This window comes from Coregonus lavaretus (genome assembly GCF_964263955.1).
Source record: "Coregonus lavaretus genome assembly, chromosome: 16".
Classification (NCBI taxonomy): domain Eukaryota; kingdom Metazoa; phylum Chordata; class Actinopteri; order Salmoniformes; family Salmonidae; genus Coregonus; species Coregonus lavaretus.
In genome coordinates this window covers 35,711,195-35,783,283 of record NC_140003.1, presented here as the reverse complement: position 1 = coordinate 35,783,283, position 72,089 = coordinate 35,711,195, and positions in this window count along the sequence as shown.

The following is a 72,089-nucleotide window of genomic DNA, read 5'->3' as shown; positions in this document are numbered from 1 at the left end:
TCTGTCTCTTTCTCTCTCTCTTTCTCCACAGCTCTCTCTCTCTCTCTTACTGTCAATAAAAATACATTTAAAAGTAAATCTCAAAGGAAAATGTGCAATCCCCCTTCAAAATGAAATTTTATATTTGTATCCAAAAAGTATCTGCAATAAATGAACAGGATAGATCTCACCAGATTATAGAAGCAAGGGGAATCAGGCCTGGTAGAGATTTCTTCAGACAGCTCAATATTCATGGTAACGTCAAAACCAACAAAAATCTTTGAAGGGTGAGTAAAGTACACAATAATGACTTAATCCATAGGCTACAATTTTCGTCGACCCGTGGAAATCTAATTAGCATAATACAACAATCCCCATGAAAGTTAGAGATATTTTTTGTATGGGCTGCGTCTCAATCCACCACATCCGCCGATATCACCCTGTTGCATCTGCGGTGAAAGGTGGCAGAGCTAGAACAGTGTTTGTCAGACCATGAGGCATCCCAAAAATGGGTCTTCTCACGAAAATGTCTTTAGCGTCCAAATGCTCTGGCCTTCAAACTACTATGAAATATAAGAGTCTCAAACCACTCTATTGAAAAATTAGACTCTCACGAAAATGATGGTGTTCTCCATTTTGCTCTAGGATGCCAACAAGCCTCACAAGACTCGTCTGAAGTCGATACTGTCTTTTCTGCCAACTTCTGTCTTTAGCATCCGAACTGTTTGGGCTACAAAATCAAATAGCTAAATCAAAACAAATCAAATTGTATTTGCGTCATGCGTATCACCTCACTTGTAGCAGTTTCCCTCCTCCACCCTTATCTTTGTCTCCCCCTCTCTCCCTCTCCCCCCCACTCTCTCTCTCTGTCTCTTTCCATCTCCTTCTTCCTTTCTCCCCCTCTTTCTTCTGTAATAGACACCAGTAGTTTAGGCAGTGTGTGGTTAGACAACATTAAAGCAGATACACATGGTTGATGCAAGCGTCAAAACCACCATCTGTACAGTTGAAATCGGAAGTTTACATACTGTACATCTTAGCCAAATACATTTAAACTCAGTTTTTCACAATTCCTGACATTTAATCCTAGTAAAAATTCCCTGCCTTAGGTCAGTTAGGATCACCACTTTATTTTAAGAATGTGAAATGTCAGAATAATAGTAGAGAGAATGATTTATTTCAACTTTTATTTCTTTCATCACATTCCCAGCGGGTCAGAAGTTTACATAAACTCAATTGGTATTTGGTAGGATTGCCTTTAAATTGCTTGACTTGGGTCAAACTTTTCAGGTAGCCTTCCACAAGCTTCCCACAATAAGTTGGATGAATTTTGGCCTATTCCTCCTGACAGAGCTGGTGTAACTGAGTCAGGTTTGTAGGCCTCCTTGCTCGCACACGCTTTTTCAGTTCTGCCCACAAATGTTCTATAGGATTGAGGTCAGGGCTTTGTGATGGCCACTCCAATACCTTGACTTTGTTGTCCTTAAGCCATATCGCCACAACTTTGGAAGTATGCTTGGGGTCATTGTCCATTTGGAAGACCCATTTGCGAACAAGCTTTTATTTCCTGACTGATGTCTTGAGATGTTGCTTCAATATATCCACATAATTTTCCTTCCTCATGATGCCATCTATTTTGTGAAGTGCGCCAGTCCCTCCTGCAGCAAAGCACTCCCACAGCATGATGCTGCCACCCCCGTGCTTCACGGTTGGGATGGTGTTCTTCGGCTTGCAAGCCAACCCCTTTTTCCTCCAAACATAATGATGGTCATTATGGCCAAACAGTTCTATTTTTGTTTAATCAGACCAGAGGACATTTCTCCAAAAAGTACGATCTTTGTCCCCATGTGCAGTTGCAAACCGTAGTCTGGCTTTTTTATGGTGGTTTTGGAGCAGTGGCTTCTTCCTTGCTGAGCGGCCTTTCAGGTTATGTCGATATAGGACTCGTTTTACTGTGAATATAGATACTTTTGTATCGGTTTCCTCCAGCATCTTCACAAGGTCCTTTGCTGTTGTTCTGGGATTTATTTGCACTTTTCGCACCAAAGTACGTTCATCTCTAGGAGACAGAACGCATCTCCTTCCTGAGCGGTCTGATGGCTGCGTGGTCCCATGGTGTTTATACATTCATACTATTGTTTGTACAGATGAACGTGGTACCTTCAGGCATTTGGAAATTGCTTCCAATGATGAACCAGACTTGTGGAGGTCTTCAATTTATTTTCTGAGGTCTTGGCTGATTTCTTTTAATTTTCCCATGATGTCAAGCAAAGAGCCATTGAGTTTGAAGGTAGGCCTTGAAATACATCCACAGGTACACCTCCAATTGACTCAAATTATGTCAATTAGCCTATCAGAAACTTCTAAAGCCATTACATCATTTTCTGTAATTTTCCAAGCTGTTTAAAGGCACAGTCAACTTAGTGTTTGTAAACTTCTGACCCACTGGAATTGTGATACAGTGAATTATAAGTGAAATAATCTGTCTGTAAACAATTGTTGGAAAAATTACTTGTGTCATGCACAAAGTAGATGTCCTAATCGACTTGCCAAAACTATAGTTTGTTAACAAGAAATTTGTGGAGTGGTTAAAAAACTAGTTTTAATGACTCCAACCTAAGTGTATGTAAACTTACGACTTCAACTGTACGTGATTATAGAACTATGATGCATTGGTGGAGGATTTTATTTGAATCATAGAAATTTGACATAGCTCAACTTATATAGTATAGGTCAACGCTATTTAACTGTGTGAGTGCGTGCGTGTGTACGTTTGTATGTTCGAGTGTGTTTCTGTGGTTGTGTGAGTGGTGTACTTAGTGCACACGTTTACTCTGTGTTCGACGTGCATTAAGTATGCATTTCTTGCTCCCCCTGCTTACTGGCAAAACCTCAGGGTTTTCAGGAAGTGATAAACAGTAACTTCCTCTGACCTGAACTCAAGACCTCTTGACAGATGCATATCTCAGTGTCAAAGCCAAGGCAGCACTTAAATGGAATTGATGAGTGCATGTTCCAAAACATAACCTCACACCCTTTCAGAACATTGTTTCAAAGAATCTCTCTCTCTCTCTCTCTCTCTCTCTCTCTCTCTCTCTCTCTCTCTCTCTCTCTCTCTCTCTCTCTCTCTCTCTCTCTCACACTCTCTCTCTCACTCTCTCTCTCTCACACTCTCTCTCTAAGACCACACAAACACATCCTGCATCAGTTTGACACTCCCAGCCACTCTTGTGCATGACTGTCTCACACCATCTGTATGTAGTTATGTGGTAGACACATAAACTAACAAAATAGCAAAACGTATAGTTACCAATGGATCACATGAGTATATACAGTGAGGGAAAAAAGTATTTGATCCCCTGCTGATTTTGTACGTTTGCCCACTGACAAAGACATGATCAGTCTATAATATTAATGGTAGGTTTATTTGAACAGTGAGAGACAGAATAACAACAAAAAAATCCAAAAAAATCGCATGTCAAAAATGTTATAAATTGATTTGCATTTTAATGAGGGAAATAAGTATTTGACCCCTCTCAATCAGAAAGATTTCTGGCTCCCAGGTGTCTTTTATACAGGTAACGAGCTGAGATTAGGAGCAAACTCTTAAAGGGAGTGCTCCTAATCTCAGCTTGTTACCTGTATAAAATACACCTGTCCACAGAAGCAATCAATCAATCAGATTCCAAACTCTCCACCATGGCCAAGACCAAAGAGCTCTCCAAGGATGTCAGGGACAAGATTGTAGACCTACATAAGGCTGAAATGGGTTACAAGACCATCGCCAAGCAGCTTGGTGAGAAGGTGACAACAGTTGGTGCAATTATTTGCAAATGGAAGAAACACAAAATAACTGTCAATCTCCCTCGGCCTGGGGCTCCATGCAAGATCTCACCTCGTGGAGTTGCAATGATCATGAGAACGGTGAGGAATCAGCCCAGAACTACACGGGAGGATCTTGTCAATGATCTCAAGGCAGCTGGGACCATAGTCACCAAGAAAACAATTGGTAACACACTACGCCGTGAAGGACTGAAATCCTGCAGCGCCCACAAGGTCCCCCTGCTCAAGACAGCACATATACAATGCTGTCTGAAGTTTGCCAGTGAACATCTGAATGATTCAGAGGAGAACTGGGTGAAAGTGTTGTGGTCAGATGAGACCAAAATGGAGCTCTTTGGCATCAACTCAACTGTTGGAGGAGCCGTGTTTGGAGGAGGAGGAATGCTGCCTATGACCCCAAGAACACCATCCCCACGTCAAACATGGAGGTGGAGACATTATGCTTTGGGGGTGTTTTTTTGCTAAGGGGACAGGACAACTTCACCGCATCAAAGGTTACGATGGACGGGGCCATGTACCGTCAAATCTTGGGTGAGAACCTCCTTCCCTCAGCCAGGGCATTGAAAATGGTTCGTGGATGGGTATTCCAGCATGACAATGACCCAAAACACACGGCCAAGACAACAAAGGAGTGGCTCAAGAAGAAGAACATTAAGGTCCTGGAGTGGCCTAGCCAGTCTCCAGACCTTAATCCCATAGAAAATCTGTGGAGGGAGCTGAAGGTTCGAGTTGCCAAACGTCAGCCTCGAAACCTTATTGACTTGGAGAAGATCTGCAAAGAGGAGTGGGACAAAATCCCTCCTGAGATGTATGCAAACCTGGTGGCCAACTACAAGAAACGTCAGACCTCTGTGATTGCCAACAAGGGTTTTGCCACCAAGTACTAAGTCATGTTTTGCAGAGGGGTCAAATACTTATTTCCCTCATTGAAATGCAAATCAATTTATAACATTTTTGACATGCATTTTTCTGGATTTTTTTGTTGTTATTCTGTCTCTCACTGTTCAAATAAACCTACCATTATAATTATAGACTGATCATGTCTTTGTCAGTGGGAAAATGTACAAAATCAGCAGGGGATCAAATACTTTTTTCCCTCACTGTAGGCAGACTCTTGGGTTGATAATTTAATCCCTAATGTAAAGACAAATTAACTAAACTAAGTGGTCAAAAGCATTGAAAAACACCAAGTGATTTTATTTGATTGAGTCAATGTGACTGATCTTAATGTCATGTACTACATTCCACACTGAGGTAGTTTCAGAATGTAGAATGTTCTGCATGTCAGGGGTTCAACAAGGGCTCTTCTAAGATTCTCAAAGTTCTTTGAAGAACCTTAGGGTTCTTGGCACTGAAAATTGCCTCAAAGATTCTTCCAAGAACCCCATTGGAGGTGGGGTTCATCGAGGAACCTCTTTAATTGGTGGGGGCTCTTGCAGGAGCCTAACTGCCCAACTGAAACATTTTGATTTTAATTTGAAAGGACAACAGGTGCAGACATTTAACAGAAAAATGTAAAGATCTCCTCAATTTAAGTTAAGGTTTGTCCCTTATATGATCTAAATTGATATTGTTTTATGATGATACCATCTCATATTTGTGGATACAATTCAATGGATATCAATCAACGAAGAGGTAAGAATATGTAGGCTATTAGAATATGTTGAAGGCTAGCTGTATTGTGTGCAGATGGCTGAACTGCTCACCTTTGTGTCTGTGTCTGCAGGTTTACAGAGAAGGAGGCATATTGGTATTGATATTGGTATGTTTTGCAGATCACATTTACCATCCTCCTCCCTTACCTCTTCAATGAATATCCCATAGGCCTCTACATTATGGACAAGATATGTGTATGAAAACCATTATCAAAACAGTTTGTTTAATTCACATTTATCACACAAACCAAGGTATGAATACTGTCGTGTGCATGTTTTGTTAATCATCTGTATAATTACTATTTTTGGTATTCACAGACTTCACCGTCCCTACAGCTCTGATGAATAAAACAGGAAACCTGTTCGATCACCATGCACTTGTGGTGTCCAGAAAACGTTGCTAATTATGCTGTGAAAACAAGGAAATCCGCTGACGCTGTACTTTGATTATAAAGGTTTATTTATATCAAAGGGCTCCAGCATCAATACAGATATCTACAGAATATCTGGAGAATAACCGCCCAATCTCAAATATGATTATTCTGTCCTCCTTTGTTTTAACCAAGTATTTATATCCTATGCCCTATGTAACATAATATGGGTGTTTTCCCTACAGACCAATCCCAGGAGGCCACCTAACAGACTTTCTCGGCTTTAGGATCATTAGCATCAAATAGCCCCCGCGATATGCAACTTTTCAGGGAAGTTAGGAACCAATATACACAAGCAGTTAGGAAAGCAAAGACTAACTTTTTCAAACAGAAATTTGCATCCTTTAGCACTAACTCCAAAAAGTTTTGGGACACTGTAAAGTCCATGGAAAATAAGAGCACTTCCTCCCAGCTGCCCACTGCACTGAGGCTAGGAAACACTATCACCACCGATAAATCTACAATAATCGAGAATTTCAACAAGCATTTTGCTACGGCTGGCCATGCTTTCCACCTGGCTACCACTACCCCGGCCACCAGCTCTGCACCCTCCGCTGCAACTTGCCCATGCCCCCCCCGCTTCTCCTTCACACAAATCCAGACAGCTGATGTTCTAAAAGAGCTGCAAAATCTGGACCCCTACAAATCATCTGGGCTAGACAATCTGGACCCTTTCTTTCTAAAACTCGCCGCCGAAATTGTCGCAACCCCTATTACTAGCCTGTTCAACCTCTCTTTCGTAACGTCTGAGATCCCCAGAGATTGGAAAGCTGCCGCGGTCATCCCCCTCTTCAAAGGGGGTGACACTCTAGATCCAAACTGTTACAGACCCATATCCATCCTGCCCTGCCTTTCAAAAGTTTTTGAAAGCCAAGTCAACAAACAGATCACCGACCATTTCGAATCCCACCGTACCTTCTCCGCTATGCAATCCGGTTTCCGAGCTGGTCATGGGTGCACTTCAGCCACGCTCAAGGTCCTAAACGATATTATAACCGCGATCGATAATAGACAGTACTGTGCAGCCGTTTTCATTGACCTGGCCAAGGCTTTCGACTCTAAATAGCCCTCTAAATAGCCTTGGTTTCTCAAATGACTGCCTCGCCTGGTTCACCAACTACTTCTCAGATAGAGTTCAATGTGTCAAATCGGAGGGCCTGTTGTCTGGACCTATGGCAGTCTCTATGGGGGTGCCACAGGGTTCAATTCTTGGGCCGACTCTTTTCTCTGTGTATATCAATGACGTCGCTCTTGCTGCTGGTGACTCTCAGATCCACCTCTACGCAGACGACACCATTTTGTATACATCTGGCCCTTCATTGGACGCTGTGTTAACAAACCTCCAAACGAGCTTCAATTCCATACAACACTCCTTCAGTAGCCTCCAACTGCTCTTAAACACTAGTAAAACTAAATGCATGCTCTTCAACCGAACGCTGCTTGCACCCGCCCACCCAACTAGAATCACTACTCTCGACGGGTCTGACCTAGAGTATGTGGACAACTACAAATATCTAGGTGTCTGGTTAGACTGTAAACTCTCCTTCCAGACTCACATTAAGAATCTCCAATCCAAAGTTAAATCTAGAATCGGTTTCCTATTTCGCAACAAAGCCTCCTTCACTCATGCTGCCAAACCTGCCCTCGTAAAACTGACTATCCTACCGATCCTTGACTTCGGCGATGTCATTTACAAAATAGCCTCCAACACTCTACTCAGCAAATTGGATGTAGTCTATCACAGTGCCATCCGTTTTGTCTCCAAAGCCCCATATAATACCCACCACTGTGACCTGTACGCTCTTGTTGGCTGGTCCTCACTACATATTCGTCGCCAAACCCACTGGCTCCAGGCCATCTATAAATCACTGCTAGGCAAATCCCCGCCTTATCTTAGCTCATTGGTCACCATAGCAACACCCACCCGTAGTCTGCGCTCCAGCGGGTATATCTCACTGGTCATTCCCAAAGCCAACACCTCCTTTGGCCGCAATTCCTTCCAGTTCTCTGCTGCCAATGACTGGAACAAATTGCAAAAATCTCTGAAGCTGGAGACACTTATCTCCCTCACTAACTTTAAGCATCAGTTGTCAGAGCACCTTACCGATCACTGCACCTGTACACAGCCCATCTGAAATTAGCCCGCCCAACTACCTCATCCCTATATTGTTATTTATTTTGCTCATTAGTACCCCAGTATCTCTATTTGCACATAATCTCTTGCACATCTATCATTCCAGTGGTAATACTAATTGTAATTATTTTGCACTATAGCCTATTTTATTGCCTTACCTCCATAACTTGCTAAATGTGCACACACTGTATATATATGTATTTCTGTTGTATTTTTTTAAACTTTGTTTTGTTTTACCCCATATGTAACTCTGTGTTGTTGTTTTTATCGCACTGCTTTGCTTTATCTTGGCTAGGTCGCAGTTGTAAATGAGAACTTGTTCTCAACTGGTTTACCTGGTTAAATAAAGGTGAAATAAAAAAAATAAAAAATAAATAGGGTGCCCCTATAGAACTACTCTCCAGATGCTCCCTTTAAGCTGAGGCAACATCCTCTAAAACCATTTGAAACCATTAGCAAAGTCATAAATTCCTCAGATACCACACACTGCAAAATCATTCTGGCTATGGATACGGAGAACATCAACACTAACATAAACACGCCAGAGGATATACCCATTATACTTGGGGCTCTGCTGGGAGTTTACCTCATATTTTGTTTTATTAATTCTGCTTTGCCACTAAAATTATAATAATAAACACTGACAACTAAAATATTGTGTTATTGTTGTTATTGTTATGCATATAAAAATAATAATAATAATAGGGGAGGGGGGGGGGGGGTAGTTCAAAAATGTACCCCAAAAGGTTATTCAAAAGGTTATTTGATTAACCATTAAAAGGGGTTCTTAAAAGGGGTTCTTTGAAGAACACATTTAAAGTGTTCTTCGAAGAACGTATAGGGGTTCCCCCACAGTTTCAATTTGAAGAACCTCTAAAGGATACTCCAAGAACCTTTTCTTTTTAGAGTGTAGAGTTGCAGCACTTGATGTGGTTTATTTTATGAAATGACAGTGGGAAATACAGAGAGGGTTAGATAGAAGGGGCTCAGATCATAAAATCTTGAATATAATATATTTCTATGGCTCAGACAGAGTGGCCAAGACAGGGCTGAAATCCCCGTTACCAGGGGGATGTGTGGTTTGGAGTGGGCAGCACTACCACTAGGCCAGACTCCTGCACTCTCTTGGTGCATTTCCACTGAGGATTTACCCCAGTGTTTTACCCAAAAGGCTCAGACTTTTCTGTTTCCATCTACGCGGGCCAGCACCCGTGTCTTACTGGCCCATGGCTTCGGCGGACCTGCTCTGACTTGGAGCCAAGGCAAGGGGATGGGGATCCATAATAAATACAAATACAAATCAGGCTGTTGATTCTGCTCACCACAAGACTTTAGTGTCACACTACTGATGGAAACACAATAACACTAGAGCTAACATGAACTTAAAACACTGGTGACGTACAGGTGTGGGGGTAAGTCTAGAAGGAAAAGCACCATCTGTGCAGACCAATGTCCATAGGGGGAGCAGCAGGGGGGAAGTGAGAAGTGAATGAAACAATATTTGGTTTAAATATACATATTTACAGCTGTAACAATTATAAATGTCCATTGGGGGATGGTGGTATGGTAAATGTTTGTTGGGGGGGGTGGGGGGGGGGTGGATATCCATAGGGGGAGCAGCAAGGTGGAGGGGTAGGAAGTCTGGGGGGAAGGGGGGAGACAGGTGTAGCAGACGCTGCCTAGTGGCTATTCAACAGCCTAATGGTCTGGGGGTAGAAGCTGACAGTTTTGGGGGACGGGGATCACTGATGGGGGACGGGAGATCAAATTATTTTGGACGTTTTGAATGTGAAATTCACCTTGAAATCCAACTCTGAGCACACAGTAAATCACTCAGTAATAAAATGCTGAGTGGGTATGTGTGATGTCTCTGAGTTCAACGCCTTAGATGTTTTAGACAAACTCACTACTTCTGTGTTTCTCTTTCACATGACCACTTCCTCTGTTCTGCGCCCCTCTGAGTGGTTCCTGGTTAGCTGTGACACTGATCTCTGACTCCATTTCTCTTTCTGTCAGTCATTCACGTCCAAGGTCATCATGGCAACTCTCCTGTCCTGGGACCTAGTGTCTGTGGTCATCATGCTGTTCCTTGTCTGTACAGGTAAGCTACAGTGGATTACCATAGTACAGTGTGTTTGTGTGTGTGCCTTCCTGCCTGCCTACCTAGCTACCTAGCTACCTACCTATCTACCTTCTTATGTGCTTGATTGCCAAAATCTCACACTGTCCCTTTAAAGTACAATACTTTCAACATGTTCTTTATTGTTTTCTGTCACATAGAGTCAGCAGATTACCTAAAAAAATATCAGGAAAATAAATCCGTTTCTTTGGGAGAAATTGTTACTTTGGTGTGCAACAACTCCGTGACGGATGCATCATACATCTGGAAAAAGGACACAGTTCTCATTTTCTCTCATAGTGGCATACGGAATAAAACTGAAAGAAAATTCACCTCTGACAGGATGAGTGTTGATCCACCTACAAAGCTAACTATCTTTAATGTAGAGTTAAATGACACAGGGAACTACGGCTGTCATATAAGAGATGATCAAAGTGGTGTACGGACAATGGAGTGGAATTTGACCATCACTAATAAACTCACAGGTAATGGAAGCAATTTTCTGTTTATACTGTAACGTGGAGAATAAACTGTATTCTGTAATGCTAGATATAAATATGTACATTTATGAAGTTGAATTTTGACATGAACAGAAATGTCAATTATTGTGATAATTATTGCAAACAATCGATACTGAGTGTTATAATGTTATTATTTGGTTATTATCTCCCTCTTTTTTTTTTACTATATTCTTCTAAAGCAAAGGAATATAACACTTGTTTTAGACTTGTCAACTTTCCTGAAAACCACAATTGTTTCTGTCTGTTTGTCTTAACACAGATAATGCTGAACATAGCCTACAGAGGTTATTGCTCTTCACAATTTCTTCTGCTATTAGAGGAGTGATTCTCTGCATTAACATCTACTGTATGGTCTGGCTGTGTAGGTGAGTAGCTCAAAGTAGTGTACCTAAGAGCTCAATTCAGTCATATCTGCATTGCCTAATGCACTGTGGTCTCATTTTGTATCTATAGTTGAGTAGGAGTTATATTTCAATAAAATACCTAATTCATGTTACTTTGTTTCTGCAGGAAACGAAAACAGGAACAGACAAGTCATTGTAACAGGCACAGAGAGGTGAGTAGCTTAATTCAGATGGGTTGTGTTAAATGAGGAAGACACATTTAGGTTGAATGGCTAATTGACTACTGTAGGTATCCCCTTTCCCTTTCCATACAGCACTTGATCATTACTAAACTAAGTGGCTGCACAACTTCTGTTTTTCCAACCAGCAGGACGCCTTTTCCCGTTTTCTAAAACTCCCAATGTTCTGTCCATGTGTTTCTTTGAATCACTAAACACTTTACGCAGCGTCCTGCTTTTGTTTATGTTGTCTTGAAAATGTGTTATAGAAAACGTTTTAGAAAACGGGAAACGTCCTCCTGAGGGAGGGGTGAACACGCCTTTTCTAAAAGTCTGGGCTACAAATACGGAGTTTTCATGAATTTTTGTGATATAGCCAAATTTGTGGCTGTGGTAACTAGTGGAAAACAAACTTAGGATCCGAATCACGTTCTGCCCATGTGTTATTTTACACATACTTTCTCACTTTACTCTATCAAATCAAATCAAATGTATTTATAAAGCCCTTTTTACATCAGAAGATATCACAAAGTGCTTATACAGAAACCCAGCCTAAAACCCCAAACAGCAAGCAATGCAGATGTAGAAGCACGGTGACTAGGAAAAACCTAGAAAGGCAGGAACCTTTCTACATTTTACATTTTAGTCATTTAGCAGACGCTCTTATCCAGAGCGACTTACAGTTAGTGAGTGCATACATTTAGAAATAAAATTCATACTGGTCCCCCGTGGGAAACGAACCCACAACCCTGGCGTTGCAAACGCCATGCTCTACCAACTGAGCTACATGGGACTACTTCTAGAGAGGAACCAGGCTCTGAGGGGTGGCATTCCTCTTGAGCTGTGCCGGGTGGAGATTATAAGAGCACATTGCCATTAAGGCCAGATCGTTCTTCAAGATGTTCAAATTCGACGATACCCCCAGACAGGGCCAACCAGGCAGGATATAACCCCACTCACTTTGCCAAAGTACAGCCCCCACACCACTAGAGGGATATCAACAGACCACCAATTTACTACCCTGAGACAAGGCTGAGGTCAGCCCACGAAGATCTCCTCCACCGCATGAGCCCGAGGGGGCGCAAGACCAGAAAGGAAGATCACGTCAGTGACTCAACCCACTCAAGTCGAGTATAGCTAAAAAAGCCTGGAACGACGTGACACACCCCTTCTAGAGACGGCATAGAAGAGCACTAGTAAGCCAGTGACTCAGCCCCCGTAATCGGGTCAGAGGCAGAGAATCCCAGTGGAGAGAGGGGAGCTGGTCAGGCAGAGACAAATTCTAGGAACAATAAGGAGGCCTGCAACTTGTGACCGTAGCGTATGTGTAGGTATGTACGGCAGGACCAAATCGGAGAGATAGGTAGGAGCAAGTCCATGTAATGCTTTGTAGGTTAGCAGTAAAACCTTGAAATCAGCCCTTGACAGGAAGTGTAGAGAGGCTAATGGTAATATAATCACATTTTTGGGTTCTAGTCAAGATTCTAGCAGCCATATTTAGCACTAATATAAGTTTATTTAGCAATGTATCCAGGTAGCCAGAGAGTATAGCATTAGAGTAGTCTAATATAGAAGTGACAAAAGCATGGATGAGTTTTCTGCATCCTTTTTGGACAAAGAGTTTCAGATTTTTGCAATGTTACGAAGATGGAAAAAAGCTGCCCTTAAAATGTTCTTGATATATTCGTCAAAAGAGAGATCAGAGTCCAGAGTAAGGCCGAGGGCATTCACAGTTTTATTTGAGACTGCTGAACAATTATCAAGATTAACTGTGAGATTACTTTGTTTCTTGGGACCTAGAACTAGCAATCTCTTTCAATAATGACAGGAATGGAGGAGGTCTTTATTCCAGTGAGATTGATAAAGTGAACACCACCATGTTTAGTTTTGCCCGACCTAGATCGAGGCACAGGCAGCACGGCCTGCCCGTGTTACGCCCCTGAAAAAGGGGAGAAATAATCACGAAAGTGACGCAGTTGTTTCCTCACTGAAAACTTTAGTATAATCTTTTTACAAAAATACCACATTTTACAGAACAACAGATCTACAGGAACCAGAGTTTTGTAGGGAACAAAGCTTATTCAAGTCACAACAGCATAAACTGTAATTCACTAAAACATATGCAAATGTTTCAATATAACTGTCAAACACAAAGTAGCTTTAGCTCAGTAACCCATAACTACATTTATCAACCATGTCAACAAAGTATTCGAAACACATTATACAAATAACCCCAAATATATTATTAACAGCGCACATGTTCATTCACAATTAGCATAAAATGGCAGCTACTCTCAGTACGAAGCTATTTCGCTGCAACCAAGCAGGTTTCACTCACACACGCACCTAGTACTCCCTTCAACTTAACTCTAACTTACTCAAGATGTTACTAACACATACCTTAAACTCTCTTGACATGTTAGCAAGTTATTACATTCAAATTAACTCGTTTTATATCAATAACGTACCTGAAAAAGGGGAGAAATAATCACGAAAGTGACGCAGTTGTTTCCTCACTGAAAACTTTAGTATAATGAGGAAAAAGACAGCGATTTCCCCAGAAAGTTGGGTGGAGACCAGAGCAATCGATCTCAGGCTCATAGATTAAGAGCATTTAGTAGATCACAGATTAACACTTTTACCCTTAAATTAGGCACCACAAAATAAAGTAGTCAATATAACGTTTACACATTCCTCTTACAATATTTACCCTTTTACACTTGACGGATTTTAACACATTTATGAATTGTATCAATCTCTATGAACTAGTACTGGATGCATGATCTTTTTAACCTTAGATATTTTAAGATCCTTACATACCATGAACTTACTAATACTTTTTAGTGTATAACAGGCTATGAATATGTCATTTAACCTGTCACACTCTCCCCGACAAAATAAATGTTGTCCCAACATTACAAACATTGTCTTCTTAAACAGTCTATAAGCACTGGACGTAGAAAATCCTCTTCTGTAAGCTAGTACTTGAGCAGAGGTCAAAGTTCACAGTTCAAATAGAACCAAGAAGTTATATTCACAGTCCATATCTGTTGACCAGCTGTATAAACAGTCCATAAGCAGTCTTTTCTCATATTATTGTCAACAGTCCATCAGTTTTAATGATCTATATGCATAGTCTGCTAGTTGTCTCGTGAAAGTCTGTGAAATCAGTCAGTAGTCCATGGTCAAACATGTCAACTCTGTCTGTGGCCTCAAGTTTGCTGAAGTCCATACATGTAGGGTGGCTGAAGGTAATATCGCTGTAGTGATGGCAGCCATGGAACCAGTCCTGGTGCAGGGTAGACAGGGAACAACTGTGGCTGTGGCTGGATACTGTAGCATGAAGGGATACCAAGCTGATCATAGGTGATACGTCTTGGAGGGTGTCTCTCTCTTTGTGGCAGCTGGTAAGCTGGTTCCTCAGGTTCAGCAGCAGCAGTTAATGAAGGAAAGGCACTTAGTGGACGATCATCAGGCACATTTTCAGCAGGCAAGTTAATCTCCTCAGCAGGCAGTTCTTTAACTGTTGTTTTCTCCTCCAGCTGATTTTCAACAAGAAGCTGTGCTGGTAGCGTATCAGGAACTGGCACCGCAACTGTCTGTTTCACTGGTGGGGGCCTGTTTTCCGACTCTCTCGCTGGTTCAGCATACCTCTCAGGTACTGTAGGAGATGTGGGTACCTGTAGCGGCTCATGATGAAGGTCATATTCATCCCCGCTGTCTTCATCAGAATCTAGAGGCTGTGATCCAGGCTGATGTCTCTTTTTCTTACTTTTGTCATCTTTAGTCATTTCTGGTTGTCTCTCAAAAGGTAAGTGGTCACAGGACATGAGCAGGTTTCTGTGCAGGACCCTGGAGCGTCCCCTATCCTTTTCTGGTCTCAACTCATAAATCGGCAGGTCTGAACCCATTTGTCTCACTACTGTGTGAATTTGATCTTCCCAATAGTTACGGAGTTTGCCTGGTCCTCCTCTTGGTGTCAGGTTTTTAATCAGAACTCGCTCGCCAGGGTGTAGCACTGAACTCCTAACTTTAGTGTCATAGTACTTCTTACTTCTTTCAGCAGCTTTCTGAGCATTTTCATTTGCAATGGCGTATGCTTCTTCCATTCCTCGTTTCCAGTTCTCCACGTAGTCTCGCTGGTTACCCGAACCTGCCTCTGTGCACAATCCAAAGAACATATCAACTGGAAGCCTGGGTGATCTCCCAAACAGAAGATAAAATGGTGAATAGCCAGTCACTTCGCAACGGGTGCAGTTATAGGCATAAACCAGTTTGTTTAGAGACTCCTTCCAGTTTGACTTTTGTGTCTCAGTTAGTGTCTTTAGCATTTGCAACAATGTTCTGTTCATTCGTTCCACTTGACCGTTCCCCATCGGGTGGTAGGGTGTTGTTCTGGACCCTGCCATGCCACTGAGTTTCTTTAACTGATGGAACAACTGATTTTCGAATTCTCCCCCTTGGTCATGGTGGATGCGGGAGGGGAACCCAAACTTCAGGGCAAAGTCATTGAAGATGAGATTTGCAGCAGTTTTTCCTGACTTTGATGTGGTGGCGTAGGCTTGAGTGAAACGTGTAAAATGATCAACAATCACGAGGATGTACTCATATCCCCCTTTGCATCTGTCGAGATGGAGGAAATCTATACATACCAGTTCAAATGGCTGTGTTGTCACAATGTTTGTCAGAGGAGCTCTTGTTTCATGGCCTGGCTTTTTCTGCTTGACACAGCTACAAGTTTTAGTCACATAGTGCTCGATGTCAGATTGCATATAAGGCCAGAAGAAGCGGTCACGTACTAGTGATACAGTGCGGTCAGTACCTTGGTGTCCCATGTTATTGTGCAACTCTTCCATCACTTTACCTTTGTACTGCTCTGGTAGAACTAACTGCTTGCGGGCTGTAGTGATTCTGTAAAGAATACCATCACTGTCGATTGTCAATTTGTCCCATTCTCTGAATAGGCATTTTGTCTTTGGACTGAATTCCTTTTGCTCTTTAACTGGCGGTTTGGAAACAGACAGCTTGAAATCGAGCACAGGACGGATGACCGGATCAGACTCTTGTGCCTCTCTTATCCCCTCTTTTGGGATCGAGCTGATTGTTGCTGTAGTTGTCTCACCTTCAGCTGATACTGACATAGATGCAGCTGAAATTGACCAAGGCACAAAAGGCTCTTTCTGTACCTCTACTGCTTGTATAGTGGCGGCAATGGTGTCTGGTGGAAGCTCCTCAGAACATTCTCTCATCAGTGACTCTACATCCAGTGGCATCCTCGACAAAGCATCTGCATCACCGTTCTCTCTGCCTGGCATGTACTTTATTGTAAAGTGGAAATCAGCCAATTCTGCAACCCACCTGGAAGTGGTTGCGTTCAGTTTTGCAGTAGACAGAATGTAGCTGAGCGGGTTGTTATCACTGTATACAGTGAAGGTCGGAGCATAGTACAAATAATCATGGAACTTATCAGTGATTGCCCATTTCAGAGCTAGAAATTCTAGCTTGCCAGAGTGGTAGTGATAGTTCTTCTCAGCTGCTGTTAAGGTTCGAGAGCCATAAGCAATGACCCTAAGCTTCCCATCTTGCTCTTGATAAAGAACTGCTCCCAAGCCTTGGTGTGACGCATCAGTGTGTACAACAAATGGCTGAGTGAAGTCAGGGAAACCTAAGACTGGTGGGTGAAGCAGACATTCAATCAGCTGTTCAAGTGCCTGTTGATGCTGGTCAGTCCACAGGATTGGCTTGTTTGAGGGCACCACATGACTTACTTTCTTTGTTTTTGCTTTCCGTGGGTGGTCAGGTAATTTCTCTGAATCTGCTTTCAGGAGGTCATACAGACAGCTGGCCCTCCTAGAAAAGTCTTTGATGTACTGTCTGTAGTAAGTGAGTAAACCAAGCAGTTTTCTGAGCTGGCCCACAGTCTGTGGTCTGATCTCTTTCAATGCTCTTACTGCTTCAAAATCGGCTGGGTCAACTTTGCTGCCGTCTGCAGAAACTATTCTGCCCAAATAACGGACCTGGGGTTTAAAGAGATCACACTTACTTGGCTTGAGTTTGATGCCATACTCTCTGAGACGCTGCAAAACCTTTTGCACATCATTCACATGGCTGTCGAAAGTTTTACTGAAAACTAGCGTGTCGTCCAGATAAGGAATGCAGATGTTGTCCCGGAGCCCTTCCAAACATTCCTCCATACAACGCTGAAAAGCTGCAGGAGCGTTCATGAGGCCGAATGGCATACGTATCCACTCATAGAGTCCCCATGGGGTCACAAATGCTGTCAGTGATCTGCTTTCTTCAGAGATGAACCCTTGGTGATATGCTTTTCCCTGATCTAAAAGGGAGAACCAGGAATTACCACCTAAACTGTCCATGATGTCCTGGACCCGAGGGATGGGCTGGCGGTCGGGATGTGTCTTTCTGTTCAGGTCTCTGTAATCTATACACAACCGGAGGGTCCCGTCCTTCTTCCTAACGCACACGACAGGTGAAGAATATGAAGAGTTTGACTTCCTAACCCAACCCTGGGCTATGAGGTCATGAAGGTAACCCTTCATCTCCTGATACAGTGGCCTGGGCACTGACATGTATGTGCGCTTGACTGGTTCAGAGTCCTTTAGAGAAATAGTCATTTTCAATCGTTCAATGCAGCCAATGTCATTGTCTGATCTGGAGAAGGAGTGACACTCTTCTCTAAGCATTTTCCTAACAACCTCTCTCTGTTCTTCGGTTAGGTGACTTAAACCTACTGGTGGATCCCACTGTTCAATAGCAGTACATGGGGTTTGAACACTGGTGTGATTCACTGTGGCTGGGGTGACAGCTTTTTCAAAGACTTGGGCAGGTAACACAGTCATAATGGTTTGTACTGTACCGATTATGGTGCGTCCTAGCAGGGCAATGTCGTGGTCAGTGGGGTTAGAGACATCAAGCATGACAACTGGAAAAACACCTTTCTTAACTCTGACTAGTGTGTCAAAGAACTCAAGTTCATCTGGCCACTGCGGGTTCAGGTCTGGCTGGAAAAGCATTGTCATGTCGTCTTTGAAAGGCTGGGAAGCTACACGGCACTCAATCTGAATGCTACTGTGTTTTGGTACAGCAACCTTCTCTTTCTTGGTTTTCACTGCGTATTCATCTGTCTGTTCTGCGCTAACAGCCTGTATAAAAGCCCTCACCTTATTTCTTTTGAGGCTTGGGAAAGCTTTTTTCACTGTACTGTACCGTTTAGTCTTTTCGGTCCTTGTCAGGATGTGCTCAATAACATTGAAACCTATGATGGGATGAGATAGGTGACAGCCTTTCATTACCAGCACTGGGATGATCAGTTCCTTCGTTTGGTCAGTTTCAGAGGCTAGCCGAAAAGTTGTTTCAATCCATCCCAGGTACGGCATTTCAGTCCCATTTGCTGCCGTCAATCTTAGATCATCAGGTGAGTCCAGAATTTCTGAAACATCCCTCAGCCTTGCGTTTGGGAGAGATTCCGCTTTCCATCGTTCATCAATGACCGATACCTGAGAGCCTGTGTCCCATAGAGCTTGGAGGTGGTGGCGATTCAGGTGACACTCAACAAGGCACTGTCTACCGACTAGCGAGGTGACCTTATGGGGGTGGCAACCTTGAGCTAGGGATGGTAAAGAGTGGGCATTTTCTTCTGTACAGGAAAGCTTTTCACAGGTAGAGTCAATTTTCAGGTGAGTGCATTTTTCCTTATGTTTAGTCCAATGTTGGTTTTGACATCCTTTGGAACAGTACAGTGTCTCTTTACATGATGAACATTGTTTCAGGTTCTCAAATGAATCTTCTCTGGCACAATTTGCACATTTCTGGGACTTTTTGGTAGCTACGGTTAACACTTGTCCCTCAGCGGTAACCCTTCCCCGTTTAAAGGGGCCTCTTTTGATGGTCTGACTCCCCGGATTTTACATCCAGCTTGAAAATGTTCTCCACTCCCACATCGGAAGCAGTGTGTGCAGCGTGCATCTGTTCTGGCCTGCTGGCAGACAAAACACCTCCTTGGAGCTTGAGCAGAGCGGTTGGTATACAGGTTAGGTGCATATTGATACTGCGCAGGGTCAGGTGCTTGGGGCTGACTGTAGTTGCTGTAATACTGCTGCTGGGAAACAGGTGGCTGGGGGTCCCTATCTGGCCTCCTAACTGGAAGTGGGGCATGGGCATAAGGCGATGACTGAAACATAGGCTGCTGTAATGTCTCCTTAATCTGAGCAATCTCTGCACTGAGACCTTTTAGGGAAGCTACACCTGTCTTAAGTTCAGCTAACTCTGTTAACAGTTCTGCGGGTATCTTAGCTTTGGCTTCCTTCACAGTACACTTTGCAGATGGCGTATCTTCTAACTGGACTACACTTACAGTTGTAGCAGGCTGTGGGGCATTAAAACGCTTTTTGTTTCGTCTTTCTATCTCATTAGCACAAGCAATGTTAAGCTTCTCTAGCAAAACCTCATCTGATGTTTCGCTATCAAGCAGGAGAGGCTGCATGTCTATCCTGATACTGTCACTCTGGAGACCTGTAAGGACTGTGTGTAAACACATGCGCTGGACTAGAGCAGGGTCATACTTAAGCCCTGATTCTGACTCCTGGGACGCAAATAGTACTTTCTGTCTCAAATCTAAGACGCGCATCAGGAAGCTTTGAGGGGTCTCCTTGCTATGCTGTGCTTCTGAAGCTAGCTGTTTGTAAAGCTCTGTTGCACTCTTCTCTTGGAAGTGGGAACGCAGGATGCATCTAAGTGTGGGAAGAGTTAGCTGGGGTTTACCTTCCAAGTAGCTGCGTAGCTGTGAGCCTGGAGAAATAGCCCTGATTACTGCGTCTACTATTTCTACCTCAGGATAGCCTCTGTTAAATCCATTCTCAATCTGATGGGCAAGGCTGGAAAAAGTCAGTTTATCTTTCTGGCCCGGTTCACCTATCTGACCAGAAATTTTTAACTCTTTGCGCCAGTATGAGCCGGGCTGTGCACTGGGTGAGAGCTGCATGTTCCTCTGAAGATGGGCAGGGGGTTGGGGCTGGCGCAGAGAATCACTGGCTTTGTCTGCAGTACTCTGCTCAGTTCCCACCCCTTGTTGTGGGGTTACAGTTCTCAGTCCCTCTATTATGTGATGTGTTCTGGCTGTTTCAATATCATGGTCAGTTTGCCCTGTCTTGCTATCTATGCCACTGATCATCTCTGTCATTTTGTCTTTAAGTAGCAATAATTCCGACATGCCGCCATCTTCAAACTCTGCAACTTCCTCTCTTTCAAGGAACATCATAATGTGAGTCATCAATGATATGCAGGATTTGTCTTGAACAACTCTTCTCTGTTCGCCTGATATGTCAAGGAAATCACATTCGTCTAGTAACTTGTCTTTAGTCAGGGTATGCAATTCTCCTACTACCTCTTCCTGTAGTTCTTCCAAGGCGGTTGTCATGTTGACAGGACAGGAGGAACCTTTACTGTGCAGGAGTTGACTCTGAATTAGATGGTCCTTACTGTCTCTGATGGTCTCTCAACGGCCTCAGTTGACACGTACTTAACCACCAACTTCCAGCTTCCCTCGAACAGCAACACTTTCCTCACTGCAGTCTGCCTGGGTGAGGACAGGGGTGGGAACTGAGCAGAGTACTGCAGACAAAGCCAGTGATTCTCTGCGCCAGCCCCAACCCCCTGCCCATCTTCAGAGGAGCATGCAGCTCTCACCCAGTGCACAGCCCGGCTCATACTGGCGCAAAGAGTTAAACATTTCTGGTCAGATAGGTGAACCGGGCCAGAAAGATAAACTGACTTTTTCCAGCCTTGCCCATCAGATTGAGAATGGATTTAACAGAGGCTATCCTGAGGTAGAAATAGTAGACGCAGTAATCAGGGCTATTTCTCCAGGCTCACAGCTACGCAGCTACTTGGAAGGTAAACCCCAGCTAACTCTTCCCACACTTAGATGCATCCTGCGTCTCAACCTTTAAGTCTTTACTGAAGACTTATCTCTTCAGTAGGTCATATGATTGAGTGTAGTCTGGCCCAGGAGTGTGAAGGTGAACGGAAAGGCTCTGGAGCAACGAACAGCCCTTGCTGTCTCTGCCAGGCCGGTTCCCCTCTCTCCACTGGGGTTCTCTGCCTCTAACCCTGTTACAGGGGCTGAGTCACTGGCTTGCTGGTGCTCTTTCATGCCGTCCCTAGGAGGGGTGCGTCACTTGAGTGGGTTGAGTTACTGACGTGATCTTCCTGTCTGGGTTGGCGCCCCCCCTTGGTTTGTGCTGTGGTGGAGACCTCTGTGGGCTATACTCGGCCTTGTCTCAGGATTGTAAGTTGGTGGTTGAGGATATCCCTCTAGTGGTGCGGGGGCTGTGCTTTGGCAGAGTGGGTGGGGTTATATCCTTCCTGTTTGGCCCTGTCCGGGGGTTTCTTCGGATGGGGCCACAGTGTCTCCGGACCGCTCCTGTCTCAGCCTCCAGTATTTATGCTGCAGTAGTTTATGTGTCGGGGGGCTGGGGTTAGTTGGTTATACCTGGAGTACTTCTCCTGTCTTATCCAGTGTCCTGTGTGAATTTAAGTATGCTCTCTCTAATTCTCTCGTTCTCTCTTTCTCTCTGAGAACCTGAGCCCTAGGACCATACGTCGGGACTACCGGCCGTGGTGACTCCTTGCTGTCCCCAGTCCGCCTGGCCTTGCTGCTATTCCAGTTTCAACTGTTCTGCCTGCGGTTATGGAACCCCTACCTGTCCCAGACCTGCTGTTTTCAACTCTTAATGATCGGCTATGAAAAGCCAACTGAGATTTATTCCTGATTATTATTTGACCATGCTTGTCACTTATGAACATTTTTGAACATCTTGGCATGGTTCTGTTATAACCTCCACCCGGCACAGCCAGAAGAGGACTGGCCACCCCTCATAGCCTGGTTCCTCTCTAGGTTTCTTCTAGGTTTTGGCCTTTCTAGGGAGTTTTTCCTAGCCACCGTGCTTCTACACCTGCATTACTAGCTGTTTGGGGTTTTAGGCTGGGTTTCTGTACAGCACTTCGAGATATTAGCTGATGTACGAAGGGCTATATAAAATAAAATTGATTGATTGATTGATTGTTATGTAGGGATTTAGCTGGCTCAGAATTCAGCGACCAGGATGTGGAAGCCGGACATCTGAGCAGCAATCTCAGCGGAGCCTCCAAAATGTTACGCCCCTGAAAAAGGGGAGAAATAATCACGAAAGTGACGCAGTTGTTTCCTCACTGAAAACTTTAGTATAATCTTTTTACAAAAATACCACATTTTACAGAACAACAGATCTACAGGAACCAGAGTTTTGTAGGGAACAAAGCTTATTCAAGTCACAACAGCATAAACTGTAATTCACTAAAACATATACAAATGTTTCAATATAACTGTCAAACACAAAGTAGCTTTAGCTCAGTAACCCATAACTACATTTATCAACCATGTCAACAAAGTATTCGAAACACATTATACAAATAACCCCAAATATATTATTAATAGCGCACATGTTCATTCACAATTAGCATAAAATGGCAGCTACTCTCAGTACGAAGCTATTTCGCTGCAACCAAGCAGGTTTCACTCACACACGCACCTAGTACTCCCTTCAACTTAACTCTAACTTACTCAAGATGTTACTAACACATACCTTAAACTCTCTTGACATGTTAGCAAGTTATTACATTCAAATTAACTCGTTTTATATCAATAACGTACCTGAAAAGGGGGAGAAATAATCACGAAAGTGACGCAGTTGTTTCCTCACTGAAAACTTTAGTATAATGAGGAAAAAGACCGCGATTTCCCCAGAAAGTTGGGTGGAGACCAGAGCAATCGATCTCAGGCTCATAGATTAAGAGCATTTAGTAGATCACAGATTAACACTTTTACCCTTAAATTAGGCACCACAAAATAAAGTAGTCAATATAACGTTTACACATTCCTCTTACAATATTTACCCTTTTACACTTGACGGATTTTAACACATTTATGAATTGTATCAATCTCTATGAACTAGTACTGGATGCATGATCTTTTTAACCTTAGATATTTTAAGATCCTTACATACCATGAACTTACTAATACTTTTTAGTGTATAACAGGCTATGAATATGTCCTTTAACCTGTCACACCCGCTCATTAGGCAGGATTAGGCGGTCGCAGATTGACGAGGGTGGCATTTTCTGAGCTAAACTGACCAAGACGCACCTCCGACAACAACACATAAAACCGCACATAATTCTGCCCAAAAACAATGACAATTTTCTCTCAACCAGTGGCATATAGGCATTTTAGGTGAGCAGTGGCCACTTTGTCAAAAGCAGGGTCGCAAAATGTTTTGCTTGTTCATTCCCAGCGCGCCTCTCCAGGGTGCTGTTGGAGAGATGCATCTCTGCAGCGCTCCACCAACGTTCTGTCAAAAAAATTATCTAACATAAATCATGTAGCAGCTATAGGATATGGTAGAAAGAGTATGTGGCCTTTTCTGTAGCCTACAGGCTGGAGACAGAATGTATGACAATGTAATGACACAGACACTTTTTACATAATGCAGGTTTCACCATGCAGGTTTCTCTAAATGGCGCTCAATTAAATAAAACATTTGCTATCACGTAACAAACAACATATCCTAAAAAGAGGACAGGTCAAATTAAAATGGACAACATGGAATGGACAATCACAACTGCTGTCCAGGAGTTTTGCTCTATTGTCATGATCAGTGGTTTCAAGTTTGTATCCTTCAATGTTTGACAAGCTGATCATAGCGAAAAATAAAATACTTCTGCTTTTCCTGCTGTGTAAACACATTGCAAATAGGCTTGCCATAACTCCTCATAAAGTTGGGTAGCTGATATTCAGAGCTTAAATAGCCAAATTGATTAGTCACAGGAATCAGGACTAATAAAGCCAATGCAATGGCCTGTTTTACAAACGATGGGCCTACCACGTGGATGGGCATTCATAAAATTCCATTGCGGGCTGACATGGTAGGCTACACCTCAGTGAGCACGGACCGATGCCTTTTGGACGTCTTTTTTTGGTGCAGTTCCAGACTGGCCTTGACCGGCATTTTTTGGTCTCGGCTATGGCGGCAGAACGGCAAGGACCGGCCCTGACAGACACCGTTTCAACGGGGAAAGCAGAGCTGACTACAGTGACTGTGCTAGCGGTAGACTCCACTAAGCGGGCAGGCAGGCTAACAGCCTACTGCATTACCTGCACCCTATCTCATTGTGGAGCTAGAGGAGTCAGAAGAGGCTACTCACCCTCTTCTGAACCGTCAACCAATTTTGATCGACATGATGATTTAGCATATGTCTCATATTTCTGAACAGCTGAAATAAAAACTTGGTGGTGAGTTGATCGAACATTCCAAAAACAGATCAGGTGAATCCAGGTGAAAGCTATGATCCCTTATTAAATCTACTTCAATCAGTGTAGATGAACGGGAGTTGACAGGTTAAAGAAGGATTTTCAAGCCTTGAGACAATTGAGACATGGATTGTGTATGTGTGTTATTCAGGGTGAATGGGCAAGACAAAATATTTAAGTGCCTTTGAACAGGGTATGGTAGTAGGTGCCGGGAGCACCGGTTTGAGTGTGTCAAGGACTGCAACCCTGCTGGGTTTTTCACGTTCAACAGTTTCCCGTGTGTATCGAGAATGGTCCACCACCCAAAAGACATCCAGCCAACTTGACACAACTGTGGGGAGCATTGTAGTCAACATGGGTCAGCTTTCCTGTCGATCGCTTTCGACACCTTGTAGCGTCCATGCCCTGATTAATTGAGGCAAAAGGGGGACAACTCAATATTAGGAAGGTCTTCCTAATGTTTTGTACACTCAGTGTATATGAAGGCTATCTGTCTGTTTTAACGGATATTGCCGTAGCACAAGCAAGATGCAGTCTAGACATTGCATTGGTGCAAAACTACCAGTGTTTTGTGTGATGAGGAGTTGCTGAAGAAATAACTCTTTCTCCCAATAGCCAATATTTGCACATTAAATGACTATTGACTGCGTGTCTGTGTCTTGCTTGTTGATGTGATGTGTAGGCTACATATAGCTTGCCTAGGCCAACTCCCCTCCTGAAAAAAGAACATGACATCGCTAGACTGCATGTTATGTTGTGCTTATGTTTGCTTTCACTGTTGTTCCAATAGAAAAATAATTAAGTTTGTTCAAACATTCGTCCGCGGAATCACCGGGTGAGTGCACACTGAGCAGCAGCTGAAAGGACTTGGAGGGGGAGTGCGCAGTGGATGCTACACATGCGCAGAAATCTCTGTATCTTTAGCCCAAAACTTTTGGGCTCCAGAAAATCCGGCTCTGCACTCACTCCATTTTTTAAAACACTGTAAAAATGTCCTGTTGTTTCTACCGTAACGTACTGGCAGCCAGTACCTGTGAGAAAAAAAGGTATTGTAAAAAAAAGGTACAGTATGGTACCGTAGTGTATTTTACGGTATCTAATACTATTACTGTACTTGATTTACGGTACCAATAATACTACTCTAATCATTTTACAGTAACAAATACTCTTACTGTAATCTTTGGTAGTATTGTTTTACAATAACTTACAGGTAACTGAACTTTTAAAAATGTACTGTAATTTTACGGTGAACTACCGACTTCTGGTTGTCGTGAAAATACGGTAAATATACAATAGTTACTGTGTTTTTACTGCTAAATTAAAATGTTTTTGCTGTATGCTGCGGACAGTTGGCACAAATACACATTAGACCACGCTCCCAAATATGTTAATGTTCCCCACCAGTACATTGTCCCACCTACATTATAAGGAAGTGTATAGGAGATGTCGTACCCACTGTGACTATTAAAACCTACCCTAACCATAAACCGTGGATAGATGGCAGCATTCGCGAAAAACTGAAAGCACGAACCACCGCATTTAACCATGGCAAGGTGACGGGGAATATGGCAGAATAAACAGAGTGGTCGTTCCCTCCGCAAGGCAATCAAACAGGCAAAACGTCAATATCGAGACAAAGTGGAGTCGCAATTCAACGGCTCAGACACGAGACATATGTGGCAGGGTTTACAGACAATCACGGACTACAATAGAAAAACCAGCCACGTTGCGGACACTGACATCTTCCTGCCAGACAAGCTAAACAAGTTCTTTGCCCGCTGGCCAGTTCCAAGAACTGTGGGCTCTCCTTCTCCGTGGCCGACGTGAGTAAGACAATTAAATGTGTTAAACCTCGCAAGGCTGCCGGCCCTCCTGTACTCCCTCTTGATCCATGACTGCGTAGCCATGCACGCCTCCAACTCAATCATCAAGTTTGCAGACGACACAACAGTCGTAGGCTTGATTACCAACAACGATGAGACAGCCTACAGGGAGGAGGTGAGGGCTCACGGAGTGTGGTGTCAGGAAAATAACCTCTCACTCAACGTCAACAAAACAAAGGAGATGATCGTGGACTTCAGGAAACAGCAGAGGGAGTACCCCCCTATCCACATCGACGGGACAGCAGTGGAGGAGGTGGAAGGTTTTATGTTCCTCGGCATACATATCACTGACAAACTGAAATGGTCCACCCACGCAGACAGTGTGGTGAAGAAGGCACAACAGCGTCTCTTCAACCTCAGGAGGCTGAAGAAATTTGGCCTGTCACCTAAAACCCTCACAAACTTTTACAGATGCACAATTGAGAACATCCTGTCGGGCTGTATCACCGCCTGGTACGGCAACTGCACCGCCCACAACCGCAGGGCTCTCCAGAGGGTGGTGCGGTCTGCACAACGCATCACCGGGGGCAAACTACCTGCCCTCCAGGACACCTAAAGCACCCGATGTCACAGGAAGGCCAAAAAGATAATCAAGGACAACTACCACCCGAGCCACTACCTGTTCACGCCGTTATCATCCAGAAGGCGAGGTCAGTACAGGTGCATCAAAGCTGGGACCGAGAGACTGAAAAACAGCTTCTATCTCAAGGCCATCAGCCTGTTAAACAGCCATCACTAGCACAGAGTCGCTGCTGCCTACATACAGACTTGAGAATCACTGGCCACTTTAATAAATGGAACAATAATCACTTTAATAATGCCACTTTAATAATGTTTACATATCTTGTATTACCCATCTCCTATGTATATACTGTATTCTATACAATCCATTGCAACTTAGCCTATGCCGCTCTGACAATGACATTGCTCATCCATATACAGTTGAAGTCGGAAGTTTACATACACTTAGGTTGGAGTCATTAAAACTTGTTTTTCAACCACTCCACAAATTTCTTGTTCACAAACTATAAAATCAAATCAAATCAAATTTTATTGGCCACATGCGCCGAATACAATAGGTGCAGATATTACAGTGAAATGCTTACTTACAGCCCTTAACCAACAGTGCATTTATTTTTAACAAAAAAGTAAAAATAAAACAACAACAAAAAAAGTGTTGAGAAAAAAAGGGGGGTACCGGTGCAGAGTGAATGTGTGGGGGCACCGGCCAGCCGAGGCAGTTGAAGTAATATGTACATGTGGGTAGAGCCAAAGCGACCATGCACAAATAATCAACAGAGTAGCAGCAGCGTAAAAGGATGGGTTGGGGGGGCAGTGCAAATAGTCCGGGTAGCCATGATCAGCTGTTCAGGAGTCTTATGGCTTGGGGGTAGAAGCTGTTGAGAAGTCTTTTGGACCTAGACTTGGCACTCCGGTACCGCTTGCCGTGCGGTAGCAGAGAGAACAGTCTATGACTAGGGTGGCTGGAGTCTTTGACAATTTTTAGGGCCTTCCTCTGACACCGCCTGGTATAGAGGTCCTGGATGGCATGAAGCTTGGCCCCAGTGATGTACTGGGCCATACGCACTACCCTCTGTAGTGCCTTGCGGTCGGAGGCCGAGCAGTTGCCATACCAGGCGGTGATGCAACCAGTCAGGATGCTCTCGATGGTGCAGCTGTAGAACTTTTTGAGGATCTGAGGACCCATGCCAAATCTTTTCAGTCTCCTGAGGGGGAATAGGCTTTGTCGTGCCCTCTTCACAACTGTCTTGGTGTGTTTGGACCATGAGAGTTCGTTGGTCACCAACGAAGGTCTCAACCTGTTCCACTACAGCCCCGTCGATGAGAATGGGGGCGTGCTCAGTCCTCTTTTTTTCCTGTAGTCCACAATCATCTCCTTTGTCTTGATCACGTTGAGGGAGAGGTTGTTATCCTGGCACCACACGGCCAGGTCTCTGACCTCCTCCCTATAGGCTGTCTCATCATTGTCGGTGAACAGGCCTACCACTGTTGTGTCGTCAGCAAACTTAATGATGGTGTTGGAGTCGTGCCTGGCCATGCAGTCAATGGTGAACAGGGAGTACAGGAGGGGACTGAGCACGCACCCCTGAAGGGCCCCCGTGTTGAGGATCAGCGTCGCAGATGTGTTGTTACCTACCCTTACCACCTGGGGGCGGCCCGTCAGGAAGTCCAGGATCCAGTTGCAGAGGGAGGTGTTTAGTCCCAGGATCCTTAGCTTAGTGATGAGCTTTGAGGGCACTATGGTGTTGAATGCTGAGCTGTAGTCAATGAATAGCATTCTCACGTACAGTGGGGAAAAAAAGTATTTAGTCAGCCACCAATTGTGCAAGTTCTCCCACTTAAAAATTCCAGAAAACTTGGCACTCCGGTACCAATTTTGTTTCTGGTGTCCTTTGACAGCTCTTTGGTCTTGGCCATAGTGGAGTTTGATGTGTGACTGTTTGTGGTTGTGGACAGGTGTCTTTTATACTGATAACAAGTTCAAACAGGTGCCATTAATACAGGTAACGAGTGGAGGACAGAGGAGCCTCTTAAAGAAGAAGTTACAGGTCTGTGAGAGCCAGAAATCTTGCTTGTTTGTAGGTGACCAAATACTTATTTTCCACCATAATTTGCAAATAAATTCATAAAAAATCCTACAATGTGATTTTCTGGAAAAGAAAATCTCATTCTCATCTTTTTAAGTGGGAGAACTTGCACAATTGGTGGCTGACTAAATACTTTTTTCCCCCACTGTAGGTGTTCCTCTTGTCCAGGTGGGAAAGGGCAGTGTGGAGTGCAATAGAGATTGCATCATATGTGGATCTGTTGGGGCGGTATGCAAATTGGAGTAGGTCTAGGGTTTCTTGGATAATGGTGTTGATGTGAGCCATGACCAGCCTTTCAAAGCACTTCATGGCTACAGACATGAGTGCTACGGGTCGGTAGTCTTTAGGCAGGTTATCTTAGTGTCCTTGGGCACGGGGACTATGGTGGTCTGCTTGAAACATGTTGGTATTACAGACTCAGTCAGGGACATGTTGAAAATGTCAGTGAAGACACTTGCCAGTTGGTCAGAACATGCTCGGAGTACACGTCCTGGTAATCCGTCTGGCCCTGCGGCCTTGTGAATGTTGACCTGCTTAAAAGTCTTATTCACATCGGCTACGGAAAGCATGATCACATAGTCATCCGGAACAGCTGGTGCTCTCATGCATGCTTCAGTGTTGCTTGCCTCGAAGCGAGCATAGAAGTGATTTAGCTCATCTGGTAGGCTTGTTTCACTGGGTAGCTCGTGGTTGTGCTTCCCTTTGTGGTCTGTAAAAGTTTTCAAGCCCTGCCACATCCGACGAGCGTCAGAGCCGGTGTAGTACGATTGAGTCTTAGTCCGGTATGGACTCTTTGCCTGTTTGATTGTTCGTCGGAGGGCATAGCGGGATTTCTTATAAGCGTCCGGGTTAGAGTCCCGCTCCTTGAAAGCAGCAGCTCTACCCTTTAGCTCAGTGCGGATGTTGCCTGTAATCCATGGCTTCTGGTTTGGGTATTTACGTACGGTCACTGTGGGGGTGCTTTGCTGCAGGAGGGACTGGTGCACTTCACAAAATAGATAGCATCACGAGGAAGGAAAATTATGTGGATATATTGAAGCAACATCTCAAGACATCAGTCAGGAAGTTAAAGCTTGGTCGCAAATGGGTCTTCCAAATGGACAATGACCCCAAGCATACTTCTAAAGTTGTGGCAAAATGGCTTAAGTACAACAAAGTCAAGGTATTGTAGCGGTCATCACAAAGCCCTGACCTCAATCCTATAGAAAATGTGTGTGCAGAACTGAAAAAGCATGTGCGAGCAAGGAGGCCTACAAACCTGACTCAGTAACACCAGCTCTGTCAGGAGGAATGGGCCAAAATACACCCAACTTATTTTGGGAAGCTTGTGGAAGACTACCCTAAACGTTTGACCCAAGTTAAACAATTTAAAGGCGATGCTACCAAATAGTAATTGAGTGTATGTAAACTTCTGACCCACTGGGAATGTGATGAAAGAAATAAAAGCTGAAATAAATAATTCTCTCTACTATTATTCTGACATTTCACATTCTTAAAATAAAGTGGTGATCCTAACTGACCTAAGACAGGGAATATTTACTAGGATTAAATGTCAGAAATTGTGAAAAACTGAGTTTAAATGTATTTGGCTAAGGTGTATTTAAACTTCCCACTTCAACTGTATATAAAGGGGGCTTTACTATCTTTAGGTAGTGTAATGACTTTTGCTTCCCTCCTGGCCTGAGGGCACACACTTTCTAGTAGGCTTAAATTGAAGATATGTCAAATAGGAGTGGCAATATCATCCGCTATTATCCTCATTAATTTCCCACCCAAGTTGTAAGACCCTGGTGGCTTCTTATTGTTGATGGACAAAACATTTTTTTCACCTCTTCCACACTCACTTTACGTAATTTAAAACTTTCTTTCATAATTTGGTCAGATATACTTGGATGTGTAGTGTCAGTGTTTGTTGCTGGCATATCATGCCCAAGTTTGCTAATCTTGCCGATGTAAAAATAATTAAAGTAGTTGGCAATATCAGTGGGTTTTGTGATGAATGAGCCATCTGATTCAATGAATGATGGAGCAGAGTTTTTTTTGCCCAAAATTTCATTGAAGGTACTCCAAAGCTTTTTATTATCATTCTTTATGTCATTTATCTTTGTTTCATAGTGTAGTTTATTCTTATTTTTATTCAGTTTAGTCACATGATTTCTCAATTTGCAGCCAGACTTATTTGCAATTTATTTTGCCTCATCCCTCTCAACCATACAATTGTTTAATTCCTCATCAATACACAAGGATTTAATAGTTTTTACAGTCATTCTTAAGGGGTGCATGCTTATTAGTAACTTTGATAAGCAATTTCATAAATGTGTCAAGTGCAGCGGTTACAGGAGGGGATGCAGTTCCGGAGCAACCCACTAGGTGTCATCCTCCGACAACCTTAGGCACCTCCTCACTCACAGACGGGACTAATCATCATCCTATTGGTGTCACCTGTGTCTATCTGTTCACCTGTGTATTTATGCCCTCACTTCCCTTGCTCAGTTTTCTCTACTAGTTTCTCTATGTCCAGCAGTACTACTCAGTGTCTGATTGGAGACCTATGTACAGGTACTTGAGAAGTGTTCTCCCTGTTTCGTTATTTGTTTCTGTCTTAGGTAGTATTTTTTATTTTGGCTGTCAGATGGTTTTTGGAGACTTATTTGCTCCGCCTTTCTTTCATCGTGATAAGTCCGTTATTTTGTATTCTGGCTTCGGCCCACCAGTAAAGATCATTGTTTCACCATCTCTGGCTACTGCCTACTGTATATCCTGCATGCACCTGGGTCACACCTCACCCCAACCCTTACATGTTTGGAGAGTTCCTTGGTCTTCATGGTGCCGCTTAGTGGTGTTGCAGACTCTGGGGCCTTTCAGAACAGGTGTATATATACTGAGATCATGTGACACTTAGATTGCACACAGGTGGACTTTAACTAATTATATGACTTCTGAAGGTAATTGGTTGCAGGTTGTAATGCAACAAAATAGGAAAAACACCAAAGGGGATGAATACTTTTGCAAGGCACTGTAATGCCAGTTAATTTGTCCCAATAATTTTGGTCCCCCAAAATGGGGGGACTATGTACAAAAAGTCATGTAATTTATAAATGGTTCACCTGATATGGATAAAAAATACCCTCAAATTAAAGCTGAAAGTCTGCACTTTAACCTCACAGTCATTGTATATTTTCAAATCCAAAGTGCCAGAGTACAGAGACAAAAAAAAAAAAACGTGTCACTGTCCCAATACTTTTCGATCTCACTGTATGTATAGCTGTCTTGTAGTTTTTATCTTTGTGTTGTGTCAATGGAATTTTGCTTGTTTTTTTTTATTAATCCGTGTGGGTTTTTGTAATCAGTTGAGTCAGGTTAAATTTTCTTTAAATGGTCTGAGGCCAGGGTAAGCCAATATAAGTTGAAATCCCTCTAACGTGACTAATTCAGATGACAGAATGGTGCCGTAGCCGGAAATGTCAGGTTGCTCACAACCAAGAGGTTGAGTTTAAATCCCAGTAGGTTGAGTCCCAACTGTGCTCACAGTACATCATTTTACAAGATTGTACTGTATCACTTAGCATGTAAAATTATAATGTCTTGCAGTAAAAATACATTCAATATAATTTACAAGAGTGTACTGTAATCAGAATACAGCAACTTACTGTAATTTTACAGCAATAACACCTTGAAGTTGTCTTATATATATATATACACAAAAGTATGTGGACACCCCTTCAAATTAAAGGATTCAGCTATTTCAGCCACACCCATTGCATACAGGTGTAGAAAATCGAGCATACGGCCATGCAATCTCCATAGACAAACATATTTTTTTTGGTTGCCCGCTCTGAAGATGTCTATATTGGTCCGCTTAAACAAGACAAGTAAAGGCCCAGTGCACTACCATCGTGATATTTATTTAGCTAAATGTATTTGAGTGTTTACCAGCATTTGTAACTTGAGTCTGCAAATTATCTGTACAAAACAGTTAATCTGATAATACTTGTGGAATATAAAAATACTTGCTTGAAATACTGTATGTTTTCCAGTTTCTTGAAGTACTTTGCAAATGCAAATTATTTCTATGTGAAACAGAAATGGTCTATTCATCCCTTTTCCATTTTAGTAGACGGTCTTATCCAGAGCAACTTGCAGTAGTGAGTGCATACATGTTCATACTTCTTCTTACTGGTCCCTCGTGGGAATCAAACCCACAACCATAGCATTGCTCTACCAAGTGAGCCACATCATAACATCATATCATCACAAACCACTTGATGTCTCAATGTACTCAATTACTGTATTGTGCATTGTTTTTCTTCATGGTGATGGAAAGTCTACAGGTACAAACCTAGATGACCAGCCTACAATACACAGTGCTTGACTTGGGATGGAAGAAGTGCAGGAGCTGTCTTTCTCCAAGTCGGTATATTAGACTTTGTTCACCGAAATTCACAAATTACATTATGCTATAGAGACCTCTGATTATTCACTGTTAAGGGTTCATACACATTTTCCATGAGTTCTACATGACAACCAAATGTTCATGACCATTACTATAGCCTACATGAAAAAGAAACCATTATTGACACTGGAAGGCTGTAGTGTCTGATCCCATGTAGGCCTACCATCTCCTGCTGTTGTGCCCTTTATCAAGGCACTTAACCCCCAACAAAGTAGAACTGCACTGTTAGTCACATATTGTCAACATGTGGTCAACCCACCATCTGGAGAGCTCCTGGGTGTGCAGACTTCGATTTTGATCCAGCCCTGAAACACCCAAGTCTGCTTATCAAGGTCAAGCTGATGTTTAGGCTATAATGTGGTTAGACCAGGGCCTGTACACCCAGTAGCTATCCTGGAGGATGGTTGCCACCCTTGATATAAAATATTGCAACATTATAACCAAATACTTTTGTCTTTATAAAATGATTCCCTCATTCAATGAATCAGGGATCAATTGGAGAAGGTAGGCTACTTCAAAGCAAGGTATTTAACTGTTTACTGTATACAGTATATAAGGCTCAAATATTCATATTTCAGGGGAGATCTATGCACAGCAAGTTATTTGTCAATTAAGATATTTGTGGAATAGGTTTGTTGTCGCAATTACATGGCTACGGTGTTTATAGAGGGGAATCCCGGCTTTCCAACTGTACAGATTTATTTAGGCTACAGTGCCGGTGGAAAGCGACAGTGACATTAATGCTTCGTTAGCTTTAGTTAACTTGCGAGATAACTGCTACATTGAATTGGCTATATAGTTACTATGTTGTCTGTCATTATTTTATACCTGCTGCTGAGATGTCACGCTCTCTCTCCTCGGGCAACGGCCCATTCGCACTGGCACACACGCAGCACACACAGACAAGCACTGAGGGGTCATTCCGATAAAGGCTGATATGTTGATTTTTAAGTGATTGATCATATTTAAAAGTGTGCCTTCATGAATTACATTAGCAAAAATTAAGAAACTAATTTCCATGACTTTTCATGGCCTTACAAACCATAATTTGACACTTGCAGCAGCGCATCAGACACATTCAGGATGGCACATTTTCATCTCGAACAGCCTACTGTCACACACAGATTCACAGACTAGCAGCAAATACACTTGAACAAAGCGGAAACAGGAAATGAATGCCCACTTTCCATTGCTATTCAATGCAGATCCCGCCTTCATTCCGCTTTGATCAGTCTTTTTTGCCTCAGTGTGTGAATCTGGGCCACCAATAGGCTACTTTGTTCTATAGAGGAGCTGGTACACAATTCCCCAAAAATGTGAAGTGCCGGTATGGTGCTCTGGACAGCTCCGGCCCAAGTCAAGCACTGACAATACAGTAATGTACATTTACATTAAGTGGTTTGTAAGGAAGGTAAATTAATACTGCACAAAAAGTGGTTGTTTTACATGTTATTTGACCAAGAAAAATATTTAATTTGATGTGGATGTTTTGCGTCTTTAACCATAACTTTGCACCTTTTGATGTACAGTACCAGTCAAAAGTTTGGACATTCCTACTCATTCCAGGGATTTTCTTTATTTTTTACTATTTTCTACATTGTAGAATAATAGTGAAGACATCAAAACTATGAAATAGCACATATGGAATCATGTAGTAACCAAAAAAGTGTTCAACAAATCCAAATATATTTTATATATTTGAGATTCTTCAAATAGCCACCCTTTGCCTTGATTACAGATTTGCACACTCTTGTCATTCTCTCAACCAGCTGGGAAGGAGTTTCCAAATGTGCTGAGCACTTGTTGGCTGCTTTTCCTTCACTCTGCGGTCCGACTCATCCCAAACCATCTCAATTGGGTTGAGGTTGGGTGATTGTGGAGGCCAGGCCATCTGATGCAGCACTCCATCACTCTCCTTCTTGGTATAATAGCCCTTACACAGCCTGGAGGTGTGTTGGGTCATTGTCCTGTTGAAAAACAAATGATAGTCCCACTAAGCCCAAACCAGATGGAATGGCGTATCACTGCAGAATGCTGTGGTAGCCATGCTGGTTTAGTGTGCCTTGAATTCTAAATAAATCACAGACAGTGTCACCAGCAAAGCACCCCCACACCATAACACCTCCTCCTCCATACTTTACGGTGGTAACTACACATGCAGAGATAATCTGTTCACCCACACCGCGTCTCACAAAGACACGACGGTCGGAACCAAAAATCTCCCATTTCCACCTGTCTAATGTCCATTGCTCATGTTTCTTGGCCCAAGCAGGTATTTTCTTCTTATTGGTGTTCTTTAGTAGTGGTTTCTTTGCAGCAATTTGACCATGAAGGCCTGATTCACACAGTCCCTTCTGAACAGTTGATGTTGAGATGTGTCTGTGACTTGAACTCAGTGAAGCATTTATTTGGGCTGCAATTTCTGAGGCTGGTAACTCTAATGAACTTATTCTCGGCAGCAGCGGTAACTCTGGGTCTTCCATTCCTGTGGCGGTCCTCATGAGAGCCAGTTTCATCATAGCGCTTGATGGTTTTTGCGACTGCACTTGAAGAAACGTTCAAAGTTCTTGAAATGTTCCGTACTTACTGACCTTCATATCTTAAAGTAACGGTGGACTGTCGTTTCTCTTTGCTTATTTGAGCTGTTCTTGCCTTAATATGGACTTGGTATTTTACCAAATAGGGCTATCTTCTGTATATCACCCCTACCTTGTCACAACACAACTGATTGGCTCAAACGCATTAAGAAGGAAAGACATTCCTCAAATTAACTTTTAAGAAGGCACACCTGTTAATTTAAATGCATTCCAGGTGACTACCTCATAAAGCTGGTTGAGAGAATGTCAAGAGTGTGCAAAGCTGTCATCAAGGCAAAGGGTGGCTATTTGAAGAATCTCAAATATGAAATATGTTTTGATTTGTTTAACACTTTTTTGGTTATTACATGATTCCATATGTGTTTTTCCATGGTTGATGTCTTCACTATTATTCTACAATGTAAAAAAAAATGTAGAAATAAAGAAAAAGCCTTGAATGAGTAGGTGTGTCCAAACTTTTGACTGGTAGTGTAAATGTTTGAGTACAGGGTTTTGGTCTGGATTCCATTTGAACATCGCCTGTTCAATAGGGCGATATGGGCGACGCACTGCCAAACGGGAAAAGGAAGGGATTTTTTTTCTAATCAATTATATCACGGCAACAGTAGTTATCAGTGTTGTAATCTATACGTCTGATCTGCCACAGTGCCACACTGGCACTAAATGTCGAATCAGGCTAAAGTCGTGCTTCAAATGGCTCCACCCCCTTTTGGGGCGATTTCAGTCAGATTGAAAATCGCCCAGAACTTCTGTCATAGACTCCCATGTAAAATCTATTTTTTTCAAATTTCAGAGCCTTCAATACAATCTCAATGGGTGTCTGTGGGCTTGCACTTACGCGCTTTCGTCATACGTTACGTAACCATGAACGTAACTGAGAAAAGAGTGGATTGTTTGAAAGAAGTTCCTTTTTGTCGGCGAACAAATTAAGATAAATTGGCAACGAAACAATTAGGACCTCCCAGACCAAATTTAATAATTCAACAGGTTTCTACTAAAGGCGGAAAGTCCTACACCCGAGGATTTTCCAAAAATTGGTACGAACGAAAAAAGACATTGCCACTCACTCAACTGGATGACGAGGGATACAGGCTAGCTGTCCGCCGCCACAACGATGAGGTTAGTGTTGATAATCACAAGTTTACTGGATGTGGATATGGTGTAATAAAGGCAGTTTATTCAGAGGTAAATATATCTGGAATCGCGTTCACGGACCCGTTCGTCAAACTCTTAGGGAGCTATAAATTAAGCCCCATTACTTACCATATCAGATAAGAGAAATTGCTGCAGCTACATATATTTTACATCCTGGCCCTACATAGTTCACTATTTGCATCACTTACCAAAATATTACATGTGGTCATATATGCTTGGAAAGTGGAGATGCCATAGAACGTCAAAAAAGTAAACATTGCTGGAGACACATTGCCGTTTTGGAGAAGACATCGCGTTTGCTAGCGAAGAGATTTGTTGTGGCAAATGAACTTGGGCTGGGAATTGCCAGGAACCTCACGATAAGATATATGCATCAGCATTGCGAGTCTCATGATTCTATACGTATTGCGATTCGATACTGTGATTTTATTGCGCACCATATGTCTGTTGCAGAGGGATCAGAAAGCCATGAGAACGAGTTTTGATCAGTCATGGAAATAAAAGTGCTGAAAACAAATTGGCTCCCAATGTGAAAAGATTGAGAACAAGCTATGAAGGAACAATAATGGTGTTTTGGTGCAGGTACAGCCAACTAGCGCTAAAATATTGCGATATTGTCAATACAGTATATCGTAAAGTATCACTATGTAACTCGATTTCTTTCACCCCAATCCCTCAAATTAACGGTAAATAACTGAATTGTTTGCCCCACATTTAGCTAAGATGATTAGCTAGCCAGCTAAAATGTTTTAGTTAGTTAGCAGTCGCATCTACAATAGTTTACTGTCAATAACATGTCTCCAAAAATGACGTGGTGTCTCCAATTGTGTTGACATTTTACAATTGCAATGCGCATCCATGAGTATCCACTTTCTGTAGCTCAGCTGGTAGAGCATGGTGCTTGTAACGCCAAGGTAGTGGGTTCGATCCCCGGGACCACCCATACACAAAAATGTATGCACGCATGACTGTAAGTCGCTTTGGATAAAAGCGTCTGCTAAATGGCATATTATTATTATTATTATTATCTGAAGAGAGCCCCGAAACATTGTGTGCAGACATTTTATGCAATAAATGAAGTAGGTTCAATCTAGTAGTTCTGATCTTCTGATTGGTCCTGATGAGTTGGGCGAGGTCCCCTGCAGGCTACTGTCACTGTTGCATTGGCTCTGAGTCGGGTTCTCTGTCTTCAAATGTTCAGCCTAAGAGAGGGGATTTTTGTGTGTGTGTGTGTGTGTTTAACAGTGATGATGTGTGTGTGTGTGTGTGTGTTTAACAGTGATGATGTGTGTGTGTGTGTTTGTGTGTGTGTGTGTCCTCAGAGCAAGAACTCGTGAGTTGGAAGAACTGAGAGGCCTATGGCGTGGGTGTTTTCCTTGGCCACCTGCTGACAAGGCTGACAAGATAGGACCCTTTTGTCCATTGTTATTGGATAGGAACAGAACTTATAACCAGCTCCTGACCTAAATAGATCTTAGCACAACATTTTACTCAACATATCATATTCCATATTCACTATAACAAATATATTTACTACGACATTAGCAAGAACCGCCACATCCTCAGCCGGCTAATCCAGTGTGTGAAGTTTTGCGGAGTGTTTGAGTTAGCTTTGCGAGGCAAAGATGAAACTGAGGGCTCCACCAACCCTGGTAAGCCAACACTTTTGAGATCAGTCAATAAATGCTTCTGGTATTGACTTATATGCTGCCCCTGTCTTCATGTTGTTGCTGGACATATCTTTTTTAAAATGTGTGTAGGTCACCTAAATCATCAGAAAAATTGCCCCCCCTGAGAATTTTTTCAGGAGCCGCCACTGGTTTGGGTATGTCATTTTAGGCGAAAATTGAAAAAAAGGGTCCAATCCTTAAGAGGTTAATACATTTGCAAACATTTCTAAAAGCCTGTTATTGCATTGTCATTATGGGGTATTGTTTGTAGATTGATGAGGAAAACATTTCATTTAATCAATTTTAGAATGTAACAAAATGTGGAAAAAGTCAAGGGGTCTGAATACATTCCGAATGCACTGTATAGGACAGACACTTCAGAACAAACTTATTTTAGATTTTTTTAGGGGGACTATCTGTTCTTCTATGTAGTGAATCTGATATTCAATGTGTTTGTATGGGCTAATGGCAGTAATGCCGATAATAATTTGTCATGAAATAATTGTTTAATATTTTTTTAATACTTATAATTCAGAATCAAATAGCTAAATTATCCTTGTTATGACCTTCTTAAAACATTTCCATATACAGTAGCTTAGTAGCTATATGTTTGTGTTTATACAGAACCTCCCAGTGAGTTTGTGTTTATACAGGACCTCCCACCCTCACCTTCCATCAACCAATCATGTCAATGCTGACCTATACGGAGCTATCCGCATTGTTACACAATTTGAGAGGCGCGCGGTGATGCGGTACAGAGCTGAATTTGGGCTATGCGTGCCTCCGGAGGCTCCACAATTGCGTCACACCATCCACAATATTCGGATCAAGCATAAATTAGCTCTTACTGTATGGGTTAATCGGCACTGTCTCCTCTCTCACATCTACTCTCTTCAACTCTCCTTTTGCCTCACATCTTTTTTGCTACTCCTTTTCTCTCCTGTTTTCACCTCTCCTCTCATCTATCTTTTCTCTCTCTTCACTCCTCTCTTCTGCTCTCCTCTCTTCTCTCCCCTACAGGAGAGCAATGCCCAGTCTGATGGTCACACTGCCTGAAGAGAACAATGCCAGTGGAGACTCAACTCAGTCTATGGACAGCAGTAATCACACAGCAGTTACTTAACATGCCAAAAAAGAGTCAGGTATCATAGACGGGTTAGCTGACAACGTCACGAAAACAATGCACACGCTTCAATGCGGCAGAAATCTGTGTGTTGTTGTGATTTTGGATGACCAGATAACTAGCAACATTGACAAGAATCTGCCATGTGGGAATCTTAGGTGGTTCGTTTCAGCTTGTTGTGTCTAGTTATTGATACTGTGATGGAAAATATTATGTTTGTGCTTTTCTAATAACCAATTTCTGTTTTCTATGTTTGTACTTTTCTAATAACCAATTTCTGCAATTTGGCAGTACGCCCAGAACCTTGTTTTGAGAACGAAAGGGATATCTCAGTTTCAAGGTCTCAGCTTGGCGAGAGGAAGCCTTGTGAGGTATTGGTCGGGCACATGCATGAACCAAACGTTCATGATGAATTAATTATGAATAATGAATAAGCTAAATCATGCAAATATAACTGTCTGTGTAAGCAATATATAAGAGAACTAACGGGACTTCCTCAGGAGAGCTCACTTCAGACCAGTACTTTATGCATCTAAATTTGACTGTGACCTCTCCAGCTTGCTGTTAATAAACAATGATTCATTTGAGATTGACTTTGAGTGTCCATGTGTAGAATTTCCACGACAATTTGGCGTCAACAAACAGGATGATTGATTCTGCCTGCGGAGCTTTCCAGTGAGGGTCTGCGAGGAAAACCGGTGGCGTATTTTATGAAGCGTGAGGGAAATTCCCGTCTGACCAAAAGACGACGTGTACCCGCCCAGACCCTTACTGTGAGCTGCCCAGGAGGAGACACATCATCCGCGAACAATTGAGGGACACGGCGACTGAATTTAATTAAGTCAATTTAAATGAATCTGTATAAAAATGAACAATAAAACCAATAAAACGGAAACAATAAAAAGGTACCCATAGTCTTATGGTGAGAAGGCTATTCACTAGTCTTATGGTGAGAAGACTAGAGCGAGGGTGAGTCATGGTACCATGGAAAGCCCCGCTGACAGCTGTCTGTAGGCATTTATAAGAGAAGTGTCTACGTGGTCTGCATCCACTACTAATAGCACGTGGTGTTATTATACATTTATAGGAAGTAGCGGCAAGAGAACCGTTGAAGATACATATAGGAAGTAATGACAAGAGAATCATTGAAGATGCACATGGGGTAATAAGGGAGATTACCGATTGTGTTTGGGAATAGTACTAAGTGAATATGGATGTGAAAGTTGTGTGAGTGTGGAAAGGACTTGCTAAGCTGATTGAAATTTGGATAACAAGATAATAAGAGATATTATTACTATTAAGTACTGAGTGAATGAGAGCTGTCGGGGACTAGCTCCGGTGTGAAAGAGGTGAATGAATACCCCAACCAGTTCTGTGTGAGCTGAGTTTTTCAATTTATAACGTTATCTACGGTTCTGTCCATCAACGCCCGTCGGATCTACAGGTAGATCAGGTAACATGTCTCAGGATCTCATTCGAGAGTAACATGTCTCAGAGGATAACATGTCAAAATTAAAAATCAAATCAAATCAAATGTATTGGTCACATACACATGGTTAGCAGATGTTATTGCGAGTGTAGCGAAATGCTTGTGCTTCTAGTTCCGACATTGCAGAAAAATCTAGCAAGTAATATCTACCAGTTCCACAACAAATATCTAATACACACAAATCTATGTAAAGGAATGGAATAAGAATATATACATATATGGATGAGCAATGTCATTGTCAGAGCGACATAGGCTAAGAGGCAATAGATAGTATAGAATACAGTATATACATATGAGATGGGTAATGCAAGACATGTAAACATTATTACGATAGTATAGAATACAGTATATACATATGAGACGACTAATGCAAGATATGTAAACATTATTAAAGTGACATTATTAAAGTGACTAGTGTTCCATATATTAAAGTGGCCAGTGATTTTCAAGTCTGTATGTAGGCAGCAGCGCCTCTGTGCTAGTGATGGCTGTTTAACAGTCTGATGGCTTTGAGATAGAAGCTGTTTTTCAGTCTCTCGGTCTCAGCTTTGATGCATGTGTACTGATCTCGCCTTCTGGATGATAACGGCATGTACAGGCAGTGGCTCGGGTGGTAGTTGTCCTTGATTATCTTTTTGGCCTTCCTGTGACATCGGGTGCTGTAGGTGTCCTGGAGGGCAGGTAGTTTGTCCCCGGTGATGCGTTGTGCAGACCGAACCACCCTCTGGAGAGCCCTGCGGTTGTGGGCGGTGCAGTTGCCGTACCAGGCGGTGATATAGCCCGACAAAATGCTCTCAATTGTGCATCTGTAAAACTTTGTGAGGGTTTTAGGTGACAGGCCAAATTTCTTCAGCCTCCTGAGGTTGAAGAGACGCTGTTGTGCCTTCTTCACCACACTGTCTGTGTGGGTAGACCATTCCAGTTTGTGATTGATATATAAGCCGAGGAACTTAAAACTTTCCACCTTCTCCACCGCTGTCCCTTCGATGTGGATAGGGGGGTACTCCCTCTGCTGTTTCCTGAAGTCCACGATCATCTCCTTTGTTTTGTTGACGTTGAGTGAGAGGTTATTTTCCTGACACCACACTCCGAGAACTCTTACCTCCTCCCTGTAGGCGGTCTCATCGTTGTTGGTAATCAAGCCTAATACTATTGTGTCATCTGCAAACTTGATGATTGAGTTGGAGGCGTGCATGGCTACGCAGTCATGGGTGAAAAGGGACTACAGGAGGGGGCTGAGCACACACCGTTGTGGGGCCCCAGTGTTGAGGATCAGTGAAGTGGAGATATTGTTTCCCACCACCTGGGGGCGGCCCGTCAGGAAGTCCAGGACCCAGATGTACAGGGCGGGGTTGAGACCCAGGGCCTTAAGCTTAATGAAGAGGTAGGAGGGTACTGTGGTGTTGAATGCTGAGCTACAGTCAATGAACAGCATTCTTACATACAGTGGCTTGCGAAAGTATTCACCCCCCTATTTTGTTGCCTTACAACCTGGAATTGTATCATTTGATTTACACAACATGCATACCACTTTGAAGATGCAAAATATTTTTTATTGTGAAACAAACAAGAAATAAAACAGAACTTGAGCGTGCATAACTATTCACCCCCCCCATAGTCATTACTTTGTAGAGCCACCTTTTGCAGCAATTACAGCTGCAAGTGATGAGGATTTTTCAATAAACTATCAACTTTGTCTAGTTCCCCTGACAGAAATTGAGATCTAACTTGCTGTTCCTGTGACTCTGCGGTGAAGTCGACAGGGTGATAAGGGGAGTATATTAGAAATTGGTATTAAGAATAATTGGTAAAACATAATAATTTGTCATATAGTCAATGCTTATATGGATTTCTTGGATTGGAAATTAACTCAACTAAACTGTTATGATCTGTCCTGATGGTATCTTGATGCATAGCAGGGATAATTCAGTCAAGAACGGTGTGAACCTCAATAAATAAATAAAAAACTCTAACCGGCTGAAGAGGAGCAACAAAGGCGTTGAATAGGGTCCTGTCCAGCACCACTTCTACCAAGAGACCTGAATCAGAACCAGCATCCAATCGAAGCTATCAACTGCCTTTTCTCTCATGCTTTTTCTTTCAGGAGTGTAACAGGAGTCAATGTGGTGTGGGCATGAAGAGAGATCTGTTGAAATACAACATCTCTCATGATGGTGGTATACTGGTTGGCAAATGGACAAAACATAATGGGGTTAGAGGTGGTGGCGGCTCAGGTGAGACATTGAAATTGGGACATTGTCATGGGCAATCCAAGTTGAACTATGAAGCAATCTAAAGAACATAATGAAGAGACGCCAGAAGATTGAGTGCCGGGGAAGGAAGGGGTTGTGATTTGGGGTATCAGGTTGATTAAGGAGGTCTACACACTGCTATATTTATAGTAATTTAGACTAAGAATGCATTGAGATACTGATCTGTAGTTATTCTCCTTATGAGGAAGCTAATGCTAGAATTATGGATAATTATACTGTATGTTAATATACAGTGGGGAGAACAAGTATTTGATACACTGCCGATTTTGCAGTTTTTCCTACTTACAAAGCATGTAGAGGTCTGTAATTTCTATCATAGGTACACTTCAACTGCGAGAGACGGAATCTAAAACAAAAATCCAGAAAATCACATTGTATGATTTTTAAGTAATTAATTTGCATTTTATTGCATGACATAAGTATTTGATCACCTACCAACTAGTAAGAATTCCGGCTCTCACAGACCTGTTAGTTTTTCTTTAAGAAGCCCTCCTGTTCTCCACTCATTACCTGTATTAACTGCACCTGTTTGAACTCGTTACCTGTATAAAAGACACCTGTCCACACACTCAATCAAACAGACTCCAACCTCTCCACAATGGCCAAGACCAGAGAGCTGTGTAAGGACATCAGGGATAAAATTGTAGACCTGCACAAGGCTGGGATGGGCTACAGGACAATAGGCAAGCAGCTTGGTGAGAAGGCAACAACTGTTGGCGCAATTATTAGAAAATGGAAGAAGTTCAAGATGACGGTCAATCACCTCGGTCTGAGGCTCCATGCAAGAGCTCACCTCGTGGGGCATCAATGATCATGGGGAAGGTGAGGGATCAGCCCAGAACTGCACGGCAGGACCTGGTCAATGACCTGAAGAGAGCTGGGACCACAGTCTCAAAGAAAACCATTAGTAACACACTACGCCGTCATGGATTAAAATCCTGCAGCGCACGCAAGGTCCCTCTGCTCAAGCCAGCGCATGTCCAGGCCCGTCTGAAGTTTGCCAATGACCATCTGGATGATCCAGAGGAGGAATGGGAGAAGGTCATGTGGTCTGATGAGACAAAAATAGAGCTTTTTGGTCTAAACTCCACTCGCCGTGTTTGGAGGAAGAAGAAGGATGAGTACAACCCCAAGAACACCATCCCAACCGTGAAGCATGGAGGTGGAAACATCATTCTTTGGGGATGCTTTTCTGCAAAGGGGACAGGACGACTGCACCGTATTGAGGGGAGGATGGATAGGGCCATGTATCGCGAGATCTTGGCCAACAACCTCCTTCCCTCAGTAAGAGCATTGAAGATGGGTTGTGGCTGTGTCTTCCAGCATGACAACAACCCAAAATACACAGCCAGGGCAACTAAGGAGTGGCTTCGTAAGAAGCATCTCAAGGTCCTGGAGTGGCCTAGCCAGTCTCCAGACCTGAACCCAATAAAACATCTTTGGAGGGAGCTGAAAGTCCGTATTGCCCAGCGACAGCCCCGAAACCTGAAGGATCTGGAGAAGGTCTGTATGGAGGAGTGGGCCAAAATCCCTGCTGCAGTGTGTGCAAACCTGGTCAAGACCTACAGGAAATGTATGATCTCTGTAATTGCAAACAAAGGTTTCTGTACCAAATATTAAGTTCTGCTTTTCTGATGTATCAAATAGTTATGTCATGCAATAAAATGCAAATTAATTACTTAAAAATCATACAATGTGATTTTCTGGATTTCTGTTTTAGATTCCGTCTCTCACAGTTGAAGTGTACCTATGATAAAAATGACAGACCTCTACATGCCTTGTAAATAGGAAAACCTGCAAAATCGGCAGTGTATCAAATACTTGTTCTCCCCACTGTATATATATTTTTCTCCATTAAATGTCTAGTAATATACTCTTCATATGTTAATTTATCTCTAGTAGCCCATTATACCTCCTTTACACTAGTGTTCTTTTCATACAGGGGTATACATATTTACACTAATGTTCTCTAGTAACAGCATATTTGGGAATAGTACTTTCTCCTTTCATATCTCCACATACAAGAGCAATCCCCTCCACCAGTGTTCAGTCCAGCTCCGGCCAGCAGGGCCAGACCAGACCAGGGGTACTGTGGGGGGTTAGAGAGGGAGTGGGGATCATGCCCAGAGCCGGATCCGCCGCCAAGGCGGAGTGCCCACCCGGTCCCTCCCCTGTGGTGTTCTGTTGGCGCGGTCAGAGTCTGCGCCTTTTGGGGGGGGGTACTGTCACGCCCTGGCTCTGGGGACGCTTGTATGTTGAGCCAGGGTGTGAGTGTTTTTTATGTTGTTCTAGTTTTGTGTTTCTAGGGTATAGTTCTTGTATTGTGTTTCTATGTTGGCCAGAGTGGTTCTCAATCAGAGGCAACGAGTGTCAGCTGTTGCTGGTTGTCTCTGATTGGGAACCATATATAAACAGTCTGTTTTTTCCACAGTGTTTGTGGGATCTTGTTCCTGTTGTAGGTTTGTGGTTTGCACCTTTGGACGTCACGTATCGTTTTTGTTATTTTGTTCGTGTATCAATAATAAAAGTATGTTCGCAAATAACGCTGCGCATTGGTCCTCTGTATACAACGATCGTGACAGTTCACCTCTCCTAACATCCTATCCTCTGCTATTACCATGGGTTACGATGAGAGGATCATGTATATGCAAACAGATCGGTCCAGATTTACATCTCTCATCGAAGCAGGAGATCTATACTCTCTAGAGATATAGCCAATCAAGAGAGGTTTAGGATGAGAGGAGTTCTGTCCCCTCAGCCAAATAGCTGGCTTCCACTAAGTCAGGTATTATTCTCTTCTCTATTAGTTCCTGCTCCAGCACTCTGTACAGAGGGAGGCAGGGCCAGGGTTGCTCTCCATCCTGCTCTACTCTGTGTTTAATGTAGCTGGAACTCTCTAGGTGTGTTGTGTCTATTATTTCCTGCTCCAGCACTGTACAGAGGGAGGCAGGGCCAGGGTTGCTCTCCATCCTGTAGCACACATTCGAGAGAGAGAGAGAGAGAGAGAGAGAGAGAGAGAGACTATGATTACAGTGACCCTGCATAAGGGCATGCATTACTGTAAGACATACTGAGATCTACAAAGCTGGCTTACACACAAGCACAATCACACGCACACACACACACATACACACACACCTCTCCCTACCCCATAATCTCCATGGCAGCACATTAAACACATCCCAAAAGAAAGTCAGAAAGAGAGACAGAATGAGAGGAGAGAAAGAGAATTACAATAAGACAGATCTACACCACATCACCGTGGAGACACGTAACTTGGCAACGGGACTCCCAGGCAACCTTTCCTCTAAGGGAGAGAACAGAAACTGGCGCTTGGTTAATTGACTTTATTCCCTGCCTGTCAATGCTAAATGCTTCCCTATCCAAATCACTTCATTAGACACACAGGCATGCACACACACACACACTTGCACACACACACACAGACAAGAATAAGACAATGTCCTCTATAACATCCTCTGCTGGCAGATTATAGTAAGAATCTCTCTGTCACACTGTTAATTTCTCCCTTCAGCTTTCTCCCTATCTGTCTCTTTCTCTCTCTCTTTCTCCACAGCTCTCTCTCTCTCTCTTACTGTCAATAAAAAATACATTTAAAAGTCAATCTCAAAGGAAAATGTGCAATCCCCCTTCAAAATGAAATTTTTTATTTGTATCCAAAAAGTATCTGCAATAAATAAACAGGATAGATCTCACCAGATTATAGAAGCAAGGGGAATCAGGCCTGGTAGAGATTTCTTCAGACAGCTCAATATTCATGGTAACGTCAAAACCAACAAAAATCTTTGAAGGGTGAGTAAAGTACACAATAATGACTTAATCCATAGGCTACAATTTTCGTCGACCCGTGGAAATCTAATTAGCATAATACAACAATCCCCATGAAAGTTAGAGATATTTTTTGTATGGGCTGCGTCTCAATCCACCACATCCGCCGATATCACCCTGTTGCATCTGCGGTGAAAGGTGGCAGAGCTAGAACAGTGTTTGTCAGACCATGAGGCATCCCAAAAATGGGTCTTCTCACGAAAATGTCTGTAGCGTCCAAATGCTCTGGCCTTCAAACTACTATGAAATATAAGAGTCTCAAACCACTCTATTGAAAAATTAGACTCTCACGAAAATGATGGTGTTCTCCATTTTGCTCTAGGATGCCAACAAGCCTCACAAGACTCGTCTGAAGTCGATACTGTCTTTTCTGCCAACTTCTGTCTTTAGCATCCGAACTGTTTGGGCTACAAAATCAAATAGCTAAATCAAAACAAATCAAATTGTATTTGCGTCATGCGTATCACCTCACTTGTAGCAGTTTCCCTCCTCCACCCTTATCTTTGTCTCCCCCTCTCTCCCTCTCCCCCCCACTCTCTCTCTCTGTCTCTTTCCATCTCCTTCTTCCTTTCTCCCCCTCTTTCTTCTGTAATAGACACCAGTAGTTTAGGCAGTGTGTGGTTAGACAACATTAAAGCAGATACACATGGTTGATGCAAGCGTCAAAACCACCATCTGTACAGTTGAAATCGGAAGTTTACATACTGTACATCTTAGCCAAATACATTTAAACTCAGTTTTTCACAATTCCTGACATTTAATCCTAGTAAAAATTCCCTGCCTTAGGTCAGTTAGGATCACCACTTTATTTTAAGAATGTGAAATGTCAGAATAATAGTAGAGAGAATGATTTATTTCAACTTTTATTTCTTTCATCACATTCCCAGCGGGTCAGAAGTTTACATAAACTCAATTGGTATTTGGTAGGAGCCTTTAAATTGCTTAACTTGGGTCAAACTTTTCGGGTAGCCTTCCACAAGCTTCCCACAATAAGTTGGATGAATTTTGGCCCATTCCTCCTGACAGAGCTGGTGTAACTGAGTCAGGTTTGTAGGCCTCCTTGCTCGCACACGCTTTTTCAGTTCTGCCCACAAATGTTCTATAGGATTGAGGTCAGGGCTTTGTGATGGCCACTCCAATACCTTGACTTTGTTGTCCTTAAGCCATATCGCCACAACTTTGGAAGTATGCTTGGGGTCATTGTCCATTTGGAAGACCCATTTGCGAACAAGCTTTTATTTCCTGACTGATGTCTTGAGATGTTGCTTCAATATATCCACATAATTTTCCTTCCTCATGATGCCATCTATTTTGTGAAGTGCGCCAGTCCCTCCTGCAGCAAAGCACTCCCACAGCATGATGCTGCCACCCCCGTGCTTCACGGTTGGGATGGTGTTCTTCGGCTTGCAAGCCAACCCCTTTTTCCTCCAAACATAATGATGGTCATTATGGCCAAACAGTTCTATTTTTGTTTAATCAGACCAGAGGACATTTCTCCAAAAAGTACGATCTTTGTCCCCATGTGCAGTTGCAAACCGTAGTCTGGCTTTTTTATGGTGGTTTTGGAGCAGTGGCTTCTTCCTTGCTGAGCGGCCTTTCAGGTTATGTCGATATAGGACTCGTTTTACTGTGAATATAGATACTTTTGTATCGGTTTCCTCCAGCATCTTCACAAGGTCCTTTGCTGTTGTTCTGGGATTTATTTGCACTTTTCGCACCAAAGTACGTTCATCTCTAGGAGACAGAACGCATCTCCTTCCTGAGCGGTCTGATGGCTGCGTGGTCCCATGGTGTTTATACATTCATACTATTGTTTGTACAGATGAACGTGGTACCTTCAGGCATTTGGAAATTGCTTCCAATGATGAACCAGACTTGTGGAGGTCTTCAATTTATTTTCTGAGGTCTTGGCTGATTTCTTTTAATTTTCCCATGATGTCAAGCAAAGAGCCATTGAGTTTGAAGGTAGGCCTTGAAATACATCCACAGGTACACCTCCAATTGACTCAAATTATGTCAATTAGCCTATCAGAAACTTCTAAAGCCATTACATCATTTTCTGTAATTTTCCAAGCTGTTTAAAGGCACAGTCAACTTAGTGTTTGTAAACTTCTGACCCACTGGAATTGTGATACAGTGAATTATAAGTGAAATAATCTGTCTGTAAACAATTGTTGGAAAAATTACTTGTGTCATGCACAAAGTAGATGTCCTAATCGACTTGCCAAAACTATAGTTTGTTAACAAGAAATTTGTGGAGTGGTTAAAAAACTAGTTTTAATGACTCCAACCTAAGTGTATGTAAACTTACGACTTCAACTGTACGTGATTATAGAACTATGATGCATTGGTGGAGGATTTTATTTGAATCATAGAAATTTGACATAGCTCAACTTATATAGTATAGGTCAACGCTATTTAACTGTGTGAGTGCGTGCGTGTGTACGTTTGTATGTTCGAGTGTGTTTCTGTGGTTGTGTGAGTGGTGTACTTAGTGCACACGTTTACTCTGTGTTCGACGTGCATTAAGTATGCATTTCTTGCTCCCCCTGCTTACTGGCAAAACCTCAGGGTTTTCAGGAAGTGATAAACAGTAACTTCCTCTGACCTGAACTCAAGACCTCTTGACAGATGCATATCTCAGTGTCAAAGCCAAGGCAGCACTTAAATGGAATTGATGAGTGCATGTTCCAAAACATAACCTCACACCCTTTCAGAACATTGTTTCAAAGAATCTCTCTCTCTCTCTCTCTCTCTCTCTCTCTCTCTCTCTCTCTCTCTCTCTCTCTCTCTCTCACACTCTCTCTCTCACTCTCTCTCTCTCACACTCTCTCTCTAAGACCACACAAACACATCCTGCATCAGTTTGACACTCCCAGCCACTCTTGTGCATGACTGTCTCACACCATCTGTATGTAGTTATGTGGTAGACACATAAACTAACAAAATAGCAAAACGTATAGTTACCAATGGATCACATGAGTATATACAGTGAGGGAAAAAAGTATTTGATCCCCTGCTGATTTTGTACGTTTGCCCACTGACAAAGACATGATCAGTCTATAATATTAATGGTAGGTTTATTTGAACAGTGAGAGACAGAATAACAACAAAAAAATCCAAAAAAATCGCATGTCAAAAATGTTATAAATTGATTTGCATTTTAATGAGGGAAATAAGTATTTGACCCCTCTCAATCAGAAAGATTTCTGGCTCCCAGGTGTCTTTTATACAGGTAACGAGCTGAGATTAGGAGCAAACTCTTAAAGGGAGTGCTCCTAATCTCAGCTTGTTACCTGTATAAAATACACCTGTCCACAGAAGCAATCAATCAATCAGATTCCAAACTCTCCACCATGGCCAAGACCAAAGAGCTCTCCAAGGATGTCAGGGACAAGATTGTAGACCTACATAAGGCTGAAATGGGTTACAAGACCATCGCCAAGCAGCTTGGTGAGAAGGTGACAACAGTTGGTGCAATTATTTGCAAATGGAAGAAACACAAAATAACTGTCAATCTCCCTCGGCCTGGGGCTCCATGCAAGATCTCACCTCGTGGAGTTGCAATGATCATGAGAACGGTGAGGAATCAGCCCAGAACTACACGGGAGGATCTTGTCAATGATCTCAAGGCAGCTGGGACCATAGTCACCAAGAAAACAATTGGTAACACACTACGCCGTGAAGGACTGAAATCCTGCAGCGCCCACAAGGTCCCCCTGCTCAAGACAGCACATATACAATGCTGTCTGAAGTTTGCCAGTGAACATCTGAATGATTCAGAGGAGAACTGGGTGAAAGTGTTGTGGTCAGATGAGACCAAAATGGAGCTCTTTGGCATCAACTCAACTGTTGGAGGAGCCGTGTTTGGAGGAGGAGGAATGCTGCCTATGACCCCAAGAACACCATCCCCACGTCAAACATGGAGGTGGAGACATTATGCTTTGGGGGTGTTTTTTTGCTAAGGGGACAGGACAACTTCACCGCATCAAAGGTTACGATGGACGGGGCCATGTACCGTCAAATCTTGGGTGAGAACCTCCTTCCCTCAGCCAGGGCATTGAAAATGGTTCGTGGATGGGTATTCCAGCATGACAATGACCCAAAACACACGGCCAAGACAACAAAGGACTGGCTCAAGAAGAAGAACATTAAGGTCCTGGAGTGGCCTAGCCAGTCTCCAGACCTTAATCCCATAGAAAATCTGTGGAGGGAGCTGAAGGTTCGAGTTGCCAAACGTCAGCCTCGAAACCTTATTGACTTGGAGAAGATCTGCAAAGAGGAGTGGGACAAAATCCCTCCTGAGATGTATGCAAACCTGGTGGCCAACTACAAGAAACGTCAGACCTCTGTGATTGCCAACAAGGGTTTTGCCACCAAGTACTAAGTCATGTTTTGCAGAGGGGTCAAATACTTATTTCCCTCATTGAAATGCAAATCAATTTATAACATTTTTGACATGCATTTTTCTGGATTTTTTTGTTGTTATTCTGTCTCTCACTGTTCAAATAAACCTACCATTATAATTATAGACTGATCATGTCTTTGTCAGTGGGCAAATGTACAAAATCAGCAGGGGATCAAATACTTTTTTCCCTCACTGTAGGCAGACTCTTGGGTTGATAATTTAATCCCTAATGTAAAGACAAATTAACTAAACTAAGTGGTCAAAAGCATTGAAAAACACCAAGTGATTTTATTTGATTGAGTCAATGTGACTGATCTTAATGTCATGTACTACATTCCACACTGAGGTAGTTTCAGAATGTAGAATGTTCTGGATGTCAGGGGTTCAACAAGGGTTCTTCTAAGATTCTCAAAGTTCTTTGAAGAACCTCAGGGTTCTTGGCACTGAAAATTGCCTCAAAGATTCTTCCAAGAACCCCATTGGAGGTGGGGTTCATCGAGGAACCTCCTTAATTGGTGGGGGCTCTTGCAGGAGCCTAACTGCCCAACTGAAACATTTTGATTTTAATTTGAAAGGACAACAGGTGCAGACATTTAACTGAAAAATGTAAAGATCTCCTCAATTTAAGTTAAGGTTTGTCCCCTATATGATCTAAATTGATATTGTTTTATGATGATACCATCTCATATTTGTGGATACAATTCAATGGATATCAATCAACGAAGAGGTAAGAATATGTAGGCTATTAGAATATGTTGAAGGCTAGCTGTATTGTGTGCAGATGGCTGAACTGCTCACCTTTGTGTCTGTGTCTGCAGGTTTACAGAGAAGGAGGCATATTGGTATTGATATTGGTATGTTTTGCAGATCACATTTACCATCCTCCTCCCTTACCTCTTCAATGAATATCCCATAGGCCTCTACATTATGGACAAGATATGTGTATGAAAACCATTATCAAAACAGTTTGTTTAATTCACATTTATCACACAAACCAAGGTATGAATACTGTCGTGTGCATGTTTTGTTAATCATCTGTATAATTACTATTTTTGGGATTCACAGACTTCACCGTCCCTACAGCTCTGATGAATAAAACAGGAAACCTGTTCGATCACCATGCACTTGTGGTGTCGAGAAAACGTTGCTAATTATGCTGTGAAAACAAGGAAATCCGCTGACGCTGTACTTTGATTATAAAGGTTTATTTATATCAAAGGGCTCCAGCATCAATACAGATATCTACAGAATATCTGGAGAATAACCGCCCAATCTCAAATATGATTATTCTGTCCTCCTTTGTTTTAACCAAGTATTTATATCCTATGCCCTATGTAACATAATATGGGTGTTTTCCCTACAGACCAATCCCAGGAGGCCACCTAACAGACTTCCTCGGCTTTAGGATCATTAGCATCAAATAGCCCCCGCGATATGCAACTTTTCAGGGAAGTTAGGAACCAATATACACAAGCAGTTAGGAAAGCAAAGGCTAACTTTTTCAAACAGAAATTTGCATCCTTTAGCACTAACTCCAAAAAGTTTTGGGACACTGTAAAGTCCATGGAAAATAAGAGCACTTCCTCCCAGCTGCCCACTGCACTGAGGCTAGGAAACACTATCACCACCGATAAATCTACAATAATCGAGAATTTCAACAAGCATTTTGCTACGGCTGGCCATGCTTTCCACCTGGCTACCACTACCCCGGCCACCAGCTCTGCACCCTCCGCTGCAACTTGCCCATGCCCCCCCCGCTTCTCCTTCACACAAATCCAGACAGCTGATTTTCTAAAAGAGCTGCAAAATCTGGACCCCTACAAATCATCTGGGCTAGACAATCTGGACCCTTTCTTTCTAAAACTAGCCGCCGAAATTGTCGCAACCCCTATTACTAGCCTGTTCAACCTCTCTTTCGTAACGTCTGAGATCCCCAGAGATTGGAAAGCTGCCGCGGTCATCCCCCTCTTCAAAGGGGGTGACACTCTAGATCCAAACTGTTACAGACCCATATCCATCCTGCCCTGCCTTTCAAAAGTTTTTGAAAGCCAAGTCAACAAACAGATCACCGACCATTTCGAATCCCACCGTACCTTCTCCGCTATGCAATCCGGTTTCCGAGCTGGTCATGGGTGCACTTCAGCCACGCTCAAGGTCCTAAACGATATTATAACCGCGATCGATAATAGACAGTACTGTGCAGCCGTTTTCATTGACCTGGCCAAGGCTTTCGACTCTAAATAGCCCTCTAAATAGCCTTGGTTTCTCAAATGACTGCCTCGCCTGGTTCACCAACTACTTCTCAGATAGAGTTCAATGTGTCAAATCGGAGGGCCTGTTGTCTGGACCTATGGCAGTCTCTATGGGGGTGCCACAGGGTTCAATTCTTGGGCCGACTCTTTTCTCTGTGTATATCAATGACGTCGCTCTTGCTGCTGGTGACTCTCAGATCCACCTCTACGCAGACGACACCATTTTGTATACATCTGGCCCTTCATTGGACGCTGTGTTAACAAACCTCCAAACGAGCTTCAATTCCATACAACACTCCTTCAGTAGCCTCCAACTGCTCTTAAACACTAGTAAAACTAAATGCATGCTCTTCAACCGAACGCTGCTTGCACCCGCCCACCCGACTAGAATCACTACTCTCGACGGGTCTAAACTAGAGTATGTGGACAACTACAAATATCTAGGTGTCTGGTTAGACTGTAAACTCTCCTTCCAGACTCACATTAAGAATCTCCAATCCAAAGTTAAATCTAGAATCGGTTTCCTATTTCGCAACAAAGCCTCCTTCACTCATGCTGCCAAACATGCCCTCGTAAAACTGACTATCCTACCGATCCTTGACTTCGGCGATGTCATTTACAAAATAGCCTCCAACACTCTACTCAGCAAATTGGATGTAGTCTATCACAGTGCCATCCGTTTTGTCTCCAAAGCCCCATATAATACCCACCACTGTGACCTGTACGCTCTTGTTGGCTGGTCCTCACTACATATTCGTCGCCAAACCCACTGGCTCCAGGCCATCTATAAATCACTGCTAGGCAAATCCCCGCCTTATCTTAGCTCATTGGTCACCATAGCAACACCCACCCGTAGTCTGCGCTCCAGCGGGTATATCTCACTGGTCATCCCCAAAGCCAACACCTCCTTTGGCCGCAATTCCTTCCAGTTCTCTGCTGCCAATGACTGGAACAAATTGCAAAAATCTCTGAAGCTGGAGACACTTATCTCCCTCACTAACTTTAAGCATCAGTTGTCAGAGCACCTTACCGATCACTGCACCTGTACACAGCCCATCTGAAATTAGCCCGCCCAACTACCTCATCCCTATATTGTTATTTATTTTGCTCATTTGTACCCCAGTATCTCTATTTGCACATAATCTCTTGCACATCTATCATTCCAGTGGTAATACTAATTGTAATTATTTTGCACTATAGCCTATTTTATTGCCTTACCTCCATAACTTGCTAAATGTGCACACACTGTATATATATATGTATTTCTGTTGTATTTTTTTAAACTTTGTTTTGTTTTACCCCATATGTAACTCTGTGTTGTTGTTTTTATCGCACTGCTTTGCTTTATCTTGGCTAGGTCGCAGTTGTAAATGAGAACTTGTTCTCAACTGGTTTACCTGGTTAAATAAAGGTGAAATAAAAATAAATAAAAAAAATAGGGTGCCCCTATAGAACTACTCTCCAGATGCTCCCTTTAAGCTGAGTCAACATCCTCTAAAACCATTTGAAACCATTAGCAAAGTCATACATTCCTCAGATACCACACACTGCAAAATCATTCTGGCTATGGATACGGAGAACATCAACACTAACATCAACACGCCAGAGGATATACCCATTATACTTGGGGCTCTGCTGGGAGTTTACCTCATATTTTGTTTTATTAATTCTGCTTTGCCACTACTGAGCTACATGGGACTACTTCTAGAGAGGAACCAGGCTCTGAGGGGTGGCATTCCTCTTGAGCTGTGCCGGGTGGAGATTATAAGAGCACATTGCACACTGTGGCCCTGTTCGACGATACCCCCAGACAGGGCCAACCAGGCAGGATATAACCCCACTCACTTTGCCAAAGCACAGCCCCCACACCACTAGAGGGATATCAACAGACCACCAACTTACTACCCTGAGACAAGGCTGAGGTCAGCCCACGAAGATCTCATCCACCGCACGAGCCCGAGGGGGCGCAAGACCAGAAAGGAAGATCACGTCAGTGACTCAACCCACTCAAGTCGAGTATAGCTAAAAAAGCCTGGAACGACGTGACACACCCCTTCTAGAGACGGCATAGAAGAGCACTAGTAAGCCAGTGACTCAGCCCCCGTAATCGGGTCAGAGGCAGAGAATCCCAGTGGAGAGAGGGGAGCTGGTCAGGCAGAGACAAATTCTAGGAACAATAAGGAGGCCTGCAACTTGTGACCGTAGCGTATGTGTAGGTATGTACGGCAGGACCAAATCGGAGAGATAGGTAGGAGCAAGTCCATGTAATGCTTTGTAGGTTAGCAGTAAAACCTTGAAATCAGCCCTTGACAGGAAGTGTAGAGAGGCTAATGGTAATATAATCACATTTTTGGGTTCTAGTCAAGATTCTAGCAGCCATATTTAGCACTAATTTAAGTTTATTTAGCAATGTATCCAGGTAGCCAGAGAGTATAGCATTAGAGTAGTCTAATATAGAAGTGACAAAAGCATGGATGAGTTTTCTGCATCCTTTTTGGACAAAGAGTTTCAGATTTTTGCAATGTTACGAAGATGAAAAAAAGCTGCCCTTAAAATGTTCTTGATATATTCGTCAAAAGAGAGATCAGAGTCCAGAGTAAGGCCGAGGGCATTCACAGTTTTATTTGAGACTGCTGAACAATTATCAAGATTAACTGTGAGATTACTTTGTTTCTTGGGACCTAGAACTAGCAATCTCTTTCAATAATGACAGGAATGGAGGAGGTCTTTATTCCAGTGAGATTGCTAAAGTGAACACCAGCATGTTTAGTTTTGCCCGACCTAGATCGAGGCACAGGCAGCACGGCCGGCCCGCTCATTAGGCAGGGTTAGGCGGTCGCAGATTGACGAGGGCGGCATTTTCTGAGCTAAACTGACCAAGACGCACCTCCGACAACAACACATAAAACCTCACATAATTCTGCCCAAAAACAATGACAATTTTCTCTCAACCAGTGGCATATAGGCATTTTAGGTGAGCAGTTTTAGGTGAGCACTTTGTCAAAAGCAGGGTCGCAAAATGTTTTGCTTGTTCATTCCCAGCGCGCCTCTCCAGGGTGCTGTTGGAGAGATGCATCTCTGCAGCGCTCCACCAACGTTCTGTCAAAAAAATTATCTAACATAAATCATGTAGCAGCTATAGGATATGGTAGAAAGAGTATATGGCCTTTTCTGTAGCCTACAGGCTGGAGACAGAATGTATGACAATGTAATGACACAGACACTTTTTACATAATGCAGGTTTCACCATGCAGGTTTCTCTAAATGGCGCTCAATTAAATAAAACATTTGCTGTCACGTAACAAACAACATATCCTAAAAAGAGGACAGGTCAAATTAAAATGGACAACATGGAATGGACAATCACAACTGCTGTCCAGGAGTTTTACTCCATTGTCATGATCAGTGGTTTCAAGTTTGTATCCTTCAATGTTTGACAAGCTGATCATAGCGAAAAATAAAATACTTCTGCTTTTCCTGCTGTGTAAACACATTGCAAATAGGCTTGCCATAACTCCTCATAAAGTTGGGTAGCTGATATTCAGAGCTTAAATAGCCAAATTGATTAGTAACAGGAATCAGGACTAATAAAGCCAATGCAATGGCCTGTTTTACAAACGATGGGCCTACCACGTGGATGGGCATTCATAAAATTCCATTGCGGGCTGACATGGTAGGCTACACTCCAGTAAGCACGAGCCAACGTCTTTTGGAAGTATTTTTTTTTTTACTGTTCGGGCTTCGTTTTTTTGGTGTTTTACAAACGGTAGGCTTACCACATTACATTTACATTTACATTTACATTTTAGTCATTTAGCAGACGCTCTTATCCAGAGCGACTTACAGGAGCAATTAGGGTTAAGTGCCTTGCTCAAGGTCACATTAACGTCATTTAGCAGATGCTCTTAGCCAGAGCGACTCACAAATTGGTGCGTTCACCCTATAGCCAGTGGGATAACCACTTTACAATTTGGGGGGGGGGGGGGGGGGGGGGGTTAGAAGGATTACTTTATCCTATCCCAGGTATTCCTTAAAGAGGTGGGGTTTCAAATGTCTCCGGAAGGTGGTGAGTGACTCCGCTGTCCTGGCGTCGTGAGGGAGCTTGTTCCACCATTGGGGTGCCAGAGCAGCGAACAGTTTTGACTGGGCTGAGCGGGAGCTATGCTTCCGCAGAGGAAGGGGAGCCAGCAGGCCAGAGGTGGATGAACGCAATGCCCTCGTTTGGGTGTAGGGACTGATCAGAGCCTGAAGGTACAGAGGTGCCGTTCCCCTCACTGCTCCATAGGCAAGCACCATGGTCTTGTAGCGGATGCGAGCTTCAACTGGAAGCCAGTGGAGTGTGCGGAGGAGGGGGGTGACGTGAGAGAACTTGGGAAGGTTTAACACCAGACGGGCTGCGGCATTCTGGATGAGTTGTAGGGGTTTAATGGCACAGGCAGGGAGGCCAGCCAACAGCGAGTTGCAGTAGTCCAGACGGGAGATGACAAGTGCCTGGATTAGGACCTGTGCCGCTTCCTGTGTAAGGCAGGGTCGTACTCTCCGAATGTTGTAGAGCATGAACCTGCAGGAGCGGGTCACCGCCTTGATGTTGGCGGAGAACGACAGGGTGTTGTCCAGGGTCACGCCTAGGCTCTTCGCACTCTGGGAGGAGGACACAGCGGAGTTGTCAACCGTGATGGCGAGATCATGGAACGGGCAGTCCTTCCCCGGGAGGAAGAGCAGCTCCGTCTTGCCAGGGTTCAGCTTGAGGTGGTGATCCGTCATCCATACTGATATGTCTGCCAGACATGCAGAGATGCGATTCGCCACCTGGTTATCAGAAGGGGGAAAGGAGAAGATTAGTTGTGTATCGTCAGCGTAGCAATGATAGGAAAGGCCATGTGAGGATATGACAGAGCCAAGTGACTTGGTGTATAGGGAGAAAAGGAGAGGGCCTAGAACTGAGCCCTGGGGGACACCAGTGGTGAGAGCACGTGGTGCGGAGACAGCTTCTCGCCACGCCACTTGGTAGGAGCGACCGGTCAGGTAGGACGCAATCCAGGAGTGAGCCGCGCCGGAGATGCCCAGCTCGGAGAGGGTGGAGAGGAGGATCTGATGGTTCACAGTATCAAAGGCAGCAGACAGGTCTAGAAGGACAAGAGCAGAGGAGAGAGAGTTAGCTTTAGCAGTGCGGAGAGTCTCCGTGACACAGAGAAGAGCAGTCTCAGTTGAATGACCAGTCCTGAAACCTGATTGGTTTGGATCAAGAAGGTCATTCTGAGAGAGATAGCAAGAGAGTTGGCTAAAGACGGCACGCTCAATAGTTTTGGAAAGAAAAGAAAGAAGGGATACTGGTCTGTAGTTGTTGACATCAGTGGGGTCGAGTGTTGGTTTTTTGAGAAGGGGAGCAACTCTCGCTCTCTTGAAGACGGAAGGGACATGGCCAGCGGTCAAGGATGAGTTGATCAGCGAGGTGAGGTAGGGGAGAAGGTCACCGGAGATGGTCTAGAGAAGGGAGGAGGGGATGGGGTCAAGCGGGCAGGTTGTTGGGCGGCCTGCAGTCACAAGTCGCAGGATTTTATCTGGAGAGAGAGGGGAGAAAGAAGTCAAAGCATAGGGTAGGGCAGTGTGAGCAGGACCAGCAGTGTCATTAGACTTAACAAACGAGGATCGGATGTCGTCAACCTTCTTTTCAAAGTGGTTGACGAAGTCATCCACAGAGAGAGGGGAGGGGGGGGGGGGGGGGGGGGGGGGATTCAGGAGGGAGGAAAATGTGGCAAAGAGCTTCCTAGGGTTAGAGGCAGATGCTTGGAATTTAGAGTGGTAGAAGGTGGCCTTAGCAGCAGAAACAGATGAAGAAAATGTAGAGAGGAGGGAGTGAAAAGATGCCAGGTCGGCAAGGGAGTTTATTTTTCTTCCATTTCCGCTCCGCTGCCCGGAGCTCTGTTCTGTGAGCTCGCAATGAGTCATCAAGCCACGGAGCTGGAGGGGAGGACCGAGCCGGCCGGGAGGATAGGGGACACAGAGAGTCAAAGGATGCAGAAAGGGAGGAGAGGAGGGTTGAGGAGGCAGAATCAGGAGATTGGAGGGAGAAGGATTGAGCAGAGGGAAGAGATGATAGGATGGAAGAGGAGAGAGTAGTGGGAGAGAGAGAGCGAAGGTTGCGGCGGCGCATTACCATCTGTGTAGGGGCAGAGTGAGTAGTGTGGGAGGAGAGCGAGAGAGAAAAGGAAACAAAGTAGTGGTCGGAGACATGGAGGGGAGTTGCAGTGAGATTAGTAGAGGAGCAGCATCTAGTGAAGATGAGGTCAAGCGTATTGCCTGCCTTGTGAGTAGGGGGGGACGGTGAGAGGGTGAGGTCAAAAGAGGAGAGGAGTGGGAAGAAGGAGGCAGAGAGAAATGAGTCAAATGTGGACATAGGGAGGTTAAAGTCACCCAGAACTGTGAGGGGTGAGCCATCCTCAGGGAAGGAACTTATCAAGGCGTCAAGCTCATTGATGAACTCTCCAAGGGAACCTGGAGGGCGATAGATGACAAGGATATTAAGCTTAAATGGGCTAGTGACTGTGACAGCATGGAATTCAAATGAGGAGATAGACAGATGGGTTAGGGGAAAAATTGAGAATGTCCACTTGGGAGAGATGAGGATTCCTGTACCACCACCCCTCTGAAATAACAAATAATCAACAGAGTAGCAGCAGCGTAAAAGGATGGGGTGGGGGGGCAGTGCAAATAGTCCGGGTAGCCATGATCATCTGTTCAGGAGTCTTATGGCTTGGGGGTAGAAGCTGTTGATAAGTCTTTTGGACCTAGACTTGGCACTCCGGTACCGCTTGCCGTGCGGTAGCAGAGAGAACAGTCTATGACTAGGGTGGCTGGAGTCTTTGACAATTTTGAGGGCCTTCCTCTGTCACCGCCTGGTATAGAGGTCCTGGATGGCATGATGTCACGGTTCAGACAGACGACCAGAGGACCACAATTGCGTCACACCAGAAAGTTTAATTAAAACTTAAGGGAAAAGGGAAGTAGGGAGTGAATGAAGGCTCCAGGGGTAACAGGGATCCCGTCCAATGTGCTGGGTCTGTGCCCCCCCCAGTGGCAGCGATGCGTCCTATGAAGCCGGTGGTGGGTGGTCCAGAAGTCCTGGGGGGGGGGAACACAGACACAACAGGGCGGAATGAAACAAGGCAGCAGTACAGTTCAAGGGAAATCCAAAATACGTAGTAGCAAGGCAGAAGGCTGGTCAGAGTTACCGGGATTGAAGAGTAGTCAGGAGTCGTTATGGCAGAAAGCAGGTCTGGATCTCCTGGGGCAGAAGAGTATCCAAAAACCAGGCAGGTCCGGGGTCACAAAACCAGGGTGAGCCAGAAGCGCGAGCAAACAGGTTCCGGGTGTGAGCTTTGCAGACGATCTGACACAGGAGAGCTGAAAGACAGGGCTTTAAATACTGGGAGAGGTAGTGGGTAATGCAGCGCAGCTGGCAGAGTAATTAGAGCAGAGCAGAGCAGGGACAGGTGGAGCTAGTTAGGCTGAGTAGAGAGAGTGGTGAGCAGAGTGGAAGAAAATTAAGGTGGTAACCCGGTGGAGTGAGAGGCTCATGACAGAACCCCCCCCCCAAGGGACGGCCCCAGAAGTCCCAAGAGCAACACCACGCCGGGCGGGAGGAGGGGAGCCGGAGGAGGGCTAGAACTCCTCCGAACGGTCCGAGTGAACGTCCTCATCCTCGGAGGAAGCCGGAGGGCCGTGGTCGGGAGATGGGACAGGTCCCGAGACAGGATCAGGCACAGGACAGGAAGCCGAGCGGGCAGGACGGTTAGGGACCCCTCTGGGGCGGCCCCTACGGATTGCAGGTTGATCAGGATGCCGTTGGTGGAAAGCGGTGATGAGAGTCCTATCCACAATCCGACTAGCTGGCACCCAGGTCCTTTCCTCAGGTCCATAGCCCTCCCAGTCAATGAGGTACTGGAGACCCCTACCCCTCCGTCTGGACCGAAGCAGGCGGCGGACGGTGTAAACCAGACCACCATCGACGAGCCGTGGAGGAGGAGGACAAGGCGCAGCAGGGACCAGCGGACTCTCATGGATGGGCTTAATCTTAGACACATGGAAAGTGGGGTGCACCCTCAGGGAATTAGGCAGTTGAAGCCGGACAGCAGTTGGGCTAATCACTCTTATGATAGGGAATGGGCCAATGAACCGAGGTGCCAGCTTCTGCGACTCCACCCTGAGTGGCAGGTTCTTCGATGACAACCACACCCTTTGACCAACATGGTAGGTGGGAGCAGGAATTCTCCGACGGTTGGCCCCGGTAGTGTAGCTGGCAACGGATCTGAGGAGTGTGGCTCGGGCTTGTGACCAGGTGCGGCGACATCGACGGGCAAAAGCAAGTGCAGATGGGCAAGTAACCTCCTCTTCCTGGCTGGCAAATAGAGGAGGCTGGTATCCATAAACACATTGGAAAGGGGACATACCGATGGCAGAGCAGGTCAGAGAATTGTGTGCGTACTCCACCCATGTCAATTGCTGCGACCAGGAGTGGGGGTTGCGTGAAGTCATGCATCGCAGTGCCTTCTCGAGCTCCTGATTTGCCCGCTCTGACTGCCCATTGGATTGGGGATGGAATCCGGAAGTCAGACTGACTGTGGCTCCCAGCAGGTGACAGAACTCCTTCCAAAAAGCGGAGGAGAATTGTGGACCACGGTCAGAAACTACATCCTTTGGCAGTCAGTGGATCCGGAAGACGTGTTCCAGGACCACCTGGGCGGTCTCCTTGGCGGTTGGGAGCTTGGGGAGGGGAATGAAGTGTGCCATCTTGCTGAAACGGTCAACTATGGTGAGAATGACGGTCATGCCACTTGAAGGGGGCAGCCCCGTGACAAAGTCAAGGGCGATGTGAGACCAGGGACGTCTGGGCACAGGCAGGGGCTGCAGCAATCCGGCTGGGGGCTGGCAGGACGACTTGTGTTGGTTGCAGATGGGGCAGGCTTGGACGAATTCCCGTACATCCTTTCTCAGAGAGGGCCACCAGAACCTCTGGGCGAGCAGGTTGTAAGTGCGGGTGGAGCCAGGGTGACAAGCTAGGCGGGAGTCATGTCCCCACTGAACGACCTGGGACCTCAGGTCTTCGGGGACAAAAAGGCGGTCAGCTGGGCAAGTGCTGGGACCTGGCTGGTTACGGAGAGCTTCCAGCACCTGTTCCTCAACAGCCCAGGTCAGAGCTGCAACGATGCAGGGACTTGGCAGAATCGACACAGGGTCCTTGGAGGGGGTGTCATCCTTCTGGAATTGACGGGAGAGGGCGTCTGGCTTGGTGTTGCGTGATCCAGGCCGGTATGACAGAGTGAAATTAAACCTGGTGAAGAACAGGGCCCAGCGGGACTGCCTGGAGTTCAACCGTTTGGCCGTGCGGATGTACTCCAAGTTCTTATGATCGGTCCAAACGAGAAATGGAATGGTGGACCCCTCCAGCCAGTGACGCCACTCCTCCAAGGCAAGCTTCACAGCCAGCAGCTCACGGTTCCCTATGTCGTAATTGCACTCAGAGGGGGACAACCGACGTGAGAAAAAGGCACAGGGATGGAGCTTCCTATCCTCCGCAGCCCACTGAGAAATCACAGCACCAACTCCCACATCCGAGGCGTCCACCTCCACAATGAATTGCCGGTCCACATCAGGCATCTGGAGGATGGGAGCGGAGGTGAACCTCACCTTGAGGGTACTGAAGGCTTTGTCGGCTGCTGGGGTCCAGGTGAAGGGTTGCTTGGTGCTGGTTAGAGCAGTGAGAGGGGCAGCAACGGTACTGTAGTTCCGGATAAACTTTCTATAGAAGTTAGCAAACCCCAGAAACTGTTGCAGCTTCTTTCTGTTCTCCGGAACTGGCCATGAAGTGACTGCTGATACTTTGGCAGGATCCATTTGGATACTTCCCTCTGCCACTATGTACCCCAGGAAGGCCACTGTCTTGACGTGAAACTCACATTTCTCTGCCTTGGCGTAGAGGGAATTCTCCAGAAGACGATGAAGGACTTGCTGGACATGGCGGGTGTGTTCAGACAGGTTTCTGGAGTAGATTAAGATGTCATCCAGGTAAACGAAGACAAACTTGTTTAACATGTCCCGCAGTACATCATTCACTAGAGCCTGGAACACAGCAGGAGCATTGGTGAGGCCAAAAGGCATAACCAGATACTCGTAGTGGCCTGTTGGTGTATTGAATGCGGTTTTCCATTCATCTCCCTCCCGGATCCGCACTAGGTGGTAAGCGTTTCTGAGATCCAACTTGGTAAAAACAGTGGCTCCCTGGAGCAACTCAAAAGCAGAGGTGAGCAGAGGCAGAGGGTAACGGTTCTTCACTGTGATGTCGTTGAGTCCCCTGTAGTCGATGCAGGGGCGAAGAGATCCGTCCTTCTTCCCCACAAAGAAGAAGCCAGCACCAGCAGGAGATGAAGATGAACGGATTAATCCTGCGGACAGAGAGCCATTGATGTAGTCCTCCATGGACTTTCTTTCAGGAGCAGACAACGAATAAAGACGGCCCTTTGGAGGGGCTGTTCCAGGGAGGAGGTCGATGGCACAGTCGTACGGTCGGTGAGGGGGCAGAGATGTGGCTCTTGCTTTGTTAAACACCTCTCTGAGACCATGGTAGCATTCTGGGACATTGGAGAGGTCAGGAGCGGAGTTAGTAGGTACTGGCCGAGGGGGTAGTGCGGCAGCAAGCAGGCAGGTTCGGTGGCAGTCCTCTCCCCACTCCCTGATCACCCCGGTCACCCAGTCGAGCTGAGGGTTGTGCCGGCGGAGCCATGGGTAACCCAGGATGAGGGGTTGGCCTGGAGAGGGGAGCAGGTGAAACTGGATAGTTTCTTGATGGTTTCCGGACAGACCCATCGAGACCGGGGCCGTGACATGAGTGACCGATCCGAGTAAGTGTCCGTCCAGTGCCCGGGCAGGAATAGGAGGTGTCAAACGGAGGTTCTCCAGTCCCAGTTGGCGTGCCAGCTTGATGTCCATTATGTTGGCTTCGGCGCCAGAATCCACCAGAGCAGCCAGGGTGTGAGTTGAGTCAGAGAGGCGGAGGTGAACTTGCAGCAGGGGTTTGCGGTCGGAGGACTGGATGGTCATTGAACTCAACCGGACTCCCCCTATGCCCGGTGAGCTTCGGCCCTTTAAAGGGCAGGTTACCACACGATGTCCATCACCTCCACAATAGAGGCAGAGGTTTGAGGAGAAGCGGCGCTGGCGCTCTGCAGGAGTGAGAGAGGCTCGCCCAATCTCCATAGGCTCAGACTGATCAAGCTGACCTGGGTGAGTGGCAGTAGATGACAGGAGCCCAGTCGGATCTCTCCGAATGCCGGTAGTAGGTGGACCTTGGCGCCCCCTCTCACGACGACGGGTCTGTATCCTTCTGTCGATCCTGACAGTCAGTGCGATGGCTTCATCAAGAGTGGAAGGCAGTTCATGGGAGACCAACTCGTCCTTGATATAGTCAGCCAAACTATGGAAGAACGCGTCCACCAATGATGGTGTGTTCCAAGAACTTCGTCTAGCCAGGGTTCGGAAGTCGATGGAATGGTCTGCGACTGTACGTCTGCCTTGTCGAATACTGAACAGTTCACGAGACGCCTCTGCGGTTGGTGAATCCAGGTCAAACACCTTCAGCATCTCCTCAGCAAACAGGTCGAAGGTTGCACATGCGGGGGTTTGACGTTCGAACTCTGCTGTTCCCCAGAGTCGAGCTCGGCCCGTCAGGTGAGTGATGGCATACCCAACTTTAGCCCCCTCCGTGGCGAAGGTCCTTGGCTGCAAGGAGAACTGAAGTCGGCAGCTAGTCAGGAATGGCCGGACCTGGGTTGAATCGCCGTTGAACCGCTCGGGGTTTCCAATCTTGGGTTCCGGAGCAGCGGCTGCAATGACCGGGGCAGGTAACTCGGGGGCAGGGCTGGTGGGCAGACTGGCTGGGGTAAGGTTGGTGAGGAGTTGAATGATCATGGCGAGTTGTTGTTGCTGCTGCTGGAACTGCTGCTCATGCTCGTCGGTTTCCATGTCGGGGGAAGTGTGCGCTGAGTCCATAATGGTGTCAGATCGTACTGTCACGGTTCAGACAGACGACCAGAGGACCACAATTGCGTCACACCAGAAAGTTTAATTAAAACTTAAGGGAAAAGGGAAGTAGGGAGTGAATGAAGGCTCCAGGGGTAACAGGGATCCCGTCCAATGTGCTGGGTCTGTGCCCCCCCCCAGTGGCAGCGATGCGTCCTATGAAGCCGGTGGTGGGTGGTCCAGAAGTCCTGGGGGGGGGGAACACAGACACAACAGGGCGGAATGAAACAAGGCAGCAGTACAGTTCAAGGGAAATCCAAAATACGTAGTAGCAAGGCAGAAGGCTGGTCAGAGTTACCGGGATTGAAGAGTAGTCAGGAGTCGTTATGGCAGAAAGCAGGTCTGGATCTCCTGGGGCAGAAGAGTATCCAAAAACCAGGCAGGTCCGGGGTCACAAAACCAGGGTGAGCCAGAAGCGCGAGCAAACAGGTTCCGGGTGTGAGCTTTGCAGACGATCTGACACAGGAGAGCTGAAAGACAGGGCTTTAAATACTGGGAGAGGTAGTGGGTAATGCAGCGCAGCTGGCAGAGTAATTAGAGCAGAGCAGAGCAGGGACAGGTGGAGCTAGTTAGGCTGAGTAGAGAGAGTGGTGAGCAGAGTGGAAGAAAATTAAGGTGGTAACCCGGTGGAGTGAGAGGCTCATGACACATGAAGCTTGGCCCGGGATTCACGGGGACTATGGTGGTCTGCTTGAAACATGTTGGTATTACAGACTCAGTCAGGGACATGTTGAAAATGTCAGTGAAGACACTTGCCAGTTGGTCAGCACATGCTCGGAGTATACATCCTGATAATCCGTCTGGCCCTGCGGCCTTGTGAATGTTGACCTGCTTAAAAGTCTTATAGTTTTGGAAAGTCGGTTAGGACATCTACTTTGTGCATGACACAAGTCATTTTTCCAACAATTGTTTACAGACAGATTATTTCACTTAAAATTCACTGTATCACAATTCCATTGGGTCAGAAGTTTACATCCACTAAGTTGACTGTGCCTTTAAACAGCTCGGAAAATTCCAGAAAATTGTCATTGCTTTAGCAGCTTCTGATAGGCTAATTGACATCATTTGAGTCAATTGGAGGTTTACTTGTGGATGTATTTCAAGGCATACCTTCAAACTCAATGGCTCTTTGCTTGACATCATGGGAAAATTAAAAGAAATCAGCCAAGACCTCAGAAAAGAAATTGTAGAACTCCACAAGTCTGGTTCATCCATGGGAGCAATTTCCAAATGCCTGAAGGTACCACGTTCATCTGTACAAACAATAGTACGCAAGTATAAACACCATGGGACCACGCAGCCGTCATACCGCTCAGGAAGGAGACGCGTTTTGTCTCCTAGAGATGAATGTACTTTGGTGCGAAAAGTGCAAATCAATCCCAGAACAACAGCAAAGGACCTTGTGAAGATGCTGGAGGAAACAGGTACAAAAGTATCTATATCCACAGTAAAACGAGTCATATATCAAGATAACCTGAAAGGCCGCTCAGCAGGGAGGAAGCCACTGCTCCAAAACCGCTGCTCCAAAACCGCCATAAAAAAGCCAGACTACGGTTTGCAACTGCACATGGGGACAAAGATCGTTCTTTTTGGAGAAATGTCCTCTGGTCTGATGAAACAAAAAATAGAACTGTTTGGCCACAATGACCATCGTTATTGCTTGCAAGCCGAAGAACACCATCCCAAACGTGAAGCACAGGGGTGGCAGAATCAAATAAAATCAAATTGTATTTGCCAAATGCGCCGAATTCAACAGGTGTAGACATTACAGTGAAATGCTTACTTACAAGCCCTTAACCAACAATGCAGTTTTTTTAACTAAAGAGCAGCAGTGAAATAACAGTAGGGAGGCTATATACCGGCTAGTCGAGGTAATTGAGGTAATATGTACATGTGGGTAGAGTTAAAGTGACTCTGCATAAATAATAAACAGAGTAGCAGCAGCGTGAAAGAGGGGGATGGGGTGGAGGTGGGGGTGGGGGGGCATTGCAAATAGTCCGTGTAGCCATGATTAGCTGTTCAGGAGTCTTATGGCTTGGGGGTAGAAGCTGTTGAGAAGCCTTTTTGACCTAGACTTGGCGTTCCGGTACTGTTTGCCGTGCGGTAGCAGAGAGAACAGTCTATGACTATGGTGGCTGGAGTCTTTGACAATTTTGAGGGCCTTCCTCTGACACCGCCTGGTATAGAGGTCCTGGATGGCATGAAGCTTGGCCCCAGTGATGTACTGGGCCATACGCACTACCCTCTGTAGTGCCTTGTGGTCGGAGGCCGAGCAGTTGCCATACCAGGTGGTGATGCAACCAGTCAGGATGCTCTCGATGGTGCAGCTGTATAACTTTTTGAGGATCTGAGGACCCATGCCAAATCTTTTCAGTCTCCTGAGGGGGAATAGGCTTTGTAGTGCCCTCTTCACAACTGTCTTGGTGTGTTTGGACCATGAGAGTTCGTTGGTCACAAACGAAGGTCTCAACCTGTTCCACTACAGCCCCATCGATGAGAATGGGGGCGTGCTCAGTCCTCTTTTTTTCCCTGTAGTCCACAATCATCTCCTTTGTCTTGATCACGTTGAGGGAGAGGTTGTTATCCTGGCACCACACGGCCAGGTCTCTGACCTCCTCCCTATAGGCTGTCTCATCATTGTCGGTGATCAGGCCTACCACTGTTGTGTCGTCAGCAAACTTAATGATGGTGTTGGAGTCATGCCTGGCCATGCAGTCAATGGTGAACAGGGAGTAAAGGAGGGGACTGAGCACGCACCCCTGAAGGACCCCCGTGTTGAGGATCAGCGTCGCAGATGTGTTGTTACCTACCCTTACCACCTCGAGGCGGCCCGTCAGGAAGTCCAGGATCCAGTTGAAGAGGGAGGTGTTTAGTCCCAGGTTCCTTAGCTTAGTGATGAGCTTTGAGGGCACTATGGTGTTGAACGCTGAGCTGTAGTCAATGAACAGCATTCTCACGTACAGTGGGGGAAAAAAGTATTTAGTCAGCCACCAATTGTGCAAGTTCTCCCACTTAAAAATTCCAGAAAACTTGGCACTCCGGTACCAATTTTGTTTCTGGTGTCCTTTGACAGCTCTTTGGTCTTGGCCATAGTGGAGTTTGGAGTGTGGCTGTTTGAGGTTGTGGACAGGTGTCTTTTATACTGATAACAAGTTCAAACAGGTGCCATTAATACAAGTAACAAGTGGAGGACAGAGGAGCCTCTTAAAGAAGAAGTTACAGGTCTGTGAGAGCCAGAAATCTTGCTTGTTTGTAGGTGACCAAATACTTATTTTCCACCATAATTTGCAAATAAATTCATTAAAAATCCTACAATGTGATTTTCTGGAGATAAAATTCTCATTCTCATCTTTTTAAGTGGGAGAACTTGCACAATTGGTGGCTGACTAAATACTTTTTCCCCCCACTGTAGGTGTTCCTCTTGTCCAGGTGGGAAAGGGCAGTGTGGAGTGCAATAGAGATTGCATCATATGTGGATCTGTTGGGGCGGTATGCAAATTGGAGTTGGTCTAGGGTTTCTTGGATAATGGTGTTGATGTGAGCCATGACCAGCCTTTCAAAGCACTTCATGGCTACAGACATGAGTGCTACGGGTCGGTAGTCTTTATGCAGGTTATCTTAGTGTCCTTGGGCACGGGGACTATGGTGGTCTGCTTGAAACATGTTGTCTTACAGACTCACGTCCTGTTAATCCGTCTGGCCCTGCGGCCTTGTGAATGTTGACCTGCTTAAAAGTCTTACTCACATCGGCTACGGAAAGCATGATCACATAGTCATCCGGAACAGCTGGTGCTCTCATGCATGCTTCAGTGTTGCTTGCCTCGAAGCGAGCATAGAAGTGATTTAGCTCATCTGGTAGGCTTGTGTCACTGGGTAGCTGGTGGTTGTGCTTCCCTTTGTAGTCTGTAATAGTTTTCAAGCCCTGCCACATCCGACGAGCGTCAGAGCCGGTGTAGTACGATTGAATCTTAGTCCGGTATTGACTCTTTGCCTGTTTGATTGTTCGTCGGAGGGCATAGCGGGATTTCTTATAAGCGTCCGGGTTAGAGTCCCGCTCCTTGAAAGCAGCAGCTCTACCCTTTAGCTCAGTGCGGATGTTGCCTGTAATCCATGGCTTCTGGTTGGGGTATGTACGTACGGTCACTGTGGGGGTGCTTTGCTGCAGGAGGGACTGGTGCACTTCACAAAATAGATGGCATCACGAGGAAGGAAAATTATGTGGATATATTGAAGCAACATCTCAAGACATCAGTCAGGAAGTTAAAGCTTGGTCGCAAATGGGTCTTCCAAATGGACAATGACCCCAAGCATTCTTCTAAAGTTGTGGCAAAATGGCTTAAGTACAACAAAGTCAAGGTATTGGAGCGGTCATCACAAAGCCCTGACCTCAATCCTATAGAAAATGTGTGTGCAGAACTGAAAAAGCATGTGCGAGCAAGGAGGCCTACAAACCTGACTCAGTAACACCAGCTCTGTCAGGAGGAATGTGCCAAAATTCACCCAACTTATTTTGGGAAGCTTGTGGAAGACTACCCTAAACGTTTGACCCAAGTTAAACAATTTAAAGGCGATGCTACCAAATACTAATTGAGTGTATGTAAACTTCTGACCCACTGGAAATGTGATGAAAGAAATAAAAGCTGAAATAAATAATTCTCTCTACTATTATTCTGACATTTCACATTCTTAAAATAAAGTGGTTATCCTAACTGACCTAAGACAGGGAATATTTACTAGGATTAAATGTCAGAAATTGTGAAAAACTGAGTTTAAATGTATTTGGCTAAGGTGTATTTAAACTTCCCACTTCAACTGTATATAAAGGGGGCTTTACTATTTTTAGGTAGTGTAATGACTTTTGCTTCCCTCCTGGCCTGAGGGAACACACTTTCTAGTAAGCTTAAATTGAAGATATGTCAAATAGGAGTGGCAATATCATCCGCTATTATCCTCATTAATTTCCCACCCAAGTTGTAAGACCCTGGTGGCTTCTCATTGTTGATGGACAAAACATTTTTTTCACCTCTTCCACACTCACTTTACGTAATTTAAAACTTTCTTTCATAATTTGGTCAGATATACTTGGATGTGTAGTGTCAGTGTTTGTTGCTGGCATATCATGCCCAAGTTTGCTAATCTTGCCGATGTAAAAATTATTAAAGTAGTTGGCAATATCAGTGGGTTTTGTGATGAATGAGCCATCTGATTCAATGAATGATGGAGCGGAGTTAGCCTTTTTGCCCAAAATTTCATTGAAGGTACTCCAAAGCTTTTTATTATCATTCTTTATGTCATTTATCTTTGTTTCATAGTGTAGTTTATTCTTATTTTTATTCAGTTTAGTCATATGATTTCTCAATTTGCAGCCAGACTTATTTGCAATTTATTTTGCCTCATCCCTCTCAACCATACAATTTTTTAATTCCTCATCAATACACAAGGATTTAATAGTTTTTACAGTCATTCTTAATGGGTGCATGCTTATTAGTAACTTTGATAAGCAATTTCATAAATGTGTCAAGTGCAGCGGTTACAGGAAGGGGTGCAGTTCCGGAGCAACCCACTAGGTGTCATTCTCCGACAACCTTAGGCACCTCCTCACTCACAGACGGGACTAATCATCATCCTATTGGTGTCACCTGTGTC